This window comes from Pseudonaja textilis, chromosome Z (genome assembly GCF_049901715.1).
Source record: "Pseudonaja textilis isolate UNSWEBS1 chromosome Z, rPseTex1.2, whole genome shotgun sequence".
Lineage (NCBI taxonomy): Eukaryota > Metazoa > Chordata > Lepidosauria > Squamata > Elapidae > Pseudonaja > Pseudonaja textilis.
The window spans coordinates 115516463-115588551 of NC_142008.1; the positions used below are offsets into that span (position 1 = coordinate 115516463).

The window sequence follows — 72089 nt, forward strand, 5'->3', positions numbered from 1 at the left end:
AGACTGCTAGCGGGGTCGAGGAGAGTTTCATCTCTCCTCCCCAGCTAGCCATTACTCCCTTTCCCAAAGGCGGTTGCAGCAGTGGTCAGAAATGGCCACCTCAAAGAAGAACTCGACCAGAAAAGAATGTGAAAGGAGGATGATAAGAGAAAGTTTTGGCTGACCGGGTCGAACTGAATAAGCAACAATATAAGGTACCCTGGAATTTGTATTATAAAGAATAACATTGTTCCCAAAGAAGACTTTGAAGTGGCGAATGAAAGAGGGAAGGGAAAGTATTTAGGGGTTTTTGTTTTTTTCTTCCCTATATTAACAACTAAGAGATTTAAGCAAAAAACTGGCAAAAATCCACTTTGATATTATCAGGTATTTAAGCTGAAAATAAATTGTCAAAGGGATAATAAAGATTTCTGGATTCTCAAAAACTTTTAAAAGAAGGAAAAAACTAAAGTGTGGGATCTGGAAAAATGGAGGAGACCACCTGGAAGTGAAAGGAATTAACAGCGAAACTTTAACAAGATTCCTAAAATATACATTTTAAATGAAACTTTGTAACAAGGTAAGAGAACCCCAGGAAGAGAAAGTGGAAAAGAGAAGGAAGAAGAAACAGCTTTGGATTATTTGGGTTACTTGGTGATTTTTGGATTTTTGGCTATCGGATCTAAAGGACTAAAATTAATCAGGTGGTTGTTTAAAAGCTTTTAAAATGGTATCATCCTTGGAAGAATTGAGAATGGAACTTAAAAAACAGAAAGAAGCCAAATCGGAATTTTTAAATAATGTTTTTTACATATTTTTTTCCAATTAGTTAATAGTGAATCTCTAATAAGATGTCTATGAAAGTAATGCCTGTAGAACAAGAAGGGCGGGACAAAGAAGAAGCCATCATCAATGACCAAGTATTTCTATATGGGGAAAAGAAAGGAAAGGGGGGAAAGAGAGTGAAAAATTTAAGATTTGAAAAAACAACCCCCAAAAAGAATAGTTTGCAAAGTAATTACAACATTAGGAAGAAACAGAAGAGAGGGTTACAGAAGAGACAATCAGAATTAGATAGAGAAGGGGTCAAAAAGGGAAGGGAGAAGAAGAGGGGGAAGAGGGAAAGGAAAAGAAATTATACAGGACAGAAACAGGACATAGAGAAACAGGGAAAACATACAAGGATTAAGGGTATAAGCCTTTTTAGCAGACACAGAGATAGTGGGTGAAAACTTAATTAAAAGGGGGATTCTGCAAGGGTACATAAGATAGTATTGTTATATTAGAAATAGAAATGAACTTTGAAAACATGAAACAAGTGTGATTGAAATGATAGATAAAATACTCATTGTAATGTAATGGAATGTTTAATAAATAAATGAAATAAAGAGAATGGGAGAATGAAATTAGGAAAGGAGGGGAACACTTTAATTATTATAAATGTGTGTCAGCCTCCAAGATCTTTTCTACTGCTTTGCATCTTTTGGCTGCCATAAGTAATGGGGGGAGGGGGGTTGTGTCTGGAAAGACAGCTGAAGGTGTTACATTCTTGGGCTGAAAAAGTAAGGAGTGGGGGGGAGTATAAATTCCTGCTCTTAAGTTTCTATTTCCTTGCCTAGCTTTCTTTCCTTTGCGCAGCTGTGAATCTTTATCAAAATATGTCAAGGTCAACAGACAGAGGCCTTATCACCACCTGAAGATGCCCACATGATCATATTCACATTATCATATTTTAATTGGTAGAATCTTTTCAACTTTGGGGGGTGGGAACAATTTCATCACTTTGTATATGTGATCTGCGCGCCTAATTTCTCAGATTCAGAATTCTACCTGTAGCTTCCACTTCGAATTCCAGTAAAAGATATCTTTCCTCTAATCTATGGAGTCTAAGTATTTCTTTCTTGGATTTTGAATGGAGCACTGACTGACAATGTGTTATAAAAATTTAAGTGAAGAGGAATATGAAAGAAACATGAAAAAGTTATGGAAATATTATAAGTGTTCCTAGAAGTATGATACCCTATTGAAAAGAAATGTTAAAGATGTTGAAGATTATAACTAACATTCGTGATAGAGCTGGATTGGAATAGAATAAGTATATCATTTATTATTGTTATATATATATATTTCTCTTTAAGAACTTAATGCGTATTTCAAGAATGTACTAAGCAAAATTCAACTGGAAGTTTTGTGTTATATTGAATGTTATAATTGCAAAGGCATAAATTGAAGTTTAAATAAGAGTTGAACGGATAAAAATTAAAAGATACAAAGGTGTCATACTCCAATTAGTAACTACAGGGGAAATTTTTGTTTAATCAGAAAAGAAAATATGAAATTGAAACAGGACACACAAAAATATAAATATAATGACTAGAAAGATATTGAAGCGTAGAAAAAGGTATATATAATTGAATTTAGAAAGGAATGAGATAATTTCAAGTAAGATTGAGAAAACTAAGGAAAGGGAAATATTGTTGAGAAAATTTTAAAATAGTAATAAGATATGGAATAGAACATAAAGATGAATATGAAATTGAATTTCTGTCTGTATGGAGAAGTGATAACCCAGGACCATGCTATTCTAAAAAAAAGAAATTTCACTTGTATTATGTTTTGTGAAAACCCAAATAAAATTTTTATTTTAAAAAAATGATCACAGAGGTCATTTATGTAGAGTATGAAGAGAGTTGGTCCTAGAACACTGCTTTGGGGGACACCACTGTTGACAGGTACAGAATTTGATAGGACACTCCCGATTTTGACCATTTGTTGTCTGTTTGACAGGAATGCTTCTATCCAGTTGTGCAGGTGTCCAGAGATACCATAAGATTTTAGTTTTAGGAGTAGTTTGTCTTGTATCACTGAATCAATGGCTTTACAGAAGTCTACATAGATTGCATCTATTGCTTTGCCCTAATCGAGTTGTGTAGTCCATATGTTTTTGCAGTGTAAGAGTTGCAGATTACATGAAATTTTTTTTCCTGAAACCAAATTGTTTATTAGAGAGTAGGTTGTTTGTTTCTAAGTGCAGTCTTTACCATTAGGTCCTTTCAGGGGTGGGATGGACCTTGCGTCTTTTAGTTTGTTGTTTACAAAATTTTAGAAAGCGCGGGTTGAATAGGTGCGTAGGATTTCCTCTTGTTTAATGTGATAATTGGTGCATTCAGTCTTTATCTGGTGGCATACATTTTTGTATCAGCTTTTGAAGTTGGCAACGTGACCAGCTTTGTTTTTCCACCAAAGTGATCTCTTTTTGGATTGAAGCTTTCTTTCTTTCTTTTTTTTTTGGAAAACAATTTTATTAGTTTTTAAAAACAAACAAACAAACAAAACATAAAAACATCCAGCTTTCTTTCATAAATATACAAGCAGTGTGTCGGTTGGTTTACCAGTTTTTGTGCATTCATTTCGTAGTCTCGATTACAGTTACATTACATAATAACTCATATTATCAATCAAAAATTATATAACCTAGTATCACTATCACACAATCATTTGACTATGAATTTATTCATTCATACTTTATGAGATAACTATAATTTACTTGATTTATTTTATAACAAATCATATAATCATACCAAATCTATCCTGAAAACATTTTATAAATGTGATATTAAAGAAAAAAAATCTCTTTATATATTCATTATTATCTAAAATTCTAAATATTCTATTATTGTATTTTATCATCCAACCATTGATAGAAAAGGTCTCAAATTTTATAAAATTGTTTATCCTCTTGTTCTCTAATTTCAAATGTCAATCTACTCATTTCAGCACATTCCAATATTTTCTTAATAATTTCTTCCTGCAATGGTATTTTCTCATTTTTCCAGTTTTTAGCAAATTCAATCCTAGCTGCTGTTAATACATTTACAATCAGGTATTTCAAATCTTTGTCATATGTATCAGGTAAAATTCCCAATAAAAAGATCTCTGGTTTCAAATCTATGTGTTTCTTTGTCATTTTTTCCAACCACATGTGAATTTTAGTCCAGTATTTTCTAGCATCCTCGCAAGTCCACCACATATGGTAATATGAGCCAGGTATCTGATGACATTTCCAGCATTTTTCAGATTTATTCTTGAACATTCTTGCTATTCTTGTCGGTGGAAAGTGCCACCTGTAAAACATCTTATACAAATTTTCTTTATAAGCTGTTGACATTGTCATTTTATAATTTTGAGACCACAATTATTGCCATTTCTCTAAATCAATCCCATATCCAAAACTCATCCCCCAAGCAATCATAGTTTCTTTGACTTGTTCTTCCTCTAATTTAATTTCCAGTAAATAACCATATAATTTTTTAATCACCTTTTCATCAGTACCTGTCAAGATCTTATCTAAATCAGTCAATTTATCATAAAATCCCTCTGTTTTAAATCCTCATCATACCTTCAATGTATTTGTGCATGTGAAAACCAATTCATCTTTATACCTTGTTCCTCTAAGTTTTGCATCGATTTAAGTTCACCCTTTTCATCCAGTATTTCCCCATATCTAAGTGTTTGTTCCTTCTTATAAATTATAGGATAGGAAAATGCTTCAATGGTCAATAACCAAACTGGAATTTTCAAATAACATTGTCTTTTGATCTTCTCCCAATTTAACCACAAAGACTCCCGTATATAATGTCTTCTAAAATAGCCCTGCATTTTAGTTCCCTTATACCATAGAAAGGCATGCCAGCCCAACAACAGATCATGACCTTCTAATGTCAACAATCTAGTCTTTCTTAGTGTTATCCATTGCTTGGCCCACATCAGATTTGCAGCTTGATAGTACAACTCCCAATTAGGCAAACCAAATCTTCCTCTAATTCTGGCATCTTGTAAAAGTTTTAACTTTATTCTCGCTTTCTTATCTTGCCATATGTATTTCAACACAATTTTATTTAGCTCTTCAAAATAGTCTTTCCAAGCCTGATTGGTATTGTTTGAAACAAGTATAAGATTCTGCGTAGGATATTCATCTTGATTGTTGAGATTCTCCCTATTAGTGATAGTTGTAGATTTTCCCATTTCTTCAAGTCTAATGCTATCTGTTGTTTAAGTTTAATATAATTGTTCTCTTTTAATGTACTGCATCTTGGTGTCAAGTATATCCCCAAATACTTGACCTTGTTAGTGACTTGAATTTTTGATAGGTCTGCCAGTTCTTCTCTTTGTCTTAGTAACATATTCTTTGTCAAAATCTTTGTTTTAACTTTATTTATTTTCAAACCAGCCACCTCACCATATGTCTCTATCTTTTCCAATAATTTTGGAGCTGTTTCTAAAGGGTCTTCCAAGATAAAGGCCAGATCATCCGCAAAGGCTTGCAATTTAAATTCTTCCTTTTTAATTTTCATTCCTTTTATGCTTTTATCATCTCTAATATTTCTTTAGGTATCTTGGGTAGATTAGCATTCTGTAGATACTGTTTGACTTTTTCCTCTCAATATTCTCTTGATTATATAGTTGCCCATAAAAATCTCGAATAATTTCCTTTTTCTCTTTATTACCATAGCAAACCTGGCCTTGGTCATCTATTAATTGTGATATTTTCCTTGATTCTTTCTCCTTTCTCAATTTGTATGCTAACCATCTACCTGGTTTATTTGCATCTTCAAAATAGTTCTGTTTAGCACTTCTAATTTTCCGTGCCAATTCTTCTTTCTCTATTTGGTCCATTTTATATTTGATTATGTCCTGTATTAGTTTAATGTCTTTTTTCTGTGGCATTTTCTGTAGTTCTTTTTCAAGTCTTTTATACTCATCTTCTAAAACTTTAGTGGCTTGCCTTTTCCTGATATTCTATTTTCTTATATAGTCTATTATCAAGCCTCTGGCATATGCCTTCACTGTGTCCCAGACATTCTGAATTGAAGTATCTTCTTTTTTATTTTCTCTAAAGAAAAAGGCCAATTCTTTCTCCATCCATTGTGTAAAATCTTTTTCCTTTAAAATCGTATTATTTAACATCCATCTCGATTTTTTTTTGTCCTTTCCATTTAATTGTCATTGGATTATGGTCTGCCCAAGTACTTGTTTCAATGTTTCTTTCTTGAACATTAGATATTAGTTCTGTTGAGATCCATATCTTATCTAATCTGGACCATGATAAATGTCTATTTTAATAAAAAGTATATTGCTTGGTTTTAGCATTTCTTTCTCTCCATATATCTTTTAAATTTAATTCATCTGTCATTTTAAAAAAGGATTTAGGGAGGGTCTTTCTGTTTTGCTTTGTTATTGTTGCTGTATAGTCCAGTTTATTGTCCACAATTCCATTAAAATATCCCATCATAACTATATTGACATAGTCCAGTCCAATTATTTTCATGTGTAATTTTTTGTAGAATTCTTCTTGTTTATCATTCGGAGCATAAATTGCAATCAGGAGTGTTTTCATATTATTATCCATTATTTCCACCATTAATACTCTTCCATCTTCATCAGTATAAATCCATTTTGCTGGGATAGCCTCTTTAATGTATAAAACCACTCCTCTTTTCTTACATTGCATCAAAGAAGTAAATATTTTCCCTAATTTTGGCTGTACCAACAATTGTTCATATTGTTTTTTGATATGTACTTCTTGTAAGCAAATTATATCAAATTTTAGTTTCTCTAATTTATGAAAAAATTTCCTTCTTTTAACAGCTGAATTAAGTCCATTTATATTCATTGTAATCAGTTTTTTCTCTTCCATGGTTATATCTTGTAGTTAGGTTTGGCAGCTCTCGTAGATCTTGGTTCACGTTGTTCTTTGATCTCCACCTGTCCACCTACTGTGCCTTCCTCTTTTTCAATCGTCATTTGGTCCTCTTGGAATTCAATTAGTGAGACCTCTTTTTTATCTCTTCATCTCTCCTTTCAAAAAATTCTGCGTAGAAAAGTTCTGCTTTCTCAATTGAATCAATTCTATGTCTCTGTTCTTGCCATGTAAACATTAGTCCTTCTGGAATCAACCATCTGTAATTCACCTCCTTTTTCAGTAACATTTTAGTCAGGAATTGATATTCTCTTCTCCTCTCTCTCACTCTTCTAGGTATTCGTTTTAAAACCACAATCTCCGTGCCTTTATATTTCAATGTCTTCTCTCTTGCCACTTGTAATATTTGTGTTTTAATGAATTTTTTTGTGAACTTCTGATGTGAACTTCTCTTGGTAAGTTGTTTCTCATCGCATATCTTGTAAAGACTCAATATACCTCATCTACTCCATCCATCAGCTTTTCCTCTGTTATTTCCAAGGCTTCAGCCAGAATTTCTATCATTATCGCAGCTAGGTTTTGACCTTTTTCTTCCTCTATATTTTGAAATCTCAGATAGAATGCTGACCTGTCCATCTCCCACCTCAGCATCCCACTTTTATCTTGTTCAACCACTGATAGTCTGCTGTCAATATTTCCAATCTTCTCCTCTCTTTGTTTATCTTCTTCTTCACTTTTTTGGAATCTTTCATCATATTTCACCATCATTTGTTGAATATTTTCAATTTTTTCATCAGTCTTGCCTGTTCTTTGTTCAATATTCTCTGTTCTTTGTTCAATATTCTCTATTCTCTTTTCAATGGTATCTGATTTTTTTTAATGTCTTTAATGGACAAATTAATGTCTTGGATTCTTTGCATAATCATCTGTAGAGTCTCTTTTTCTTGTTCTTTATCTTACTTTAACATTGCCTTTTTTGAAGTTATAATTGGGGATTCCATCATTGTGATGATTTTTGTGTGGATGTATGTTGAGACAAAAGTCAATCATATTGTGGTCACTGTTGGAAAAGGGTTCTTTAATTTGTATTCTGAGAATTGACTTCAAACTATTGCAGAAGATGAGATCGAGGCAGTTGTTAAATCTAGTGTTGTTGGTTACTAATTGTTCTAGAGCCAGATTTGTTACTGCATTGTAGAAGTTTGCATGTGTGAGTTCAGTTGTACATTCGTTAAGGGTCCAGTTAATATGAGGTAGATTGAAGTCATCAAGAAAGATAAAAGTGTGTGGGCAGGATGCTAGCGTGGGCAGGATGATAGTAGTATATTTAATTTGTTTGCATGTTCGATGTCATAATCAGGAGCTCTGTAACATAGTAAGAACTGAAATGTGATATTTAAGGACAGTTCACAGTTGATAGTCTCATGAATAGCAAGCTCCTGGGTAACTTGGATTTTTTTAGATGTAGGGACTTTTTATAGAAGATAGCAGCACCACCTCCTCTATGGATTTCATGATCGCATCAGTACACATGGTAGTTTCTTACTGTGGTACTGGAGTCAGGGAGAGATGCGTTGAGCCACATTTCACAGACAAATATAATGTCAAATTTAGTCATATTTAGTAAGATGAGAAGTTCAGGTATTTTATTTACCAGACTTCTTGCATTGAGTAGCTTGCATTTAAAGCCAGTTGTGGTTGGAATAGAGGTAGTTAGGGGCATGCCTACCTAGTTTTGAGTGATATTGCATTGGGGTGGGGTTGGATGCGGAGTTGTGGATTGTGTGACTTTCTTTTGATGCAATCACTCAGTAGTCAATGTATAGGTCCTTTTCTCCATTGTCTAGAAGGTTTTTGAGTTCTGCGTGGAGTTCACCGGAGTAGATTCTTTGCCGTATGGATAAATCTGGTCTTGAGTGAAGGTTTTTGTGGTTGGGATTGGTTTTTACAATGGTGTTTATTGTATGAATGATCAATTTTAACATGCACATTATTAGTCACAATTACACCATCTATAATGCAGTCTATGCTGTGGCACATGCCTTCCATATCCTATATTCATTCAAAAGGAATTACAAAGTTATGCCATATAAAAGTCAACTGAATCTTCTCCATCAAGAATCGTGACAAGTATCATTTTGACTATATGTACAGTATGTATGTATGTATGTATGTATGTATATGTATGTATGTATGGTATAAATCCTCTTCTCACGCTTATTGGTAGTATATGTCCCCTTCAATCTGAAGTAATCTACCAGAAACCAGAAAGTCTGGGGAAGGTGGAGTTGCTCAATATGTTAGCTGTTCTTAGCACTGGAACAACTTTGACCTTTTCTTTCTACATCCTCTCAAGTTCCACCTCCAGATACTGGTACTTCTCCAGATTCTTGTATTCCCTCCTGATGTTGCTGTCACTTTGGCACTGCTACATTTATCACTACCTTTGCTTTCTGGTCCTTAAAAATGTGACTATGTCTCGTTGATTGACTAATACTTGCCCATCTGTCTGGATCTGGAAGTCCCACAATATCTTAGCTTTCTTACACTCTATAAACATCTGTGAGATCTCCTACCAGGACTTAGGAGGATATATCCCTTACTCTGTGCAGATGTGCCATGATTAGTGCCTCAGTGCTGTCTTTTAGTCCAGCTATTGGTATGATTTTCCAATGCCTGCCACTTCAGCTACCTGTCGAAGGTACATCCCATGAAGGGTCTTGCCTTGCCATGGCAGTACCTTTGATTGATATTCTTGTGTTTCCTGCTGCCTCAGGAATTCTGTCAGCATCTCATCTTTGAGTACCATTTTACTGATGTACTCCTGGATGCCCTGGGACATGTCCAGGATAGTGGATTCTGGTATTCTTAAAACCATGGAAAAAAGCAAGAACTAATCAATTAATCTTTTCTTTCCAAAGTCCTTTTAGCCCTTAGTTTAATCACTTTTAAATTTTTTCTCTCTTTTTCTCATTCAGTTGCATCACTTTCTAAGACTGTCTCATTTAACAATAATGCTGGGGAGCCTGTTTTCTTTGATGAAAGTGGACAATTGGTGTTGGGATTTGATGTATTCAGCTCGATCACCTTGCCAAATCGGTCTAATTTATTTATACCTATTGTTCACTTCTTCCTTGCAGTTTTGTGACATAATAAAATACTGCTGATGCTTTGGTAATATAAACATACTAAAAAAAATTTAACAACATACTCACATCTTAAAATAAGTTGCTAAACAAATCAGTAAAATTATATTAATAGAATTCCCATACCTTCATATCTTACAGTATCTTAACATGTTTAACTTTGTACTATGTAGTTTTGTCATTGTTGTATGTTATGCATAATATTTAATAATAATATTATTAAATAATATTCTGCAATGTGTGGTTGTCTTTTTCCAAGCCTATCTGAGCACCAGGGGCAAACATATGGTAGCTGTGCAGACCTTCTCCATCTTTGGCTCCAGTGCAGGGTTACAGGCGTGCATTTTTTACCCAAATGTTACATTATTCTCTTACGACCTGAACTAAATAAAAGAGAACAGCTAGTAAGGAAGTAGTAATATCTCCAAGTTTTCACTTATCATTGCTGATAATTCAACGTGATAAGCAATATTTTTAAATTTGAAAATAAAGTTTATGAAAATATTTCTGTCTTATGGAAGTTCTTGCAATTTAGAAATATCCTGGGGTTAAGTGAATTCACCTTACATTTTAAGCTATTTATGCAGCTATTTGTGCTCTTTGTACAATTTTTTTTCTAATGTTCTTTATATTGAGAGTATGGCATACTTGTTCAAGGATGTTTTGTGTCTGAAAGACAGAAAATGACCCTAAATATTAATTTTAAATTTAGTTTGCCTCTTCTGTTCTTTTGGTCACATTGTATTGTATATGTATCTCATGGATATTTTGCTTTGTCTATACCACTACGCTCCAAAGTAAGATTATTCTTGTCTGTTAGTGTTTGTTGTCTATCTAGAAACTCGCCATGGAATCCAGAGATGTTTCTAGAAAGATAATTTCTTACTTCATGTATTCATCAAGATAATATGAATATTGTATATTGATAGGAGGACATCTAATCCACTATACATTATAGAACTTGATGTTTCTAGATACTCAAAAAGCTTTGACAATGTGAGTTAGCATTTTATTTTACTGCAATTGATACAAATGGGCTTTGGTAAAAAAATTATCCAAGCCATTGAAACAATATACCATGAACAAATTGCAAAGGTGATGGTGAATGGAGAATTAACAGAATCCATAGACATAAGAAAAGGGACAAGGCAAAGCTGTCCATTGTCGACTCTGCTGTTTGTGTTAACACTGGAAGTGTTGAACAGGAATATCAGAGAAGAAAAAGAAATAAAAGGAATGAAAATTAAAAAGGAGGAATATAAATTGCAACCTTTTGCAGTGGACCTGGTATTTATATTAGAAGACCCATTGGAAATAACACCCAAATTAATAGAAAAAATAGAAGAATATGGAAAAGTAGTAGGTTTGAGAATAAATAAAGACAAAACAAGGATATTAACAAAGAATATGTTAGCAAGATGAAAGAAAGAGTGGGAAGAAATTTTAAAAATACAGGTCATGAATAAGGCTAAATATTTAGGGATACATGTTACACCAAGATGTAGTACACTGAAGGAAGATAACTATGTTAAACTCAAACAGCAGATTGTGACAGATTTGATGAAATGGGAAAAAATGCAACTATCATGGATTGGGAGAATATCTACAATTAAGATGAATATATTGCCTAGCATTTTATATTTATTCCAGACAATTCCTTGTTGATTAGGGAAAGAGTTTTTTGAAGATTTAAATAGAATTGTGTTGAAATATATTTGGCAGGGTAAAAAAGCAATAATAAAATTAAAACTGTTACAAGATGCAAAAATAAGAGGAGGGTTTGCCTTGTCCAATTGGGAGCTATTTTATCAGGTGCAATATTTGATGTGGGTAAAGGAATAGATAATACTAAGGAACAGTAGATTATTGACTTTAGAAGGCCATGACTTGCTGTTGGGAAGCCATGCCTTTCTCTGGTATAAGGGAACTAAAACATAGGGGTATTTTAGAAGACATTATATTCGAGAAGCATTGTTTTTGAAATGGGAGGAGATAAAAAGACAATATTACTTAAAAATTCCAGCATGGATATCAACTACTGAAGCTTTTTCTTATCCAATAAGAAAAATGAATTGGTTTTCATATTTGCAAATACAATCTAGGTTTGATAAGACTCTAAAACAGAAGGTTTTTATGATAAGTTGACTGATTTAGATAAAATTTTCATGAGTACTGATGAAAAGGCAATTTAAGAACTTTATGGACATCTATTAGAATTTAAATTGGAGGAGGAACAAGTTAAAAAAAACAATGATTGCTTGGGGGAAGAATTTTGGATATGGGATTGATTTAGAAAAATGGCAAAAATTGTGGTCTCAAAATTATAAAATGACAATGTCAACTACATATAAAGAAAATTTGTATAAGATGTTATACAGGTGGTACCTATCCTCAACGAGACTTGTGAGAATGTTTAAGAATAAATTGGATAAATGCTGGAAATGTCATCAGATACCTGGCTCATATTACCATATGTGATGGTCATATTCGGATGCAAAGAAATATTGAACTAAAATCCACACATGGTTGGAAAAAATGATAAAACAACATATAGACTTTAAACCAGAGATCTTTTTATTGGGAGTCATACTGGACATATACAATAAAGAATTGAAATATTTGATTGTAAATGTTTTAACAGTGGCTAGAATTGTATTTGCAAAGAACTGGAAAAATGACAAAATATCTATGCAGGAGGAAGTCATTAAAAAATTATGGACTGCTGAGATGAGTAAACTAACATTTGAAATTAGAGAACAAGAAGACAAGCAATTTTATATGATAAGGGATTTGTTTTATCAATGGTTGGATAAAGAAGAAGAAGAAGAAGAAGAAGAAGAAGAAGAAGAAGAAGAAGAAGAAGAAGAAGAAGAAGAAGAAGAAGAAGAAGAAGAAGAAGAAGAAGAAGAAGAAGAAGAAGAAGAAGAAGAAGAAGAAGAAGAAGAAGAAGGCGCCCAACTAGGAAGGTGAAGCTCTCACTCCTGGAGCACTATCTCCCTATAAAGCCACCACCTGAACCAGAAATCACTTTTAAAGCTGCTGCTTGCACCAGAAACCGTGAGTAAACCTGATCCCAAAAAACAAGCCCCAAAAAGCTGGATTCTGAAGCCGTGGAGCACAAATAATGCTAGCAGAGCTCCTGCTAATTGATCCGGAGCCCTCCTCTCTTTCCCCAGAGAAGTGAAGCTCTTTCTATCGAGCCCTATTAACCACACTGGTGGAGCTCTTGAACTGGATCACTTGGAGCCCAAGGAGTGCAAACAACGTACCTTCATTTAAATCCCTCACACAGCTGATAGAAGTATCTTCCACGCCAGACAACGCGTTTCCATTAATATCCCCACACAGTTTCCTGGAGCCACATTGGACAGCTGGCAGGGAGAAACAAAGAGGAGGAGAAAGCCCTGAGGCTCTTAGGAGCCAAAAGTTACCCTGGACGGCAGAGGAATGCTTCGGTTGTTGAGAGGAGAGGACAGACTCCTTGACTGACCCGAAGCAAACCCCTCCATCCGAACTAAAAGAGAATTGCCTGCATAGCTAAATCAAAACCAGTAAGTCAGCTAAGACAGAAGTGAAAAAGAAAGGAAAGATCTTGTAACAGCGTGCTTAGTCTTGGTTAGAATCACTCAAATTTCTGCAGTGGAATTTTCCTTGGAAAGTGGGACTCAAAGGAGGAAAATAACTGTGATTAACGATCTGGAGTGACTGTCAGATTTAGTTAAAAAAAAAGGTATTGCAACTAGAAGTAACTTTAAAAGTAAAGGACAGATTGGATTAGTTAACCCAAATTTCTGGACTGTATTTTAGTACTACTCAACTTGAACAACTTTAGGAAACTATTGCAAAGCAATCTTATTCAGAGACATATTGATTGTAGTTAAAGTGTTTTAATTCAGCAAGTTTTGCTCTCTTTCAAAAACCCAGCGTGCTTTGAACATCCTGTTACAGCCTTTTGTTTACAGAGCAATAACAGCAGCAATCAGAGCAATAAACTCCTCTTACCCAGTCTATCACAGCTTCTAGAAAAACAAACAACCCTTTCCTTAAAGACTCTCAATACTACCTCATTACTTTAATCAAACACCCATTAATTCATTACCTCAAAACTTACAACTTTTCTACCTCATCACCTACATCAATGATTAGATAACCAATTTCTATAAAATATTTTATTAATGGTTTAATTGATTTATTGTATTAATTGATTAGTGTGATTAGAGTGTTTAGTGCAAAGAGTGTGATTACTGACTAGTTTAATAGATCAAGATTCATGTAATTTAATTGATTAGTAAAATCAGTTATTTAGTGAATTTAATTGAACAGTGTGACTAATGATTAGTGTAATTAATTGATTAGTAGTTAGTGTAATTAATTGATTAGGTTGATTGTTGCTTAGGAAATTATCTGACTAGAGAGATTACTGCAATTGATTGATTGGTGTGATATTGGCTATATTGATTACCCAAAATTGTTCCATTAATTAATTCAATCAACGTACTATCTTAACAAGCCTACCATGCCAAGAAAAAAATCCAATGCCAAACCACAACCTAAGAGAAATTAATCCCCAACAATGAACCACAAGACTCCTGCACATGCCTTAAATGCTACAAAACTCTAAAGGATAATGAAAACTCCATCAAATGTTCTCTGTGTAACAAATACGCTCATCATGACTGCTTGGGATTACCCAAGCAAATGATTCAATACCTAGAATCATCAATGAGTTTCCATTTCTCTGCAAATCATGCAGACCCAAACTGGATCTGTTGGAAAGAGTCGATACCATTGAAACATGATTAACATCCCTTGACACCATAGTAGCATCCCTGGACGCCTTAAAAGAAAGATTATCCAACCTCGAAAAAAAGACACAATGCAAAAACCTGAACATCCAGTAGCTACAAACCACATCTCTACTCAACAACCACAACCCAATCCACAACCCAATCCACAAAAAATAACCCAGACAAATATTGATATCCCAGTCCTCATCAGAGAAGCTGTTGAGCGTGAACGGAAAACGTCCAAACGCCATCTTATTTGGTCTAGAGGGCATCAATGATAATGATGACATCACAACTGTCGAAACATCATCAGTGATTATCAAGCATCAACCATCTCCCTGATGAAATACTTGACATTTCCCGCATTGGCCAAGAGCTCAAAAACAGAGACGGCTCTGTGACCCCACGCTTCTGCAGGGTCATTTGCAAAAATGAATCAAGTAAACACAAATTCATTTACACTATAAATTCACTCGCCAAAACCAACACCAACCATAAGAACCTCCGTTGTCGCCCTGACCTAACCATACAGCAACGTGCCCGCTCCCGTGTACTCCGCACTGAACTCAAAAAATGTCTCGATAATGGAGAGAAGGACCTGTACATTGACTACCATGCTGACTGTATCAAAAGTAAGTCACACATCCCGCAACACAGCTTTAACCTTCAACCACAACCCTACCTCAACCAATCCACCATCACCCAAGACTAGGCACGCACGCCCCTAACTACCTCAATTCCAACTACTGCTGGCCTTAAATGCAAGCTACTCAATGCAAGAAGCCTTGTAAATAAAATACCTGAATTTTTCCTCCTACTAAATATGGCTAAATTCGACATTATATTTGTCTGTGAAACATGGCTCAACGCATCTCTCCCTGACTCCATTACCACAGTAAGAGACTATCATGTTTACTGATCAGATCGTGAAATTCGTAGAGGAGGTGGTGTTGCTATCTTCTATAAAAAGTCCTTACATCTAAAAAATATCCAAGTTACCCAGGAGCTTGCTCTTCCTGAGACCATTATCTGTGAACTATCCTTAAATATCACAATTCACAATTCGATTCTTACTATGTTACAGAGCTCCTGATTATGACATCGAACATGTAAACAAGCTAAATACACTACTAACATGGGCAGCATCCTGCCCATACCCTTTTATCTTTCTTGGTGATTTCAATCTGCCTCATATTGACTGGACCCTAAATGAATGTACAACTGAAACCATACATGCAACCTTTTACAATGCTGTTACAAATCTGGGACTGGAACAACTAGTAACCAACAACACTAGACTAAACAACTGCCTCGATCTCATCTTCTGCAATAGTTTGAATTTATTTTACGGAATACAAACTAAAGAACCCTTTTCCAGCAGTGACCACAATATGATTGACTTTTGTCTCAACATACGTCCACACAAAAACCACCACAATGATGTGATCCCCAATTATAATTTCAAAAAAGGCAACTATGATCTTATAAACAATGATCTCTCATCCCTTGATTGGCAATCTCTATTCACTGGATGCAATACTGTTGAAGACCATTACAACATATTTTTACTTGAAGTCAAAAGATTCATCAAACTATATGTACCAACAACAACTCCCAAAACAAAACAAAAAAACAGATTGCCCATAACAATAAGGAAACTTCAATCCAAAAGAGATCACTCTGGCGGAAAAACAAATCTGGTCACGTTGCCAATTTCAAAAGCCGATACAAAAATTTATGCCACCAAATAAAGACCGAATGCACCAATTATCACATTAAACAAGAGGAAAACCTTCTAAGCACCAATTCCACCAGTGCTTTTTACAATTTTGTAAACAACAAACTAAAAGATTCAAGGTCCATCCCACCCCTGATAGGACCTAATGGTAAAGACTGCAACGATGACACCATTAAAGCCAACATCTTTAACACATTTTTTGGCTCAGTATTTGTAAACAGCAATGGATCATGCCCAGTATTTCCTAGCCGAACCACAGATAACTACAATGATCTAATACATATCGAAGACAATGTTGAAAAAGCACTAGGCAATCTAAAACCATCTCTATCTATTGGACCGGATGGAATATGTGCCTATTTCTTAAAAAAGCTATCCACTGCCATAGCCAAACCTCTAAGCATAATCTTTGAAAAATCTTTCAGGACCAGTTCCTTGCCTAACCTATGGTCGCAAGCAACAGTCATCCCCATCTTCAAAAAGGGACACCCTTGCCTAGTTGAAAATTACAGACCAATCTCCTTATGCTGCGTCACCTGTAAAGTCATGGAATCAATTATTAACCAATCCATCATCCTCCACTTAGAGACAAACAACCTACTCTCCAATAAACAATTTGGTTTCAGAAAAAAACTATCCTGTAATCTGCAACTCTTACACTGCAAAAACATATGGACTACACAACTCGATCAGGGCAAAACAATAGATGCAATCTACATAGACTTCTGTAAAGCCTTTGATTCAGTGGTACATGACAAACTACTCCTAAAAATAAAATCCTATGGTATCTCTGGACAACTGCATAACTGGATAGAAGCATTCCTGTCAAACAGACAACAAATGGTCAAAATTGGGAGCGTCCTATCAAATTCTGTACCTGTCAATAGTGGTGTCCCCCAAGGCAGTGTTCTAGGACCAACTCTCTTCATACTCTACATAAATGACCTCTGTGATCATATTAAGAGCAACTGCATTCTTTTCGCTGATGATGTAAAACTGTTCAATACCACAGACAATACTGCTACCCTTCAAAAAGATCTTGACTGTGTATCAGAATGGTCAAACAAATGGCAACTTCAAATCTCAACAAATAAATGCTCTGTCTTACATATTGGCAAAAAAAATCCGAAAATAAAATACAAGCTGAATAGTCAAGATCTTGTTGATGATCCAAGCTCTGTCAAGGACCTTGGAATAGTCACCTCTAATGATCTAAGTGCTAGAGCCCACTGCAACTACATAGCCAAAAAGGCATTAAGAGTTGTTAACCTAATCTTACATAGCTTTTTCTCTGGTAATATCACACTACTAACTAGAGCATACAAAACATTTGCTAGGCCAATACTTGAATACAGCTCATCAGTCTGGAACCCACATTACGTATCTGATATTAGCACAATTGAGAAAGTCCAGAAATATTTCACAAGAAGAATTCTCCACTCCTGTACTCGTTGTAGAATACCTTATGCCACCAGACTTGAAATTCTAGAACTAGAAAACCTTGAATTACGCCGTCTTCGGTCTGATTTAAGCATGGTATATAAAATCATACATTGCAATGTCCTACCAGTCAATGAATACTTCAGCTTCAACCATAACAACACAAGAGCACACAACAGATACAAACTCAAGGTTAACCGCACCAAGCTTGATTGCAGGAAATACGACTTCAGCAAGAGAGTGGTCAATGTCTGGAATACTCTACCCGACTCTATAGTTTCTTCGCCAAACCCCAAAAACTTTAACCTTAGACTGTCTACTATTGACCTCACCCCTTTCCTAAGAGGTCTGTAGGGGGCGTGCATAAGCGCACCAACGTGCCTACCATCCCTGTCCTATTGTTTCTTTTATTTTTATTTTATTTTTCTTATATGTACCCATTTCATGTATTCATAACTATGTATACACTTATACTTATTATCTTGTAAACAATTGACAAATAAATAATATAAAATAAATAAAAAATAAAATAAAGAGACATGGTAAGGTAACAGAATAGATAATTTTGTTATAGAAGTTTAATAGACTAATACAAAATGTAATATAGATATATATATAACTATTGGATTACAGCATAATATAATATTGATGGAATAAATAGCAGGATAATTAATAATTGATAAATAGATAAGCATATGTTAGTATGACAATGTGAGATTGATATAAATTGTGAACAATGATTATGAAAGAATTGCACAAAAAATTCTAAACCAACTGGCACATTGTATGTACAAAATGGAAGATGGTTTTATGTTTTTTTAAATGTATTGTCTATGTATGTTTGTCTTAAAATAAAAAAAATATTGTGAGATATATCATATACAAGATTACAAAGGATAAGCTGATGACTTATAAAGATAAATTGTGACCTTGAAACAGATCCCAAGGTGAGTGAGAAAGTTAAAATAAGACTACAGATCTCTAGCATCACTTTGAATAAACAAAATATTTGGTTCTGAAAGCTGGTGCAAGAAGGAATGTTGGTGACATGGCAAGAGAGAAGAATGAGAAGTGATAACACTGACAAGGTGTAAGAATTCTATAATCAGTTAGTAGGAGTAGAGGAAGAAGTGAGTAGTAAGGAAGTAAAATCAGGAAGACTAGCAAGAAGATCAACAACAGGAAACACAAGAAATAGAACAGGAAGAAAAAAGTAAAGAAGAGAGAGAACAACCAAGAATAGAAGGACTAAGAACAAGACCACAAAGAGAAGCAAGAGTTAATAGAAGGCCAAGACAGATTTATAACTGATAATGGAAGAAGAAATTAAATTAATTTCAGTAAATATCAATGGATTGAAATCCCAGACTAAGAGAAAACAAACATTGGCTAAATTAGTAAAACAAAACGTTGACAGGGGGCATGTCCTTGGGCAGGACTGCAAACAGGATGCCACCTCTTCCCTTTCAGCACTGCCTCCAGTACTGATTGGAAGTTCAGCGCTTCTGAATGGAACACTTCTCTGGCTGCCACAATTTGTTGACAGGTGTAGGCAAAGGTAGCATCCTCGGGGCTGCCTCACTGGAGCAACGCTGGCACTTCAGGGATGAGCCACCTCCCCCCACCCGTTCCCACCCCTGAAAAGATCTAAAGGTAAAGACTGCAATGATGACACTATTAAAGCCAACCTCTTTAACACATTCTTTGGCTCAGTATTTATAAACAGCAATGGATCATGCCCAGTATTTCCTAGTCGAACCACAGACAACTACAATGATCTAATACATATCGATTTTACAGAAGACAATGTTGAATAAGCACTATACAATGTAAAACCATCTCTATCTATTGGACCAGATGGAATATGTGCCTACTTCTTAAAAAGGCTACCCACTGCCATAGCCGAACCTCTAAGCATAATCTTTGAAAAATCTTTTAGGACCAGCTCCTTGCCAAAACTATGGTCACAAGCCACGGTCATCCCCATCTTCAAAAAGGGAGACCCCAGCCAAGTTGAAAATTACAGGCCAAATTCTTTATGCTGCATCACCTGTAAAGTCATGGAATCAATTATTAACCAATCCATTATCCTCCACTTAGAGTCAAACAACCTACTCTCTAATAAACAATTTGGTTTCAGAAAAAAAAACTATCCTGTAATCTGCAACTCTTACACTGCAAAAACATATGGACTAGACAACTCGATCAGGGCAAAGCAATAGACGCAATCTACATAGACTTCTGTAAGGCCTTTGATTCAGTGGTACATGACAAATTACTCCTAAAAGTAAAATCTTACGGTGTCTCTGGACTCCTACATAACTGGATAGCATTCCTGTCAAACAGACAACAAATGGGCAAAATTGGGAGTGTCCTATCAAATTCTATACCTGTCAATAGTGGTGTCCCCCAAGGCAGTGTTCTAGGACCAACTCTTTTCATACTCTGCATAAATGACTTCTGTGACCATATCAAGAGCAACTGTGTTCTCTTCGCTGATGATATAAAGCTCTTCAACACCACAGACAATACTGCTACCCTTCAAAAAGACCTTGATTATGTATCAGAATGGTCAAACAAATGGCAACTTCAAATCTCAAGAAATAAATGCTATGTCTTACATATTTGGCAAAAAAAAAAATCAGAAAATAAAATACAAGCTGAATAGTTAAGACCTTGTTGATGATCCAAACTTTGTCAAGGACCTTGGAGTACTCATCTCTAATGATCTAAATGCTAGAGCCCATTGTAATTACATGGCCAAAAAGGCATTAAGAGTTGTTAACCTAATCTTACGTAGCTTTTTGTCTGGTAATATTACACTAATAACTAGAGCATACAAAACATTTGCTAGATCAATACTCAAATACAGCTCATCAGTCTGGAACCCACATTACATATCTGATATTAACACAGTTGAGAAAGTCCAGAAATATTTCACAAGAATTCTCCACTCCTCTACTCGTTGTAGAATACCTTATGCCACCAGACTTGAAATTCTAGAACTAGAAAACCTAGAACTATGCCACCTTTAGTCCGATCTATGTTTAGTATATAAAATCATAAATTGCAATGTCCTTCAGCCAATGATGAATACTGTCAATGAATACTTCAGCTTCAACCATAACAACACAAAAGCAAACAATAGATACAAACTCAAGGTTAATCACACCAAACTTGATTGCAGGAAATAGCACTTCAGCAACAGAGTTCTCAATGTCTGGAATATTCTTCCTGACTCTGTGGTTTCTTCCTCAAACCCCCAAACCTTTAACCCTAGACTGTCTACTATTGACCTCACCCCCTTCCTAAGAGGTCTGTAGGAGGGGCATGCATGAGCGCACCAACATGCCTACCAACCCTGTCCTATTGTTTTTTTTTCTTATATGTATCCATGTATTCATAACTATGTTTTTACTTATACAATTGACATAAATAAATAAATAAATAAATAAATAAATGTTAGTGAGGTGCAATAACCTTGTGCTCCCCTTTGCACAGAGTTCGGCCAAGCTATCTGCAAAATTATCTCTCTTGAGGAGCGCTTAACAGTTTGCAGATATATTGGCCATCTGTTAGTGGAGAGAAGCATCTGGAGTCACTGTCATCTCAAGAGCCCAGCCAAAGTTTCCTGCACCATTCACACTTCAGCGCTTTGGCTCCCAGGGGCAGGAGTTCAGCCAAGCTACTTGCAAAATCCCACTCCTGAATTGTGCCCTGCAAACCTCCAGCACCCCCACCATCTGTTAGTGCCCCCTGCCAGCCCCCTTGCCTCTTTGCACCCCCCTAAGGCATCCCACCACCCACCGGGGTGGTACCACCCACTTTGGGAACCACTGTTCTAGATGTTCATCAATAAAAGAGGATAACTATACAAACTTAGTAAAACAAATTAGTAAATAATTAGAAACATGGGGAAAACTGCAATTGTCATTACTGGGAAAAAGAGCAGTATTAAAAATGAATACTCTACCATAAATAATGTATCTATTTCAAATGATCCCGTTAAAATTAGGAAAATCCTGTAAAATCTCCAGTCAGAGATGGTATTTGCCGGTTCTCCAAACTACTCAAAATTTCCGCTACCAGTTCTCCAGCACTGGTCAGAATGTGCTGAATACTACCTCTGCAGATAATTAAAAGAAGGGGGAATTATTATTGACTGGTGGCCATATTTACAAATCCAAAATAGATACAAAAATGAGCTAGAAGTTTTTGGATTTGATAAAGGGCAAAACCAACTAGATACAATCTTAATGAGACCAGAACAAAAATTCATATCCAGAGCATACAAATATTTATTAGATTTTAAAATGGAAGAAGAGACTGTGAAAAGTATTATGATAGCTTGGGCATAGAATTTTGGATATAACTTAGATCTAGAAGAATGGGAGAAACTATGGAAAGTTAATTATAAATTAACAATATCCTCATTATATAAAGAAAATTTGTACAAAATGTTTTGCAGGTGGTATCTGGCTCCAATGATATTGGCTAAAATATATTCTAATTCAAGTCCAATATGTTGGAAACTCCAAAAAGTTGATGGTACCTTCTATCATATGTGGTTGTTATGTCCCAAGACCAAGACATACTGGACCAAAATTAAAAACTGGATACACGAGATTACAGGCTATCAAATTGAATTCAGACCATTAATTTTCCTACTAGGAATTATCAAAGATCAATATCCCCCTAAGATAGATTTGGTATGATCTTATGACTTATTGCAAAATAAATTAAGTAAACTATAGTTATCTCGTTAAAATATGAATTAACAAAATTATAGATAAATGATTTTTTTTAGTGATGATATTAGGTTACACAATTATTGATTGATAATATGAGCTATTATGTAATATAATTGTATTAGTGACTAGGAAATGGATGCACAAAAAAAAGTGGTAAACCAATCGATGCACTGTATGTAAATTCATGAAGAAGGAGGATATTTTTATGTTTTTTGTGGTATGTTTATGTTGTCTTGTTGTTAAAATAAAAAAAACAAATTATAATAAAAAAAAGAATTACTCAAAAAAAAAAGATCAATATCCCCCCAAAATTAAAAAAATAAAATGCTTAATATTACATATCTTAACAACCACCAGGATAGCTTTCGCACAAATGTGGAAAATCCCCAGTACTCCCAGTGAGGAATTAGTTCAACAAAAAATAATAGAAAATGCTGAAATAAACATGCTCACATTAAAAATGAAAGAGAAAGAGGACTCAGAGTTTGGCACAAATGGTATGAATGGATAGAGAATAGAAATAAAAAACAAGATGTAAAGACTAATACGTAAGAGATTTTAAGAAACCGATTTGTAAATATGTAAAGTATATAAGAATATAAAATAGAACTAACTATTGATAAGAATATTAGTGATAAATGTATATTTAATATATGTACTAAGATTTATAAGACAATGGTACTTGTAGATGTTAAAATGCTGTTGAAAATATGATTATGATTTGAGTTGTAATGGTGGAAATACAATAAAAACCTATTTAAAAAAACTTTACTTACTTTAAGCATTGGTTAAGGTCAATGTCCAAAACAAAAGATTTCTGTACAGCAAAAAGAAAACAGTTTTCGTGGATTGATTTCACCTGCATCTGTATTTAATACATGGATTTTATTTATTTACCTCGGAGTTTGTTTTTTTAAAAAAATTCCCACCTTTATGGTGAACAGACCTAATACTATTTCCTCCTCCAATTTCCCTGAAAAACTATTCAATTGTTATTCTTATTTTCCCCTGTATATTTATAGAAAATATTAACCTGCGAAGTGTTCTGGATTGAGAGAAAGTAACTGGCTCAAAGTCCACTATCAAGACTGGCTTTAAGCTTTCCAAGACCTTCTAAGATGCAGGGGTGAAGAACCAAGTACCATGACCTTGCAAAAGAAATAGATATCTGGGTGAATGTGAATAAGATTGGGAGTAGTCTTCTGTAGAAATATGGTCATCCTCATTCCATCTATCCTAGAAAGATTTGTGGATAGAAAGTATTTTGACATGTGGACAGTTTTGCTTTAGAAGAAAGGGAGGAGAGATTGGAGCATCTTTGAGAAAAAGTGCAGAGGTCTGTCATTTTGTGCATCATTGTCTGCATTCATTGATGCATCTGACTGACCAATGACATCGTTCAGATCTTTAATTAACAAAAGGCTTTGAAAGGAAGTGTGATAACATTTTTGGTTCAAAGCAGGGACAATAAACACAAACAGCATAATGGTAATAGTAGTGGTAGTGGAAGAGCAAAATAATGGCAGATATAAAGAAAAAATTGGGGAGTAGGATTGAAAAAGACTTTAGAGGGGTGACCCTGGTTTGACATTTCTATCCACTTCCGGTCTAATAGTTGAAATCAATCTTAAAAGTTTTTCCTTCTGTATTAGGATTTGTCTTCATTTGGAATATTTTAGTGTTCTGAATAACAAATGCCTCTTGTTAATCTGTAATTGTTTTGGGGCCAGGTTATATGCCTCTCTGAATAGGAAAGTAGTTGTCATATCCTATTATCTTATCCTGCCACATGCTATCCTGTTATGATCCTATCAATTATTTCTTTTCCTATGAATTCTCTATGGAATTCTAGATGCTACAGGTAAGGATATAAAGAATAAATGACACAAAGAATCTTTCCTATATCTTGAAAAGCTGTTACAACAGAAAGGCAGAAAGGCAATTTTTCATCAGATCTTTTCCCGATATTTTATGCTCTGTCCTCTCAGAGGGAGGCTGTTCTGGACATTTAAATTAGAGTTAGGAAGGAATGAACAGGAAACATCTTGAAAGGATTGGTAAGATTCCAGTGCTGGTTCTGTTGCAGTCTCAGATGATGTACAGCTTTGCTCTTGTTCGCTGTCTGGTCAGTAAACCTCTTCCTATTCCCAGATATTTAAGGACAGAACAGCTGAACCTGGGTTTCATAATGTTCCAAATCTATATGCTTCCTGAACCACTCTTATTTGAAATCCCACCCTCACATGAAAACCCTGGATTCCCTTTGTAAGACATTTTAATTTGTTACATTTGTTAAATGAACTGCTCTTGTTGTGAATAGCCTGACTCTATAGGTTGTCTAGTTGTTAAACATTAGTCAATGCATTTCATGGACCACACTTATAAATGTGATAGTATAATGCTGGAAAATGTAGGCTGTAAAATTTCTGCTTGCATCATCTGCAAAAGCTAAGCTTTTGACTTTGATTTGACTTGACTTAATTACTTTTCATTTCTGGAGATTCTTTGTCTTATGCTTTCGATTTCCCTTACCTTTCCAATGTTCTTTTGCCATCAATCAATCTTTAAAGAAATTCCTCTGTGAAGTTATACATGAACTAATTTATTATTGTCTAAAGTTTCTAAAATCACAGTCTATTTTCTCAAATGCTTTGAGAAAAAGGGCTTTACTTTCCAAATGAAATCATATGGGGCATGAACTATATGCTTCATAGTTGATGTGTAAAATCTGGTCAATTTTTTTATTTCCAAGTGCTCATTTTGACATGACAAGTAAAAAATAAGCCTGGCCTGTTACTTGTTCTTTTCCAGCTTTAAAATATCAGAGCAATTGTCATTGAAAAGTAATGCAGACTTCATTCTGATAGAGAAGAGTGAGTTAATATCATCATCTTACAGGTACTTGACACAAAACTATCAGCACATTCTGGCCCTGGAATTTGCTTTGAAGGAAATCAATGGAAACCCACACCTCCTACCAAACATCACCTTGGGCTTCCACATTTACAACAGCAACTTCATCAGAAGCTGGACCTATCGTGGTACACTGGGGCTTCTTTCAACAAAGGACAAATTCATCCCCAATTATAAATGTGATGGTCAGAACAATGAAGTAGCTATCATTGGAGGACCCTATACAAAAATCTCTCTGGATATGGCAAATATCCTATGTAATTACAAGTTTCAACAGGTGAGGTATGCTCCTTTTTTCTCCCCAGCCATATATATGAATCTTAGATGTCATCCCTCCCTCCCGTCTTTTCTTCCTTCCTTCTTTCCTTCTTTCTTTCTTTGCTTATTACAGTAATGTCTTTCAATTACTTTTCTTTCTTCAGCTTATCTATGGTTCGGCACCTACAAATAATCATGAAGATCTATTTCACTGGATGTTCCCTAGCAATATGCTCCAATACAAGGGAATTCTCCAATTATTGCTATATTTTGGGTGGACATGGGTTGGGATGATTTCTCTGCAATATGATGTTGGAGATGGGTTTATAGCGATTATGGTTTCAATGTTTGCCCAAAGAGGAATCTGCTTTGACTTTATTAAAAGTTACCCTAAAAAGACATATACTCATGAGTTCTCCGAAATGTTAGAGGATGGAAATGAAATATATGACATTGTCATGGCAAGTATAGCATCTGTTGTGATTGTACAAGGTGAATTTATGCTGACTATGAGGTTGTTGTTTTCTTATCAAGTTCCATCAAACAATGAGAAAATCTGGATTATGATAGCCCAGATGGATTTCACTTCCACTTCTATTCAAAGGAACTGGCCTTTACACTTCATTCATGGTGCTATGTCCATTGTGGTTCACTCAAGTGACTTGGTAGGATTTCAGGATTTTGTTAAGGAAAGAAATCTAGCCACCAATCAAGAAGATGGCTTTCTGAAGCATTTTTGGGAAGATGCATTTCAATGTGTGTTCCCCAACTCAATTGGAGAGAAGAATTTTGATGGTGTATGCACTGGGGAGGAGAAGATAGAGACTCTTCCTTCATCCATTTTTGATATGCAGATGAATAGCCACAGTTATGCCATCTACAATTCTGTCTATGCTGTGGTACATGCCTTGAGTGCTCTATATTCATTCAAAAGGAAACACAAAGCTGTGCCAGATAAAAGTCAACTGAATCCTCTCCATCAAGAATCGTGGCAGGTATCATTTTGAGTGTATGTATATATCAATCCTCTTCTCATCTTTATGGTTGGTATGTGTCCTCTTCAATCTTGTGTTTTCTACCAGAGACATAGGAGTTTGTTGGGGTGGTGGTCTGCTCAATATCTTAGCTTTTTCTAGCACTGCATTCTTTGGGACACAGAACTCTGATGCTGTTTCTAGTATTTGTGGGATCTACTCTCCCACTTTAGGAGTCATTGCCCCAAGTCATCTTACTACACCTGGAGCCCTGGTATTACTCCAGCTTCTCATACTCCTTCTCCCTGATGTTTCTGTCATTTGGCACAGACACTTCTATCATCATCTTTGCTTCTTGGGGTCCTCATCTACTACCACCACGTTTGGTTGATTGGCTACTAGATGCTCATCTGTCTGGATGTGGAAATCCCACAAGATCTTAAGAGCTTGGATACCATCTTTCTGATATACTCCTGGATGCTCTGGGTCCTGTCCAGCATAGTGGATTCTGGTTTTCTTAAAATAAAACTATGATGGAAAGCAATAATTAATCAATATATATAGAAGGACTTTTGGAAGAAAGTAGTCCCCGATATATATATACTTTCTTCCAAAAGTCCTTTTAGCCCTTGGTCTAATCATATTTTAACTAACATCTTTGTTTCTTTTTCTCTTTGAGTTGCATCATTTTCTGAGGACTGTCTCATTTAACAATAATGCTGGGGAGCCTGTTTCTTTTGATGAAAGTGGACAATTGGTGTCAGGATTTGATATCATCAATTGGATCACCTTGCCAAACCAGTCTCTTCTTAGAGTCAAAGTTGGAAGTTTAGATGCACATACTTCTGAAGCAATGAAGTTCACCATTCAGGAGAATTGCATTGTCTGGCCCACCAGTTTTAATCAGGTAGGCTGGATGTATCTTTTGTATGATACCAAGTCCACGTTCATAGTGGAGGTCCAAATTCTTCAGCTCTTTGTCTTTCATTAATGAAGTGTTTGATTGCTCACCAAACTCCAAAAGTTTGTTATATTAATTTAATAAATATCCATTTAACTAATTTTACACTAATGAGAACAGCAACAACAATGGAAAAGTCTCAGAAAGCTTTGGAGGTCTGTACTGATCACTTTGAAGAACACTGTTCTATACTTTGCTGAAGTAAAGTATGCCAAAAAAGTGAACCAAGTCTTACTTTTGTTTGCTATTTATGTTTTTTATATAATTACCATCTTCCCTACAGATTTGTGGAATAATAAAATACTTCTGAGCTTTGAGGCATATATGCATAATAAAAATAAATATGTATGTTTAATTACATCTTAAAATAAGTTGCTTTTGTAATAGTTCCCAACTTTTGACATTCCAAAGGTTTTTATGATTATCTTGACTTTTTTAGGTATAACACTATTTTGGGGCATGTTTTATATGCATCAGTGACTAAAAAGCTCTTTAATTGAACAATAATGTTGGAGAAACATCTTGCTGGTCTCTAAGCAGAAGACACAAGAATTAATTAATCAAATCAGCTAAATGTTGGAAATGCCATTGTGATATTATCATATATGGTGGGCATATGTAGAAGCAAAAAATATTGGACAAAAATACAAATGTGGTTGGAAAAGACGACAATGCAACATATTGATTTAAAACCAGAGAGACTTTTATTGGGGGTTTTGCCCAAAACTTACACCAAAGGAATGCATATTTAATTATATACTTATTAACTGCAGTTAGAATTGCATTTGCACAAAATTGGAAAAGTGAACAAATTCCTATAGATGAGAAATTTTCATCTGTGAAAACCCCTGTGCCATTAACCTTGCTTTATATTGTATCTCATTTTTGGAAAGTACCTTTTTCTTGTATACCCACTTGCATCCTACAGCTTTGCTACCCTGTGGCAAAGTCATAGATGTGAATACTTCATGTTCTCCTGTGGATTTCATTTCCTTTTCCATGGCTTTCCACTTTACTTGTTCAATTTGAGGTAATGCAGTTCCTTGGCTCATACCATACATCACACACTTTAACTTCACTAGCAGAATACCTGTCGGGTGGAATCCCCTTGTACCACTGCTCTGACCTGCATGGCAATGACTGCTCCTGTGTGTCAACCCTCTCTTGCTTCATATCTTATTCATCTTCTCCCTGAATGCTGACACCATCACTAAGTGAGTTACTATCACTAAGTGGATCATCATTACTAAGTGAATCATTCCACAAATTTGCATCAATTTTGTTCCAATTTTGCTCTGCAAAGCTTGCAGACCTTGAAAACACTATTCTTTTGCTCCCATCACTAAAGCAATAACTCTTTGAGCTTGGCTCATAGCCCACAAACCTGACCTTTTAGCCTTTGGTTGCCCTTTTCTTCTAATTACTTTTGGAATATGAACCTATGCATTGCTTCCAAAAACCCTTAAATGTGCTAGAGATGGTTTTCTCCCATATAGCACTGCATATGGAGTATCATTAATGGAGAAACTCCACAACCTATGAACTAAATAATTAGCAGTCAATATGGCTTCACCCAATATGACCTGCTTAGACCAGAATAATCTAGCAGTGAGTCCTTCATGGTTTGCAAGACTCCATTCCATCTCTCAGCAACAACATTTTCAGCTCCTGTGTGAGGATTTGTACATCTGTGTTTTATTCCTAACTGTGCCAACCATTATTGAAAACTTGTTGACATGAATTCTGAATTTCTGTCAGTTTGCAGCTGACATACCTGTTGTTTATACCTTCTTTTTACAAAGCTTACCCATTGTTTAAATTTCTTATTTTTAATTTTTAAAAACAAACATACATATACAAAACATAAAAACATAAAACCAGCTTCCATTTTATATACATACAGTGTGTCAGTTGGTTAGATGTCTTTTGTGCTATCTTTTTGTAGTCATTTACTCACAATTTATATCAGTCTTCACATTGTCAAACTAACATATGCTTATATATTTATCATTTATTAATCATCCATGACTAAACTATTTATTCCATCATTTTATACGAGATGTTCCAGGTTTTCTCTTAAAATTTGTGTTATACTTTCAACCAGTGGTTATATATAACTATATTATGTTTTATATCAGTCTATTAAATTTCTATCACTAAATTATCTAGTCTATTACATTACCATGCCTTTTTATCCGACCATTGATAAAACAAATCCCATATCATATAAAATTGCTTATCTTCTTGTTTTCTAATTTCAAATGTCAGTTTACTCATTTCAGCACAGTCCATAATTTTTTTGATAACTTCCTCCTGCAAAGATATTTGGTCATTTTTCCAGTTCTTTGCAAATACAATTCTAGCCACCGTTAAAACATTTACAATCAAATATTTCAGTTCTTTATTGTATATGTCCAGTATGACTCCCAATAAAAAGATCCTTGATTTAAAGTCTATATTTTGTTTTATCATTTTTTCCAACCATGTGTAAATTTTAGTCCAATATTACTTCGTGTCCAAACATGTCCACCACATATGGTAATATGAACCAGGTATCTGATGACATTTTCAGCATTTATCCAATTTATTCTTAAACATTCTCTCAAGTCTTGTAGGGGTAAGTGCCACCTGTAAAACATCTTATACAAATTTTCTTTATATGCAGTTGACATTGTCATTTTATAATTTTGAGACCACAATTTTTGCCATTTTTCTAAATCAATCCCATATCCAAAAATTTTCCCCCAAGCAATCATCATTTTTTTAACTTGTTCCTCCTCCAATTTAAATTCTAATAGATGTCCATAAAGTTTTTTAATTACCTTTTCATCAGTACCCATGAAAATTTTATCTAAATCAGTCAACTTGTCATAAAAACCTTCTGCTTTAGAATCTTTATCAAACCTAGATTGTATTTGCAAATATGAAAACCAATTCATTTTTACCCCTTGTTTTTCCAATGCTTGCATAGATTTAAGTTCACCCTTTTCATTCAATATCTCCCCATATCTAACTCTTCATTCCTTATTATTGAATAAGAAAAAGCTTCTAGTTGATATCCATGTTGGAATTTTTAAGTAATATTGTCTTTTTATCTTCTCCCAGTTCAAAAACAATGCCTCACACATATAATGTCTTCTGAAATACCCCTGTGTTTTAGTTCTCTTATACCAAAGAAAGACATGCCATCCCAGCAGCAAGTCATTTTAAATGACTTTAAAAGTCATTTTTAAATTGCCTTTTCATCAGTACTCATGAAAATTTTATCTAAATCAGTCAACTTATCATAAAAACCTTCTGTTTTAGAGTCTTATCAAACCTAGACTGTATTTGCAAATATGAAAACCAATTCATTTTTCTTATTGGATAAGAAAAAGCTTCCATAGTTGATATCCATGCTGGAATTTTTAAGTAATATTGTCTTTTTATCTCCTCCCATTTCAAAAACAATGCTTCTCGAATATAATGTCTTCTAAAATACCCCTATGTTTTAGTTCCCTCATACCAGAGAAAGGCATGGCTTCCCAACAGCAAGTCATGGCCTTCTAAAGTCAATAATCTACTGTTCCTTAGTATTATCTATTCCTTTACCCACATCAAATATTGCACCTGATAAAATAGCTCCCAATTGGACAAGGCAAACACTCCTCTTATTTTTGCATCTTGTAACAGTTTTAATTTTATTATTGCTTTTTTACCCTGCCAAATATATTTCAACACAATTCTATTTAAATCTTCAAAAAACTCTTTCCCTAATCGACAAGGAATTGTCTGGAATAAATATAAAATGCTAGGCAATATATTCATCTTAATTGTAGATATTCTCCCAATCCATGATAGTTGCATTTCTTCCCATTTCATCAAATCTGTCACAATCTGCTGTTTGAGTTTAACATAGTTATCTTCCTTCAGTGTACTACATCTTGGTATAATATGTATCCCTAAATATTTAACCTTATTCATGACCTGTATTTTTAAAATTTCTTCCAACTCTCTCTTTCGTCTTGCTAACATATTCTTTGTTAATATCTTTGTTTTGTCTTTGTTTATTCTCAAACCTGCTACTTTTCCATATTCTCCTATTTTTTCTATTAATTTGGGTGCTGTTTCCAATGGGTGCTGTTTCTAATATAAATACCAGGTCATCTGCAAAAGTTTGCAACTTATATTCCTCCTTTTTAATTTTCATTCCTTTATTTCGTTTTCTTCTCTGATATTCCTATTGAAGACTTCCAGTGTTAACACAAACCGCAGAGGTGACAATGGACAGCCTTTCCTTGTCCCTTTTCTTATATCTATGGATTCTGTTAATTCTCCATTCACTATCACCTTTGCAGTTTGTTCATGGTATATTGTTTCAATGGCTTGGATAAATTTCTTACCAAAGCCCATTTATTGCCAACTCACATTGTCAAAGCTTTTTGAGCATCTAGAAACATCAAGGCCATTTACTTCTCAGGGTGTGCTTCATAATATTGCAGAGTATCCAAAATGATTCTCACATTGTCTTTGATTTGTCTCTTTGGCAGAAATCCATTTTGATCAGTATGAATAAAATTATTTAAGTATCTTTTTAGTCTTTCTGCCAAAATTGAAGCAAAGATTTTATAGTCTGAGTTCAATAGAGATATAGGTCTATAATTTTTAACTTGGTGTAGGTCTGTACCTTCCTTCGGAATAAGTATAATGAATGCTTCTGACCATGTTTTTGGTATTCTTTTCTTTAACATAAATTCATTCATAATTTCTAAAAGATGAAATTCAATATTCGATATATTCAATATATCTTGGAGCTTCCAGATTGCATGCTGTACCACTGAGATGCCAGCTCCGCCCCCCCTCCCCATTGCTTAAATTTCTCTAGCAGTAAGTCCTTCATAGTTTGCAAGACTCCATTCCATCTCTCAGCAACAACATTTTCAGCTGCTGTGTAAGGATTTGTACATCTGTATTTTATTCCTAACTGTGCCAACCATTATTGAAAACTTGTTGGAATGAATTCTGAACCTCTGTCAGTTTGCAGCTGACATGCCTGTTGTTTATATCTTCTTTTTACAAAGCTTACCCATTGCTTAAATTTCTGTAGCACCTCTGTTTTACTCTTTAGTAAATAGCAGAACCCAAACCTGCTATAGTCATCTACAATGACCAGCACATACTTAACTCCTCCAAAACTGGCTTGCATTGGGCCCACCAAATCCACATGTACCAGCTCTAGAGCTCTTGCTGTTTGCCTTGTGCTACTCTTGCTTATTCAGAATGCCTTGGACTTTGATGTTTTGCATACTGCACAATCCAAATATGTCTTACATCCCTTTACATGCAATCTTTCTGCATATTGATCCATTTTTTGAACAACTTGAAAGCTTGCATGATCAAGCTTTCTGTGCAAAAGATGAAAACATGAATCATGTTTTGCAACATTGCCAAATGTTTGTGCACATTGAACTTTTTCCAAATGTGGTCTCAAATCCTTGCTTGTCTAAACTAGAGACACTCAGCAAATTATGTTCCATTTCTGGGACACATTATTAAACCTTGTTTCCAAATATGGAATTGGCACACTGCCTCTTCCAATGACTTTAGCCTTCTTGCCATTAGCCAAGGTTATGGTGTCTCCTGCAGCGGGATCCATCCTGTAAAACTATTTTGCATTATTAATAATCATTTGGCTAGCCCCACTGTCAATAAGCTATTGATTTTTTCCATTACTACTGCTGGCTTTTGCAACAGCAATTTGTCCATCAACTTGTCTTTCTTGCAGCAAACAGTCTTTCTTTAAGTGAGTAGTGTCACCATAGATGGAAACATTGTTGCTGCTGTTGGACTGTCTGTTTAGCTGTAATCTGATATCTTCTACTGCTGCCCTTCTGGTCTCTGGAAATTGCAAGGCTCTTATCTCTATGCTGTTGTCTGCACACAAACTGGCTGTGGAAATTTCCATTGCTCCTTTTGGGCCCCCTCCTCAGGAATTTTTCCTCCTCATGGCTTTTCTATAATAGCATTTCTGCTCTTCAACTATCAGACATGCCTTCAGAGCTTCCAATGCAATTTCTCCTCTAGTTTGCATTCAAACACTGTAGTGTCCCAAGTTTGATCTAGGCTCCTTAAAATAATCTGTAATGTCTGAAATTCCAGAATCCTCATTCCACACTGTTCTAATTCCACAAAGTTTGCATACGAATAAAATGCTGTTCCACTGAATCCCCTGGCTGCAAATGAGCTCTATATAACTTTCTTGATAATTGTATGATGTTGCATGCAGATACACTCACATGAACAGTCCTCAATTTATCGCAGACTTCCTTTGCAATCTTTAAATCAGCTACATTGAAAAACTCATCATCTTCTAAACTGAACCCATACATGAAACCTTCTACAATGCTGTAACAAACCTAGGACTGGAACAACTAGTAATCAACAATACTAGACTTAACAACTGTCTCAATCTCATCTTCTGCAATAGTTTGAATTTAATTTACAGAATACAAATTAAAGAACCCTTTTCCAACAGTGACCACAGCATTATTGACTTTTGTCTCAACATACGTCCACACAAAAATCAACACAACGATGTGATCCCCAATTATAACTTCAAAAAAGGCAACTATGATGTTAAAGACAACAATCTTTCATCCCTTGATTGGCAATTTCTATTCACTGGATGCAATACTGTTGAAGACCATTACAACATATTTTTACTTGAAGTCAAAAGAGTCATCAAACTATGTGTACCAATAACAACTCCAAAAACCAGAAAAAACAGATTACCCATAACAATAAGGAAGCTTCAATCCAAAAAGAGATCACTTTGGCGGAAAAACAAAGCTGGTTATGTTGCCAACTTGAAAAGACGATACAAAAATTTATGCCATCAGATAAAAACTGAATGCACCAATTATCACATTAAACAAGAGGAAAACCTTCTATGCACCAATTCCACCCGCACTTTCTACAATTTTGTAAGCAACAAACTAAAAGACTCAAGGTCCATCCCACCCCTGAAAGGACCTAATGGTAAAGACTGCAACGACAACACTATTAAAGCCAACCTCTTTAACACATTCTTTGGTTCAGTACTTGTAAACAGCAATGGATCATGTCCAATATTTCCTAGTTGAACCACAGACAACTACAATGATCTAATAAATATTGATTTTACAGAAGATGATGTTGAAAAAGCACTATGCAATCTAAAACCATCTCTATCTATTGGACTGGATGGAATATGTGCCTACTTCTTAAAAAAGCTATCCACTGCCATAGCCGAACCTCTAAGCATAATCCTTGAAAAATCTTTCAGGACCAGCTCCTTGCCAAAACTATAGTCAAAAGCCATGGTCATCCCCATCTTCAAAAAGGGAGACCCCTACCAAATTGAAAATTACAGACCAAACTCTTTATGCTGCATCACCTGTAAAGTCATGGAATCAATTATTAACCAATCCATTATCCTCCACTTAGAGACAAACAACCTACTCTCTAATAAACAATTTGGTTTCAGGAAAAAACTATCATGTAATCTGCAACTCTTACACTACAAAAACATATGAACTACACCACTCGACCAGGGCAAAGCAATAGCAATCTACATAGACTTTTTTAAAGCCTTTGATTCAGTGGTACACGACAAACTACTCCTAAAACTAAAATCTTATGGTATCTCTGGACACCTGCATAACTGAAAAGAAGCATCACTGTCAAACAGACAACAAATGGTCAAAATTGGGAGCGTCCTATCAAATTCTGTACCTGTCAACAGTGGTGTCCCCCAAGGCAGTGTTCTAGGACCAATTCTCTTCATACTCTACATAAATGACCTCTGCGATCATTTTTTTTTAATAAAAATTTTATTTGGGTTTTCACAAAACATAATACAAGTGAAATTTCTTTTTTTTAAGAATAGCATGGTCCTGGGTTATTACTTCTCCATACAGACAGAAATTCAATTTCATATTCATCTTTATGTTCTATTCCATATCTTATTACTATTTTAAAATTTTCTCAATAATATTTCCCTTTCCTTAGTTTTCTCAATCTTACTTGAAATTATCTCATTCCTTTCTAAATTCAATTATATATACCTTTTTCTGCATTTCAATATCTTTCTAAACATTATATTTATATTTTTGTCTGTCCTGTTTCAATTTCATATTTTCTTTTCTGATTAAACAAAAATTTTCCCTGTAGTTACTAATTGGAGTATGACACCTTTGTATCTTTTAATTTTTATCCATTTAACTCTTATTTAAACTTCAATTTATGCCTTTGCAATTATAACATTCAATATAACACATAACTTCCAGTTGAATTTTGCTTAGTACATTCTTGAAATACGCACTAAGTTCTTAAAGAGAAAAAAATATATATATGACAATAATAAATAAAATACTTATTCTATTCCAATTCAGCTCTATCACAAATGCTAGTTATAATCTTTGACATCTTTAACATTTCTTTTCAATAGGGTATCATACTTCTAGGAACACTTATAATATTTCCATAACTTTTTCATGTTTCTTTCATATTCCTCTTCATTTAAATTTTTATTACACATTTATAATAATTAAAGTGTTCCCATCCTTTCCTAATTTCATTCTCCCATTCTCTTTATTTCATTTATTTATTAAACATTCCATTACATTACAATGAGTATTTTATCTATCATTTAATCACACTTGTTTCATGTTTTCAAAGTTCATTTCTATTTCTAATATAACGATACTATCTTATGTACCCTTGCAGAATCCCCCTTTTAATTAAGTTTTCACCCATTATCTCTGTGTCTGCTAAAAAGGCTTATACCCTTAATCCTTGTATGTTTTCCCTGTTTCTCTACATCCTGTTTCTGTCCTGTATAATTTCTTTTCCTTTCCCTCTTCCTCCTCTTCTTCTCCCTTCCCTTTTTGACCCCTTCTCTATCTAATGCTGATTGTCTCTTCTGTAATCCTATCTTCTTTTCTTCCTAATGTTGTAATTACTTTACAAACTATTCTTTTTTGGGGTTGTTTTTTCAAATCTTAAATTTTTCACTCTCTTTCCCCCCTTTCCTTTCTTTTCCCCATATAGAAATACTTGGTCATTGAAGATGGCTTCTTCATTGTCCCGCCCTTCTTGTTCTACAGGCATTCCTTGTTGTTTATCATAGTTCAGGATCTCCATTTCTAAAAATTGAAATACGAAGCCAAAAGAACCTCCTCCTTCTTGTGCATCTTCTTTCTGTTTTTTAAGTTCCATTCTCAATTCTTCTAAGGGTGATACCATTTTAAAAGCTTTTAAACAACCACCTGATTAATTTTAGTCCTTTAGATCTGATAGCCAAAAATCCAAAAATCACCAAGTAACCCAAATAATCAAAGCTGTTTCTTACTTATTCATCAAGAAAATATGAATATTGCATATCAACCATAGGATTCTATAGTCCATTGTAGTTCCTCAAGGAGTACATTCAATTCCACAAGTACTTGGAAAGTCAACATGAATAAATCTTCTATAGAAGAGAAATATTTTCTGCTGCTGCAATAAATTCAGCCTGGCTTTAATGTATGCCAAACTGAATTTGGTACCTAGCTCAAAAATAGCGACTGATGGGATATTGGACTTCTAGTGAAAAATCACTTAAATATAAGCCAGTAGTATTATGCACCTACCACAAAACCCAACCTGGTTGTCACCTATATTAACAAAGGGATAGAATCATTATTATTTGTGTGGTGATGCATACCTAATACTTTTTCCTATTCCTATTTCCCCCGTCGTCATCGTCCTCCTCCTCCTCCTCCTCCTCCTCCTCCTCCTCCTCCTCCTCCTCCTCCTCCTCCTTCTTCTCCTTCTTCCTTTCTGCTATCTGGTTAAAGAAAAACACTAACCTGTGAGGTGTTTGGGGCTGAGAGAAACTCAGGCAGACTGCCTCAAAGTTCCCTATCCAACTTTCATATCATATTGGTTCTATTTATTAAGTTTTCCAAGACCCTCTAATATTGGAGATGAACAGCCATATACCATGACATAGAAACAAGAAACAGATATCTGGGCCGATATGAAGAAAATTATGTGTTGTCTTATGTAGGAAAGGGACATCTGTATTCAATCTATCCTGGAAAGGATTGTGGAGAGAAAGCATTTGGACAATCCAATCTTCCTTTAGAAAAAATGGAGAAGAGATTGAACCTTCTTGTGGAAAAGATCTCTCACTACGTGTACCATTGCCCCCATTTAATGATGCAAAGAATACCATCCAACTGGTTAAAATGCCATCTAGCATTTGGACCTTGAATTAACAAAATGCTTGGAAAGGAAGTGTCATAAAATTTTAGGTTCAAAGCAGTGGCATTAGATATAAGCAAAATTTTCAGGCTCCGGACATGCCACAACATGTGCCAGAGCTTGAAAATGATGTCGGAGTGGGGAGGAACTGATATTTACCTTGTTGTTGCCTCAGCTGCTCCAGCCACCAATACAGACTCGACACTGCTCCGTGACCCCCTCAAGACAGTCCACGGAGAGGGCTCTGGATGGAAGCTGGGTTCCGACAGCCAGCTGATGTGATGGTTGTGCTGACTATGAAGAGACTAGGATGATGTCATCAGGAGGTGACAGGGATTGCAGCAGGCTGGGAAAGGGTGGTAGCCACTGAATCTGGGACTGAAGGAGAGACGAGCGGTAGCTGACATTCAGAGGAGAATGGCCATGGTGGTGGGTAATCACAGAACTGGGCACAAGCATGGGATGATAAGGAAGGGTAGTAAGCATACGGCTGAAGGAAGCTGCAGACAGATGGATATTAATATAATGAAGGAACAGATGTTATGCAGCTTAGATGAGTGTGAGGGGGGGAACTAGGGTATTTAAAGTGCTGAGAGGCAGTGGCTCTCAGTGCTGGCTTTATCTGGAAATGTTCTTACTTGCTGTTGCATTATTTTGGTTGCTGGAATAAAGTGACAATTATTCCAAACTGTGAGTCCTGTCTGCTTTTTCCATGTGGGAGACCAAGAGACCAGAGGCAGCTGAGAGAAATTATGCTGGTACTAGTAGAGAAGAGGAAAGCAGTGGCAGTTACAAAGAAAAAATATAGGGTACTGGAGCTGAAATTTTTTTTGAGTGTGACCTGAGTTTGACATTTCCATCTACTTCCAAGCCATTAGTTGAAATCAATCATTAAACTTTTTTCTTCTGTATTAGGCTTTAGCTTCACTTTGCATAACCTCCTGTTGATCTGTAATCATTCTGGGGACACATGAAATACAGGTCTAAGTAGGAAATTATCTGCCATATCCTATCCTGCCACATCCTAGCCTGTTACACTACTATAATTATCAAATTCTTCTCTGAGTTCCTTGTGGAATTCTAGTTGCTACTTGGCAAGACTACCAAGACTAAATGACACAAAGAATCTTCCCTATATCATGGAGAGCTGTTAAAGCAGAAAGGCAGAAAGGAAAATTTTCATGAGACCTTTTCCTAATATTTTATGCCCTGTCCTCTCAAAGGGAGTTTACTCATGGACATTTAAATTAGAGACTGGAAAGGATGAGCAGGCAACCTCTTGAAATGATGGTTACTGTTGTGGAGCAATGGTAAGGAAGAAGCATGAGACCAGAGCGTACAACTAACAAGGCTTTATTGCAGGGAATAAAGGGTTGTCGCGTCTGCTTGCTAACTTGCAGACTAGCGGGCGACAACGGGCTGGCTCTGCTCGACAGCCGGCTTATATAGCCAACTGTCAAACGGAGCCAACCAATGGGAGCGGCTGGTGCTCCTGCTCAAACAGCGGACCTGGTTGGGAACTCCCACCAGTTCCACAGACATAACACTCCTTTCCCCAGCTGGGAACATGCGTAGTCCTGTAGGTAAGTTGGCTGTCTGCGCAGGCGACCAGAACGTCACAGTTCGGGTGGACTGTTGGCTGGGCGACAAGTCCAGGCCCTCGGGACGTGCCTCGATGGTCGTCGGGCATGGGCTTGCCCTGGCGCGGTGTTCTGCGAAGTCGGCGAGTCCCTTTGCTCGGGCAGACCCGGGCGAGTCTCGAGGTCCGGTTGGCAAACTGGAAGCATTTCGGCTGCTGAGTCGGTGATCCTGGCCGGAAACTCGGGTTCTCCAGTAGACCTTCCTGTTCGTTGGGGAAAACCGGGTCCCACAGGGAGCTTCCGTCTGGCACCGGCAGGGAGACGTTGGCGCTGGCAGGTCGGGTTGGGTTGGTATCAGCCGCACGTCGCCTTCTGAGTTGGTCCACGTGCCTTCGCCACAAGTGTCCATCTTCCAGGAGGACCCTGTAGGATCTTGGACCTGTGACTGACACGATTTGACCTGGTACCCACAAAGGATCCCCTGCATAGTTCCTGGCGTACACCAGGTCTTGCAGAGGCAAAGTCTCTGACCAGACTGTCAGACCCTGGAGGGTGTCTGGGAAGTAGTGGGGGTGTAGCCTGTCCAGGGTGGTTCTAAGCGTCTCCCCATTAAAAGTTCGGGGGAGATTTGTTAGTAGTGGTGCAAGGCGTCGTATGTTGGCTGAGCAGGAAACAAGACAGTTTAGAGTGCCAGTCTTCCTGGCCAAACCTGGCGAGTGCCTCCTTGGCTAACCTAACTGCTCTCTCTGCCATCCCATTGCTAGCGGGGTGAAAGGGCGCTGTAAGGATATGTCTGATGCCCAAATTAGCCACGTACATACTGAACTCACATGATGTGAACTGCGGGCCATTGTCAGACACCAGCGTGTCTGGAAGTCCATGGGTGACAAATAAGCGGGTCAGGGCTTTGACTACTGCTTGAGTGGTGGTCGTGGGAAGCAAGGCCACGTCAATCCACTTGGAGTAGGAATCCGACCACCAAGAAAGTCTTGCCATGTACTGGTCCAGCCAGGTCGATGTGCAGGCGAGACCAAGGGCACTAGCACTTTCCCACCTGGTGGGCGTGGCGGCTGGCGGGGCAGCCCTGGTTTCTTGGCAAGGTTGGCAAGAGCTTACCCAGTTGGCGATTTGAGCATCCATGCCGGGCCACCAAGCGTAGCTGCGGGCCAACGCCTTCATCCTTACGATGCCCGGATGGCCCTCGTGAAGCACCTTCAGGATGGGTACTCGAAGGGTGGCTGGGATGACTACTCTTGTACCCCACAATAGACATCCCTGTAGCCTTGACAGTTCCTGCTGGCGGGTTTTAAAGGGAACAAAGTCAACTGTACATTGAGTTTCCGGCCACCCCTTCCCACCCAGTCCAGAACCTGGGCGATTATTTTGTCTTTTTGACTGCGCCGCAATGTCTTCAGCTGTCACTGGAAGTTTGAGTTCGTTGACCTCAAAAATGGCGTGAATTGGTGCAGGGTCCTCGACTGGGACTGGCAGGGGGCAGTGACTGAGGGCATCGGCATGACTCATGTTCTTGCTAGGACGATGCACCAACTTGAATGAGTAGGCGGCCAGAAACAAAGTCCATCTGGTCATTCTGGGTGAAAGTACCTGGGGGTTTGCTTATCTCCAGATAAGAGTCCTAGGAGAGGTTTATGGTCAGTCACAAGTTCAAAATGGTGGCCAAATAAGAATTCGTGGAACTTTTTAACTGCAGCAACCGCAGCCAGGGCCTCTTTATCGATTTGGCTGTAGTTCCTTTCTGCTGTGGAGAAAGTCCTAGAAAAGAAGGCAATTGGTGCCTCGGAGCCGTTGGGGAGTCTGTGGCTTAGGACAGCCCCAATCCCAAAAGGGGATGCGTCAGCAGCCAGGACCAGAGGAAGGCGTTGATCGAACTGGACTAAAACCGCTTCCGATGTGAGTAAGGATTTGACTGATTTGAAAGCGTGGGCTTCTTTGGGTCCCCAATGCCAGGGTGAGTCTTTATCTAAGAGTCTATGTAGGGGTTCAGCGACAGATGCTTTGTGTGGGAGGAATGAGGCATAAAAGTTTAGAAGCCCCAGAAAGGCTTGTAGTTCAGTCTTATTGGTTGGTGTGGGTGCCTCGTGGATGGCCTTCACCTTGGACTCAATTGGGTGGATGCCAGAGGCATCTATCCTATAACCCAGAAAGTCCACCTGCCTAGTGGCGATGGCGCACTTCTCCCTTTTAAGTTTGAGGCCATGCTGCCTAAACTTCTCTAGCACTGTCCTGACCCTCTGAATGAGTTGAGGTCGGCTAGTAGCTGAGACTAAGATGTCATCGAAATACGGAACAACTCCTGGGAGACCTTGGAGAATCCGTTCCATGAGTGATTGGAAATACCGGGCCACACTGACCCCGAATTGGGCGCTTACATTTGAATGCCCTCTATGCGTGACTATGGTTTGTAATTCAGCTGTCTGATCATCAACAGGGAACTGTTGGTATGCCTGGGACATATCTAACTTGGCGAAAATGGTACCGGGTTCGAATGTGTGTAACAGATGCTGAATAACAGGGACGGGGTATGCGCTGACCTGTAAATAACGGTTGAGCGTGGTTTTATAGTCTGCACAGATCCTTAAATTGCCATCCTTCTTGAGTGGGGTGACTATGGGGGTCTCCCATTTGGCAAAATCAGTAGGTTCTAACACCCCTTGTTTAAGTAGTTTGTCTAATTCTGCGTCCAATTTAGGACGGATGGCAAAAGGCACCCTGCGTGGCTTAAGGCGGAGAGGAATTGCCTGGGGATCTACAGAAAATGAGATGGGGGTGCCGAATAGCAACCCAGCTCGCTGCTAAATACGTCAGAAAAATCAGAAAATAATGTATCTCGTCAGAAGTTGAGACAGCATGGATCCCAGTTACACTAAGGCCAAGGGAAGGAAACCAATCAAGTCCCAACAGGCTGGGGAGGGCACCGTTAACAACCACTAAAGGCAAATGGCCTTTAAAGGCTTGGAATTGAACGAGGAACTTGCCTTTCCGAGGACAGGTATGTTCTTGCCCTGGTAGTCCCGCAGTGTCAGGTGGCATCTTTAGAGCTGTTTCCTTGACAGTCTGGGCTGGATCTTCTTCAGAGTGTCCCAGGAGATGATTGAGAGTGCAGATCCGTGTCTACCTCCATCCTGCAGGGTTTACCTTCTAGGAAAACAGAAATTTTAATTTTATCAGGGTTTGGGAAGTATGGTTGGCGTGGTAGCAGGTATAGCAGTCCTCCACTTGCCTTTGGGAAATAGAAGGTGGTGGAGGTCTTTGAGGCAAGGAGCGCCCTGCTTGGCATACTCTAGCGAGGTGACCCTTCTTTTGGCAGCTCAGGCAGATGGCGTTTCTAAACCTGCAGGATGCCCTAGAGTGGGAGCCTCCACAGGTTAGGCACAAGGGCGGTTGCTTGGGGGTGAAGTTGTTTGTCTGTCCCGCTCCTACCTGTGAAGGCTTCTGATGCTTAAGGTGGTTAATGTCTGATGAGTCTGTGGGGTCTTCTTCACTGAGCACTTCTTCAGAATGGACGGTTGGACTGCTGGGCTTTAATGGAGTGCCCTGAATCTCAGCTGCTGACTGGGCCGAGAGCTCAGCAGCCAGGGCTTCCTCCATGGCTAGGGCCAGATTCAAGTCCTTTTTTGCCAGTAAACGTCTTTGGAGTCTCAGGTCTCTAACCCCACAGACGATCTGGTCCAGCAGCATGTCTTCCAGATATTCTTTGAAACCGCACTGTAAGGCAGCTGTCCTCAGGGCAGCCATGTATTCGTTGATCGACTCCCCCACTGCCTGCTTCCTGATTCTGAAGGCATACCTTCTGGCGATCTGGGATGGTTTTGGCGCGTAGTGATTGGAGAGTATTTCCTGTAGCTCATCCCATGGGACGCTTCTGATGGCGCGTGGTGCGACTAACACTGTAGCGGTGTCAAAAACGGCGGCCCCACAATAGCTGAGGAAATAAGACTTCTTTCTATGTTCCGCAGCGTCAGCTAACCCGATGGCATCGAGGAAATGGCTGAAACGATTCTTGTAGGAGTCCCACGTTTCCTCGTTTGGCTTGAATGGCGGGAATGCTGGATTAGTATTCATCGTGGGTAGTGTCGGGTTCGTCTTCTTCAATCGTCTTTGAAATCGCGCTCTTAAAAGAGCGCAGGCTGTGACTGTCTCTCTGGGCTACGTAGCTCTTTTTGAATTTCGCTCTTGGTGAGCGTTGGCGGCCCTTGGCTACGGTGCCGGCGGCTCATTTCAGTGACTACAGCTCGAGTAATGGCGGTTTGAATTTGCGCTCTTTTGTGAGCGTTGTGCGGCTGCGGCTACAGCGCTCGTGACTGCACTCTCAGTGATTTACAGCTCTTTGAATAGACGCGTCTGGTTAGCCTTCGACTATCCCATCCTCGTCGCCAGTGTTGTGGAGCGATGGTAAGGAAGAGGCATGAGACCAGAGCGTACAACTAACAAGGCTTTATTGCAGGGAATAAAGGGTTGTCACGTCTGCTTGCTAACTTGCAGACTAGCGGGCGACAACGGGCTGGCTCTGCTCAACAGCCGGCTTATATAGCCGACTGTCAAACGGAGCCAACCAATGGGAGTGGCTGGTGCTCCCGCTCAAACAGCGGACCTGGTTGGGAACTCCCACCAGTTCCACGGACATAACAGTTACGATTCCAGTGCTGGTTCTGTTGCAGTCTCAGATAATGTACAGCTTTACTATTGCTCAATGTCTGGTCAACAAACCTCTTTCCATTTCCAGATATTTAAAGGCAGGTCAGCTGAACCTGGGTGTCATAATCTTCCAAATATATGACTCCTGAACCACTCTTATTTGAAATCCCACCCTCACATGAACCCACTGGATACCCTCTGTAAGATGTTCAGATTTGTTCCATTTGTTCAGCTTTCCTTGTTGTGAATAATCTGAGTCTGTTTTTACCTTAACTTTGTGATATTCTTTTGTCATCAATCAACCCTCACAGAGATTCTTCTGGCAAGTTATATCTGAACTAATTTATTATTGTCCAAGCATTCAAAAATCACAGTCTATTTTCTCTGAAGGTTCTGAGAAAAAGGGCTTTACTTTCCAAATGAAAGTAAGTGGCATGAACGATATATTTCATAGCTGATATGTAAGATCTGGATAACTTCCCAGTCTTCATTTTGAGATGACAAGTAAAAATAGGGTTAATATCAGGTTAAAGAATAGGTGTTTTAATAGTTTTTTTTTTCCAGATTTAAAATGCCAAAGATAGCGAATAGTAAGTTAATATCATCATCTTACAGGTACTTGACACAAAACTATCAGCATATTCTGGCTTTGGAATTTGCTTTGAAGGAAATCTGTGAAAACCCTCACCTCCTACCCAACATCACCTTGGGCTTCCATATTTACAACAGCAATTTCATTGGAAGTCGGACCTATCGTGGTGCACTGGACCTTCATCCCCAACTACAAGTGTGATGGCCAGAACAATGAACTAGCTGTCGTTGGAGGACTCTATAAAAAATCTCTTTGGATATGGCAAATATCCTATGCAACAAGATTCAACCGCTGAGGTATGCTCCTTTTTTCTCCCCATCCATATATATGAATCTTAGATGTCCTCCCTCCCTCGCTCCCTCCTTTTGTTTCTTCCTTTTTTCTTTCTTTGCTTATTACAGTAACGTCTTTCAATTACTTTTCTTTCTTCAGCTTATCTATGGTTCTCCACCTACAAATAATCATGGAGATATATTTCACTGGATGTTCCCTAACAATATGCTCCAATACAAGGGAATTATCCAATTATGGCTATATTTTGGGTGGATATGGGTTGGGATGATTTCTCTGCAATATGATGATTGGTTTATAGCAACTGTGGTTGGAGATTGGTTTATAGCAACTGTTGTTTCAATCTTTGTCCAGAGACGAATCTTCTTTGACTTCATTGAAAGTTTCCCCAAGAACACATACACTAATCAGTTCACTGAAATGTTAGAGGATGGAAATGAACTATATGGCACTGTCATGACAAGCATGGCATCTGCTGTAGTTGTACAAGGTGAATTTATGCTGAGTATGAGATTCTTATTCTCTTATCAAGGTCCATCAGAAAATGAGAAAATCTGGATTATGATAGCCCTGATAGATTTCACTTCCACTTCTATTCAAAGGAACTGGCCTTTGCACTTCATTCATGGTGCTATATCTATTGTGGTTCACTCAAGTGACTTGGTAGGATTTCAAGATTTTGTTAGGGGAAGAAATCTAGCCACCAATCAAGAAGATGGCTTTCCCAAGAAGTTTTGGGAAGATACTTTTGAATGTGCGTTCCCGAACCCCAGTGGAAAGAAGAATTTTGATGGTATATGCACTGGGGAGGAGAAGATTGAGACCCTTCCTTCTTCGATTTTTGACATGCAGACGAATAGCCACAGTTACACTGTCTACAATTCCGTCTATGCTGTGGTACATGCCTTGAGTCTCTATATTCATTCAAAAGGAAACACAAAGTTGTGCCAGATAAAAGTCAACTGAATCCTCTCCATCAGGAATCATGGCAGGTATCATTTTGAGTGTTTGTATGTGTGTTTGAATAATATAATATTATTCAATAATAATATTGTATAATATAAATTCTATTCTCACCAATATTGGTGATAATGTTTCCTCTCATCTCCTTACTAGAGACTTCGGAATTTGTGCAGCATCTGAGCTTTTTCTGGCACTGCACTCTTTGGATAGAGAATGATGTAATTCCTGGGATTTTTTTGGAGCCATTTTCCCAGCTTAAGACTCAAACTATGATGATGGCCTTTTGTTTCCACATATTCTCCAGTTCTTTGTTCACACCCTTGTACTTCTCCAGCTTCTCATAGTCCTTCTTACTGATGTCACTTGCATCACTACATGTATTGCCACCACTGTCTTCTGGTTCTTGTCTACTATCATGATATCTATTTTATTGGTTTCTACCCATCTCTCTGGATTTGGAAATCCCATAAAATCTTAGCTTTCTCATTCTCTATGACCTTCTGTGGGATCTTCCATCTGAACTAGCCCTTGTTCTATGCAAATGTACACAATGCCGGCTCCTTTGTTTTGCCATTCAATGCATGCTCTTCCTGCCTGTATCTTACACTCCTACTACTATGTGCTGGACCTTCTCAAAGGTCTGTCTGTGTAACCTTTGATCCTGTTTAGTATGGTAGATCCCTGCTTCTATGGTTCTGATGCCTGTTCTTGTGCTGCTATGATCAGAGTCTTTGGTCCAGCTCTTTCCAGATACTAATAGGATTTCCCGATGTTTGACACCTCAGATATCTGTTGAGAGCACAGCCCTTAGAGGGTCTTCTATTGCCATGGCATTTGCTCTGACTGATTTTCCTGTCAAGTCTCATGCTTTTTCAGGCATTCTCTCAGCAGCTCATCTTTGGGTGCCATCTTATTAATGTACTCCCAAATGCTCTAGGTCATGTCCAGGACAGTGGACTTCCTATTCTTCAAGGAAAACACTGACAGAAAGCAATAATTAATCAGGAGTGGATTAAAAGTCTTTTTTTCTCTCCAAAAGTCCTTTTAGCTCTTTGTCTAATCATTTTTATAAAACATTTCTCTCTTTTTCTCATTGAGTTGCATCATTTTCTTAGGACTGTCTCATTTAACAATAATGATGGGGAGTCTGTTTCCTTTGATGAAACTGGGCAATTGGTGTCAGGATTTGATCTAATCAACTGGATCACCTTGCCAAATCAGTCTCTCCTTAGAGTCAAAGTTGGAAGTTTAGATGTACATACTTCTGAAGAAATGAAATTCACTATTCAGGAGAAGGCCATTGTTTGGCCCACCAGTTTTAACCAGATAGGCTAGATGAATCTGTTTGCAAAGTAAACTATGTCAAAATGTAAACCAAGTCTTTTTTTTTGTTTGCTACAAATTGTATGTTTTCTATAATTACCAACTTTCCTGCAAATTTCTACAATAATAACATACTGCTGCTTTATTATATTCATAATGAAAATAAATATATATGCATGCTGATACCTTAAAATAAGTTGCTAAAGAAGTCAGCAAATTTATTCTAATAGAAATCTCCTGCCTCCTGATTCTACTTTATCATAAAACTATACGTTGTCAGGTTTTCTCATTGTTATATGTTCTACATAGTACTTATATGTCTCCAACTCATGGATGCTTCAATACAGAAATCCATTCAGACTGGTTCAATATAATCAAATGAATCCATTTAGTCAAATGAATTTTTGGAAAGAACAATATAAAGAAAACAAAGAACAAGGGAACCATGATCACTTTCATCAAGTATGAGAAAAAGCTAGTATTGTCATAAACAGTACTTGGATAAACCCAAGTCAACACACTAATTTTGGACTTTGGAGGTATATAGTGTATGATCTCCTCAAACACTGGCTATAAAGAAATAAAATACTCATTTCTAAAAAGATTCTCATTAGGCAAAATAAACCAAATAGAGAACTGCACAACATCATCCATACCCGATTCAATCTATTGACTTTCCAGTGTTCTTTATGATGATTTAATTCGGCTTTTGTAGATATATTGCTATTTTCTTGATGTTTTATATACATCAATGATTTAAAATCCCCTTCATTGAACAGAAGATGTTGGAGAAAGATCTCTAATACACAATAATTAATTAATCTCCTCTACAGCCTTTAATTAAATTTAAAATTCTGAGCCGTGGTGGCATAGTCATTAGAATGCAGTATTGCAGGTGGATTGCCATAGTTTGATACTCTCTCGCTCAAGGTTGACTCAGCCTTCCATCCTTCCAAGGTCAATAAAATGAGGAGCCAGATTGTTGGGGAAAATATGCTGACTCTGTAAACTGTTTAGAGTAGGCTTTAAATCACTGTGAAGTGATATATAAGTCTATGTGCTATTGCTATTCTCCTTTTATCTGTTGTCCATTCAGGTTCAACCACTTTCTGTGTGCAATGTTCATTGCCTTTCAGGTCATAGAAAAACCAGGAAAGAAGGGAAGCTGTTCTGTTGTTATGACTGCCTTCCATGTACAGAAGGAAAAATTTCAGCACAAGAGGGTAAGATAAATTGTATTTGTTGATTGAATAAGATTGGTTGATTTCTGGCTCTATTATTCAAGATTCCTTGTCTCCAATTTCATTTGAAAGTTAAGATTTTCACACCTCAGTATATTATTGAGTTGAAGTTCTAATTACCAGCAATCAGAGTTGGGGGGGGCAGAAGATGTATGCAATCTTTTTTCTATCTATTCATATACAGTGTTATGTCTTTGGAACTGGTTGGAGTCCCCAACCAGGTCCGCTGTTTGAGCGGGAGCACCAGCCGCTCCCATTGGCTGGCACTGTTTGACAGCCGGCTATAAAAGGTGGCTGTCGGGCAGTGCCAGCCCCGTTGCCGCCAGCTAGCCTGCCTAGTGAGAAGGCAGACACGGCAACCCTTTATTCATTGTAATAAAGCCTTTTACGTTGCACTCTGGTTCAGCCTTGTTCCTCTGCCGCTCTACAACACTGGCGACGAAGGTGGGATGAACTCCAAGAGATCCTCTCCAACCACTACTCACCTAAGCCATCCCAGATAGCCAGGAGATATGCTTTCCGAACCAGAAGACAGGCTGAGGGAGAGTCAATTAACGAGTATGTGGCAGCTCTGAGGACAGCTGCCTTACAGTGTGGTTTCAGAGACTACCTAGAAGACATGTTACTAGACCAGATCGTCTGTGGGGTTAGAGACCTTAGGCTTCAAAGACATTTGCTAGCAAAAAAGGACTTAAACCTAGCCTTAGCCGTGGAGGAAACCCAAGCTACTGAGCTCTCTGCCCAATCAGCAGCTGAAATTCAAGGAACTCCTGTAAAACCCAGCAGTTCCACCATCCATTCAGAGGAAGTTTCCATTGAAGAAGACCCCATAGACTCAACAGACGTTAACCGTCTTAAGCAACAAAAGCCTTCACAGGTAGGAGCAGGGCAGAGAAACAACTTCACCCCCAAGCAACCTCCCATTTGCCTAGCTTGCGGGGGCTCCCACTCTAGGGCATCCTGCAGGTTTAAGAACGCCATCTGCCTGAATTGTCAAAAGAAAGGCCACCTCGCTAGAATCTGCCAAGCAGGGCGAACTTTTCCTCAAAGACCTCCACCACCTACTACTTTCCAAAGGCAAGTGGAGGACTGCTATACCTGCTACCACGCTAACCAAACTTCCCAGACTCCCAATAAAATCACTATTTCTGTTTCTTTAGAAGGTAAGCCCTGCAGGATGGAAGTAGACACGGGATCTGCACTTTCAATCATCTCCTGGGAAACCCTAAAGAAGATCCATCCCAGATTTGCGAAGAAGAAGCTGCAGAGATGCCACTTGACACTGTGGGACTACCAGGGCAAGAACATCCCTGTCCTCGGGAAAGGCAAGTTTTTAGTTCAATTCCAAGTCTTTAAAGGCCATTTGCCTTTGGTGGTTGTTAATGGTGCCCTCCCCAGTCTGTTGGGGCTAGATTGGTTCCCCTCCCTCGGCCTTAATGTAACTGGGATCCATGCTGTCTCAACTTCTGACGTAGATGCTCTATTCTCAGATTACTCTGATGTTTTTAGCAGCGAGCTGGGTTGTTATTCTGGCACCCCCATCTCCTTCTCTGTGGATCCCCAGGCAATCCCTCTTCGCCTTAAGCCACGCAGAGTGCCTTTCGCCATCCGTCCAAAGTTAGATTTAGAATTAGATAAGTTACTAAAGCAAGGGGTGTTAGAACCAACTGACTTTGCCAAGTGGGAGACCCCCATAGTCACTCCACTCAAGAAAGATGGCAGTTTAAGAATCTGCGCAGACTATAAGACCACCCTCAATCGTTATCTACAGGTCAGCGCCTACCCTGTCCCTGTTATTCAACACCTGTTACACACCTTTGAACCCGGCACCATCTTTGCCAAATTAGATATGTCCCAGGCATACCAACAGTTCCCTGTGGATGATCAGACAGCTGAGTTACAAACCATAGTCACACATAGAGGGGCATTCAAGTGCAAACACCTCCAATTTGGCGTAAGTGTAGCCCCGGGTATATTCCAATCCCTCATGGAAAGGATCCTCCAAGGTCTCCCAGGGGTTGTCCCTTACTTCGATGACATTTTAGTCTCAGCAATTGACAGACCCCAGCTCATACAAAGAGTCAGAGCAGTCCTAGAGAAGTTTAGGCAGCATGGCCTCAAACTTAAAAGGGAGAAGTGCGCCATCGCCACTAGACAAGTGGACTTTCTGGGGTATAGGATAGATGCCTCTGGCATTCACCCAGTCGAATCCAAAGTAAAGGCTATCCATGAGGCGCCTACGCCAACTAACAAGACGGAACTCCAAGCCTTTCTGGGGCTACTAAACTTTTATGCCTCATTTCTCCCGCACAAAGCATCTATTGCTGAACCCTTACACAGACTGTTAGAGAAAGAATCCCCCTGGCATTGGGGACCCAAGGAAGCCCATGCCTTCAAGTCAGTCAAATCCTTACTCACATCTGATGCAGTTTTAATCCAATTTGATCAAAGACTTCCCCTGGTCCTAGCTGCTGATGCATCCCCCTTTGGGATTGGGGCTGTTCTGAGCCACAGGCTTCCCAACGGTTTGGAGGCACCAATCGCTTTCTACTCTCGGACCTTCTCTACTGCAGAAAGGAACTACAGCCAAATTGATAAGGAGGCCTTGGCTGCAGTAGCTGCAGTAAAAAAGTTTCATGAATTTTTGTTTGGACACCATTTTGAACTTATAACTGACCACAAACCACTCCTGGGGCTGTTATCAGGGGATAAGCAAACCCCACAGGTACTATCACCTAGAATGACCAGGTGGACTTTGTTCCTGGCTGCTTATTCATTCAAGTTGGTGCATCGCCCTGGAAAAAACTTGAGTCATGCCGATGCCCTTAGTCGCTGCCCCCTACCAGTCCCAGTCGAAGACCCAGCACCTGTTCATGCCATTTTTGAAGTTAACGAACTTAAATTGCTGGTTACAGCCGAGGACATTGCTGCGCACTCAAAAAAAGACAGAATAATTGCCCAAGTTATGGACTGGGTGGGAAGGGGGTGGCCGGAAACACAATACACCGCTGACTTTGCTCCTTTCAAAACCCGTAAGCAGGAATTGTCGAAACTACAAGGATGTCTGTTGTGGGGGACAAGGGTAGTCATTCCAGCCACTCTTCGTGTACCCATCCTGAAGGTACTTCACGAGGGCCACCCGGGCATCATAAGGATGAAGGCTCTGGCCCGTTGCTACGTTTGGTGGCCCGGCATGGATGCCCAAATCTCCAACTGGGTAAGCTCATGCCAACTTCTTCTTCTTCTTTTTCTTCAGCGTTTGTCTCGCGCTCGGGCGAGGTCCGCTAATGTCCTTGAGTACTGCTTCCACACCTCTCTGTCTGCCACGTGTGTCGGGTCTGCCTTCGCGATCTCTAGATCGGCCTTGATCGTGTCCATCCAGCGTTGTTTAGGTCTACCACGCGGTCTCGCTCCTCCGACAGTCACCTTCATTACAGATTTGATGATGGATTCTTCCTTGGCGCGGCTCACGTGGCCAAACCATCGTAGCCGGACTGCCTCATGACCGTGGGGATGGGCACGACGTTGAACCGTCTATGCACTTCTTCGTTCCTGACGCGATCGAGTAGGGTGAGGCCTACCGACCATCGGAGCATTCGCATCTCCATTATCTGGAGTCTGCTTTCGACTTCTTTGGTCGTCGGCCAGCACTCTGCGCCGTATATGGCCACGGGCGCACCACAGAGTTATAGATTTTCGCCTTCAGGCGCATCGGCATCTTCTTGTCACAGAGGACGCCTGTGACGGACTTCCATTTGCCCCACGCTGCATTGATCCTGGCTGCCACCTCAGTTTGTAGTAGGCCTTCTTCCCCAAGAGTAGTTCCCAGGTACTTGAAGGTGGAGGCGCGCGGTAGCTCCTGCCCGTTCACGTGGATGGAGCCTGTCATTTCAGTGTCAGTGGTCAGGTATTCGGACTTCTTTAGGTTCAGCCGGAGCCCGAACTGCTCGAGGCGGTCGTGCCACTGTTGGACTCGGTGCTCGAGTTCAGCCTTGCACAGGTTGGCCAGGAACACATCATCGGCGTAGAGCAGCGTCCATGGGGCGGGCGTGTACAGGTCGTGTGTGTAATTGTGTCCATCACCAGAATGAACAGCAGTGGTGAGAGAGCAGAGCCCTGGTGTACGCCGACGGTAATATTAAACTCCTCTGATATCCCAGCTGCCGCTTTTACACGGCTTTTGTGACATCTGTATAGGAGTTGGACCCATTGTACGAGCAGCTCAGGCACGCCGTGATCTCGCAGCGCGTACCAGATGAGATCGCGTGCGGGACTCGGTCGAAGGCCTTTTCCAAGTCTAGGAAGGCGGTGTGGAGCGGGATTTTCTTCTCTCTGTGAGCCTCCATCAGCATCCGCACACCGAAGATGGCGTCGGTGGTGCCGCAGTTCTTGATGAATCCAGCCTGGTTGACGCTGATGTCGACGATGTCCCGAATGCGCTTATCAAGGATGCGTTCAAAGATCTTCATAGTGTGTGACAGTAACCTGACCGGTCTGTAGTTGGAGCAGTCCGCTGGGCTGCCCTTTCCCTTCCAGATCGGAACAGTGGTGCTGCGGTACCAGTCGTGTGGCACTTTTCCCGTGGAGACGATGTTGTTGAACAGCTCGCACAGCCACAATGCCGAGCCCGGTAGTGCCTTTTTCCAGAAGTCGGCAGGGATGTCATCTGGTCCTGTTGCCTTACCGTTTTCATGGCCTTGATGGCGTCGGCGACCTCGCTGGCATAAATGCCTGAGACTGGGCCTTCAACTGGGTCACCTCGCGGGTTTGTGGGTGTGGAACTCCTCGGTGGAGATCTTCTCAAGTATTGCCGCCACCTCTCCGCAGCGTCTCTGGGGTTGACGATCAAATTTCCCCTTTCGTCGTTGATCCCATGAAACTGGTCAATGTCCAGGGTCTTCCTGTGTCTGCTTTTGGCTAGGCGGTAGATCTCATTCTCGCCTTCTCGCGTGTTCAGCTTCTCGTAGATGTCATCGTAGTGGGAGCTTCTGGCTGTCGCTACTGCTTTCTTGGCTGCCTTTTTGGCCGCCTTGTATTCGCAGAGCTTCTCGCTGGTCTTGTCCTGAAGAAAGGCCTTGTAGAGCCGTTTCTTCAGGTGTACGGCATCTTGTACTTCCGGTGTCCAGAGCCATGTATCTCGCTCGATGCGTCTCCGTCCTGGCTTGGTGCAACCAAGCTGTTGGCAGCCGGCAGTGTGAACAGTGCTCTTCAGCATGGACCACGCTTCCTGTGGCCCGTCGACCATCTGCAGGAACTGCTCCGGTTTGATGAGGGGTCCCGCCATCTTCTTCTGGTTCCACCACTTGATTCGTGGCTGGTCTGCATTCCTTTTGTCAATCCTGGTCTTGGGCTTGCTGATCCTGATCTTCGCCATCAGCGGCCTGTGCTGACTGCTCGATTCGTACGGGTACACCTTGGCGTTGAGCACGTTTTTAGCGGCTCTTCGTCGTACGATGATGTAGTCGATCTGTGTGTGGTGGCTCCCTGTTTCTGCTATGGTAGGTGAGGAGTTGAGATTCTCGCCTAATGAAGCAGGTATTCGTGATGGTCATATCATGGGAGTCGGCAAAGTCCAGGATCCTCTGGCCATTCTCATTCAGATCGCCTGTGCCGTGCCCACCGTGGCACTGGTGTCCGCTTTTGTCCCGCCCTACATGACCATTCAGGTCGCCCGAGATGATGATGTCGTCTTCGTGTGGGATCTGCCTGAGTTGGATGTCGAGCAGTTCCCAGAAGGTATCCTTCTCCACCTCGTGACATCCGGTCTGAGGGGCGTAGGCGGACAAGATGTGTAGGCGCTGCCTCTCGGTCGCTACGACGATTATCATCAGTCGTTCTGTGAGGCGCTTAACTTCTGCGACGGAACTTTGCCAGCTTGGACTGACAACCACAGCTACACCGCCACGGTTTTCCTTACAGCTGGTGTATATGATCTTGTAGCCGTCTATAGTCGTAGCCTTGTTGCCCTTCCAGCGAGTTTCCTGGAGGCAGCAGATGTCCAGCTTCCTGTCCCGCATGGCCCTGACGATCTCGGTCGAGCGTCCAGTCAGCGAATCCACGTTCCAGGTGGCCACCTTGAGCGCCTGGCAGTCCTCTGTTCCCGCTTGCATTTTTTCACACGGAGCGGGTAGTCTCCGTGCGCATCGGACCCGGACGCGGTCGCCATAGCTTTCTCACACGGTGCAGGTGCGCCGTGCTTTCCGCGTGGACCATTTCGTTGATTTTTGGCGCAGGCCAATGGTCTCCTGCACCCGTCGGTTCCCCCGAACGCGGTAGCATTGGACGTGTGTTTTGTAGTGGACGTTTCCACCATGTTGATGCGGCATTTGAGTACTCCAGCCGGCCTGTCGCGTGGGCCTGTCGTCGGAGGGTCTGCTCTCAGTTACGGTCAGCGTTTGACGGCTTCGCGCATCCAGGGGACACCACTTGGAGGTGGCAGACCGCTCATCCCCCGGGTAAGCTCATGCCAACCTTGCCAAGAAACCAGGGCTGTCCCACCAGCAGCCACGCCTACCAAGTGGGAGAGTGCTAGTGGTCCTTGGTCTCGCCTGCACATCGACCTGGCTGGACCAGTACATGGCAGGACCTTCTTGGTTGTAGTAGACTCTTATTCCAAGTGGATAGACTTGGCCCTACTACCCACGACAACCACTCAAGCAATTGTTAAGGCTCTGACCCGCTTCTTCGTTACCCATGGGCTCCCTGACACACTGGTGTCTGACAATGGCCCCCAGTTCACGTCATGTGAGTTTAGCATGTACGTTGCCAACTTGGGCATCAGACACATCCTTACAGCCCCCTTTCACCCCGCTAGCAACGGGATGGCTGAGAGGGCAGTCAGGTCAGCAAAAGAGGCACTTGCCAGGTTTGGCCAGGAAAACTGGCATTCCAAACTTTCACGTTACCTCCTGAGCCAACATACGACGCCATGCACCACTACAAATAAATCCCCTGCTGAACTCTTGATGGGGAGACACCTGAGGACCACCCTGGACAGGTTGCACCCCCACTACTGCCCAGACACCCCTTTGGGATCTGACAGTTTGGTCAGGGACTTTGCCTTGCATGACCTGGTGTACGCAAGGAATTATGCAGGGGATCCTCTGTGGGTACCAGGTCAAGTTGTGTCAGTCACAGGTCCTAGATCCTACAGGGTCCTCCTGGAAGATGGACGCCTGTGGCGTAGACACGTGGACCAGCTCCGAAGGCAATGGAGAAGCACAACTGATACCAACCCAACCCGACCTCCTAGCACCGAGGACTCTCTGCCGGTACCAGCCTACCCAGTCAGGAGCTCCCTGCAGGATCCGAGCTACCCCATCGACCAGGAGGCTTTGCTGGAGGATCCGAGCTGTCAACAAGAGACACCGAGCCAACAGCCAAGCGAACCAGCCTGCCGGCCGGACCAAGCAACTCACCAAGGTCAGCCCGAAAATGTGGACTTACCTAATTCACAGAGCACCACACCTGACCGAACCCACTTCCCGACAACCTCCGAGATGATGCCTGGGGGCAAGGACTTGATGCCAGCCAGCAGCTTGCCCGGGTTGCGACGTTCCGGCCGCCAGGGCAGACAACCAACTTACCTGAAGGACTACACATGCTCCCAGCTGGGGGAAAGGAGTGTTATGTCTTTGGAACTGGTTGGAGTCCCCAACCAGGTCTGCTGTTTGAGTGGGAGCACCAGCCACTCCCATTGGCTGGCACCGTTTGACCATTGCCGCCAGTGAGAAGGCAGACACGGCAACCCTTTATTCATTGTAATAAAGCCTTTTACGTTGCACTCTGGTTCAGCCTCGTTCCTCCGCCGCTCTACAACATACACCATTCTGTCTTCACTATAAAAAATAGTGAGAGAACAATTGTCTGATATTGATGAATACAAATTACCAGGACCTGATGGATTACATCCCAGAATTCTAAAGGAACTGACAAATGTATTCTCAGATCCACTGTACCACATATTTTAAAAATCCTGGAAAAGATAATTAAAAAAACAGATCTGCAAACATCTAGGAACAAGTAAAGTAATAACTGGCAGTCAACATGGGTTTGTTAAAGGAAGGCCGTGCCAAACAAATCTTGTTTCATTCTTCAGCATAGTGACTAAATTAGTAGACCAGCAAAATACTGTGGGTGTCATATACTTAGACTTCAGCAAGGCATTCAACAAAGTTGACCACAACCTACTTCTTGGTAAGCTAGAAAAAAGTGGGATAGAAGGCATCACCTCCAGATGGATTCGTAACTGGCTGACAAACTGAACTTAATGAGTAGTCCTTTATGGGTCTACATCTACATGGAAGGAAGGAAGCAGTGGAGTACCACAAGATTCCATCTTAGGCCCAGTTCAGTATCATCATAAATGACCTAGATGAGGGAATAGAAGGGGAACTTACCAAATTTGTGGATGATACTAAGCTGGCAGGAATAGCTAATACCCTAGATCAGGGCTGTCAAAGTCCTTGCCCATGGGCTGGGTTCATCGTGCACTGGCCACACCCATGCCCAGTTTAGCGAAGGGAAATAAGTCCTGGTATGTCATGTGGTGCCACTGTGATATGAGTTTGACACACCTGTGCTACATGATAGACTCAAAGTCCGGATGGATCCTGACAGATTTGGACACTGGGCCCTATCTAACAAAATGAAATTCAATGTAGAGAAAAGTCTTACATTTAGGCAAGAAAAACCAAAGGTACACATATAGACTGAGTGAAACCAGGCTTAATAGCAGTAACTGCAAGATGGATCTTGGAGTCTTAGTGGACAACCAGTTAAAACATGCGCCAGCAGTGTGGGGCAGCAGCCAAAAAAGCCAATACAACCCCAAATGACATTTAAAAAGGATCAAGTGAGGTATTAATTCCCCTCTATAAAGCCTTAGTAAGACCACACTTGGAATACTGAATCCAGTTTTGATCACCACACTATAAAACAGATGTTGAGAGTCTAGAAAAAGTGCAGAGAAGAGCAACCAGGATGTTTAGGAGATTGGAGACTAAAACATATGAAAAACGGTAACAGGAACAGGGCATGGCTAGTCTGGTGAAGAGAAGGACCGGGGAGACCTGATAACAGTGTTCCAATATTTGAGGGGCTGCCACAGAGAGGAAGGGGTAAAGCTATTTTCCAAGGCACCCAAAGGCCAGACAAGGAATAATTGATGGAAGCTGATCAAGAAGAGATTCAATTTAGAAATAAGGAGAAATTTTCTGACAGTGAGAACAATCAACCAATGGAATAATTGCCTTCGAAAGTTGTGGGAGCTTCATTATTGGTGGCTTTCAAGAAGAGATTGGACTGCCATTTGTCAGAAATGATGTAGGGTCTCCTTGGTCATCTTTCCAATTTTGTTAATCTGGTAGAGTCAAACACCATCAAACCAATCTCCAAACAATGACAGATTTGTTTTGGAGTACTAGATGGAGCTCAAGACATGTTAAAGAACAAGAGGGATAAAAACACTCAAATTATATGCTAGAGGCATGACATATACTACATAAGTAATGTACTATGTTCTTTTTCAGGTGCAGATGACTGTGTTCTATGTCCAGAAGATCAATATGCAAATTTCCATCAAAATGCATGCATTATCAAAGAGATCACTTTCTTGTCTTACCAAGAATCTTTAGGAATTACATCTTTGATGTTTGCTTTCTCCTTCGCTTTCATGACAGTACTTGTGCTTTCTATATTCATTACACACCAATTGTCAAAGCCAACAACCAGAGCCTGTCCTACCTTTTCCTTACCTCTCTACTCTTCGTCTTCCTTTCTACTTTACCTTTCATTGGTCGGCCTACAGTACTGAAATGTCTCCTTCAACAAGTTGCTTTTACTTTCATTTTTTCTGTAGCAATTTCTTGTGTGCTGGCCAAAACTACCATTGTAGTTCTTGCTTTCATGGCCAGGATCTGGAATAAGGAAATGGGTAGGCAACAGATTGGCTACTTCTATTGTATTTTTCTGCTCCTTTCTTCAAGCATCTCTTTGTGCAATTTGGCTGGCAACCTCTGCCCCATTTCCACATTTTGACATGTATTCCCTGCATGAAGAAATTATACTGGAATGTAAGGAAGAGTCTACCTATATGTTTTACTGTGTCTTGGGCTTCATGAACATTCTTGCCCTAGTCAGTTTCATGATTGCCTACCTAACTAGGAATTTGCCTGATACCTTTAATGAAGCCAAGTTCATCACCTTCAGCATGCTCATTTTCTGCAGTGTGTGGTTGTCTTTTTTCCCAGCCTATCTGAGCACCAAGGGCAAACACATGGCAGCTGTGGAAATCTTCTCCATTTTTGGGTCCAGTGTAAAACATCCAGGATTACTGGCTTGCATTTTTTTTACCCAAATGTTATATTATTATATTAAGGCCTGAACGAAGTAAAAGAGAACAGCTAGTGATGAGGAAATAATATATCCAAGTTGTCTACTGAACATTCCTGACTACTAAATATGTTTAAATTTAAAAATAAAGTTTATGAAAATATCTCTATCTTGTGGAGCTTCTTGCAAACTTGAGGTACTCCCAGGCTTAAGTAAAACCGTGTTATATTTTAAATACTAATACTAATGTTTGTGCTATTTGGAACAAGAGAAAATGTTTTTGGTTTTTTTTACTAAATGGAGAGTATAGATGTTCAAGGATATTTTGTCTTGAAAAACCAAAATAATCCCATAGATTAATTTAGCAATTTAATTTCATCTTCCTATTCTGTTCTTTTGGTCACTTATCATATCACAGACATATCTGACTAAGATATTGTCAACTATATCCCACTATACTCCAGAGGAAAATTAACCATGTCCTTTAGTATTGGCCAGCAACTTTTAGATTTCTCCAGGGGATCCAGAGAAGAAGTTGATAGAGGATATAATGTCCTATTATTCATCAAGAAAATATGAATATTACATGTCAACAGGAGATATCTGAAATCCAGTATATATTACAGACTGCCATAGATCCTTACTTTACACAATCCAGTAATTCCGTTACTAAATTGTACATGTTTATTGCAGCAACACCTTTCAATTGCTTTTCTTTCTTCAGCTTATCTATGGTTCTGCGCCTACAAATAATCATGGAGATATATTTTACTGGATGTTCCCTAATAATATGCTTCAATACAGGGGAATACTCCAAATATTGTTATATTTTGGGTGGATGTGGGTTGGGATGTTTTCTCTGAATTATGATGATGGAGATTGGTTTATAGTGACTGTGGTTTCAATGTTTGCCCAAAGAGGAATTTGCTTTGATTTCATTGAAAGTTTCTCCAAGAAGACATACACTAATCAGAAACACAGGAGGAAGGAAAAAAAAGTTTATGACATTGTTATAGCAAACATGGCATCTGCTGAGGTGAATTTAAGCTGAGTATGAGATTGTTGTTCTCTTATCAAGTTAAATCAAATGATGAGAAAGCCCAGATGGATTTCACTTCTACTTCTATGCAAAAGAACTATTCTTTGTACTTCATTCATGGTGCTATATCCATCATGTTTCACTTGGGGAACTTGGTAGGATTTTGGGATTTTATTAGGAAAAGAAATCTGGCCACCAGTCAAGAAAATGGCTTTCTCAAGGATTTTTGGGAAGACATGTCAATGTGTGTTCTCCAATTCCAGTGGAAAGAAGAATTTTGATGGTATACGGGCTGGGGAGGAGAAGATTGAGACCCTTCCTTCATCAATTTTAACATGCACACGGATAGTCACAGTTACACCATCTGCAATGCAGTCTATGCTGGGGCACATGCCTTCCATATCCTATATTCATTCAAAAGGAATTACAAAGTTGTGCCATATAAAAGACAACTGAATCTTCTCCATCAAGAATTGTGACAAGTATCATTTTGATTATGTGTACAGTATGTATGTATGTATGTATGTATGTGTATGTATGTATGTATGTATGTATGTATGTATGCATGTATGATATAAATCCACTTCTCACCCTTATTCGTGGTATGTGTCCTCTTCAATCTTTCTTTTTTTCTTTCTTTTTTTCTTTCTTTTTTTCTTTCTTTTTTTCTTTCTTTTTTTCTTTCTTTCTTTCTTTCTTTCTTTCTTTCTTTCTTTATTTATTTATTTATTTGTCAGTTGCTTACAAGATAATAGGTATAAGTAAAAGTCATAGTTATAAATACATGGATACATATAAGAAAAATAAAAAATAATAACAAAAGAAACAATAGGACAGGGATGGTAGGCACATTGGTGCACTTATGCACACCCCCTACAGACCTCTCAGGAAAGAGGTGAGGTCAAATAGTAGACAGTCTATGGTTAAAGTTTTTGGGGTTTGGGGAATCACTCACATTCTCTTCTGGGCCCTACTAAGAAATTCCCTACCTCAGCAGCAGGGTCCTTGCCTTGTTGGATGCATGCAAGCTTTGGCCTTTGTTTGCATTAATGTTAGTGTATTGCTTTAAAAAAAAATACAGATAGTCCAAAAAGAGAGAGAGAGAGAGAAAGCACAGAGATAGGGCAACAAAGATGATTAGGAATCAGAGGATAAAACATACAAATAACAGTTGCAGGAATTGGGTATATTTGCTTTAGTGAAAAGAAGGAGTAGCAGAATGACATGATAGTGATATCTGTGGGACTGCTACAAAGAAAGGGGGAGGGTCAACCTATTTTCCAAAGCACCTGAAGGCAGGATAAGAAGGACCTAAAATATTTTTTTTTACTTTCAGCATTGGTTAAGGTCAATGTCCAGGAGATAAGATCTCCATGCAGTTAAAAAAAAAATTGTTGGTGGATTTATTTAAAATGCATTCATATTTAATACATGGATCTTATTTATTTACCTTAGATAATTTTTTTTTTTAAATACCACACTTCATTATTTTTATAGTTCAAGATGGTGAGCAGGCCTAACACTATTTCCTCCTCCTATTTGTTATTAGTCTTATTTTTCTCCCAAGTATTTATAGGAAATACTAACCTGTCAGGTGTTTGGGACTGAGAGAAAGTGACTAGCTCAAAGTCTCAAAGTTTGCTATCCAGACTGGATCTAGTTATTAAACTTTACAAGACCATCTAAGATGCAGGGATGAAGAGCCAAGTACCATGACCTAGAAAAAATTTGATATCTGGGTGAATATGAAGATTGTGGGTATGTAGAAATGTAGGATGTAAAAATGAAGAAATGGGGTGTTCGGAATATAAGTTACCTAACAGGTATTTGGGTTATAAATATGTAAGCAAGCCAGGGTAGACGTATTAGTACTATGTCTTTAAGAGATTGCAAAAATTGCAATTGAGTGTGGTTTCTCAAACGGCCATAAGATGAAGCCAGAAACCTGGGTTGTTTAGTCTGAGTCTCAGAAGAGAGTGTATCTCTATTTCCTTCTGTTGGAAAGTATTTCTGTTCCTCCATTTTTCCTAATTGACTGATATTCATGGATTTAATGTAAGTCTGATACTGAACTGTTTTTGACACTGGACTTTGTTACTGGATTATTCCTGGATTGAAAAACTGACTGAGTTACCTGTGAATGACTTTGGACTGCCTATTTTGGACTTTGCTTAATGTTTCTGGAAGTAAAAAAACTACATTTACTGTACAGTGTATCTGTGTTCTATGTGTGTGTTATTCAAACACTACTCTCAAATACGTCTCCCTGTATGCGCTTATTCTCCTAACGGGGAATTACCTCAACATGAGGCATCCTCATTCAGTCTATCCTGGAAAGGATTGTGAATAGAAAGCATTTTAATATGTGGACACATCCAATCCTACTTAAAAGCTGAGGTGGAGCAGTGTTTACAATGCAGTGCAGGTAGTCCTCAACTTATAACAATTTGTTTAGTTACCATTCAAAATTGTAACGGCACTGAAAAATGGTGTCTTGTGTCCGTTTTTCACATTTATGACAACTGTGGCATCCCTGATCAAAATTCAGATGCTTGGCAATTGATTCATATTTATGAGAATGGCATTGTCTCGTTTTCACCTGATCAACTTTTGATACCTTTGGACTAGCAAAGTCAATCGGTAAGCCAGATTCATTGGGCAACTGTGTTACTAGCCTAACAACTGCAACAATTTACTTAATGAATATACAAAGAGAGGTCATAAAATGGGACAAAATTCACTTAAGTGTCTCACTTAGCAACAGAAATTTGGGCTCAATTATGGCCATAAGTCAAGTACTGTAGTGCATGCTGATGGCCAACAGTTTGAGCTTGACTGACCTAAGGATGACTCAGGCTTCCATTCTTCTGAGGTCAGTAAAGAAGGACCCAGAGTGTTGAGAGCAATGTGGTAAGTCCTTAACTGTAAGTCCTTCAAGAGTGCTGTAAAGCATTGTGAAGTAGTATATAAGTCTAAGTGCTGTTGCTATTTAGAAAAAATTGAGGAGAGATTGAAGCATTTTGGGGGGAAAGTGAAGAGATTTATCACTGCATGCACCATTCCCTGCATTCAATGATGCAAAGGATACCATCTAACTGACAAATGACATCCTTTGGATCTTTAATTTAAAATACTATTTGAAAGGAAGTGAGATAAACTTTTTGTTCAAAGCAGTGGCAGTAGACACAAGGAGCATAGCAGAGGTGATATTCAGTGGGTTCTGACCAGTTCTTGAGAACTGCTAGTGGAAATTCTGAGTAATCCAGAGAACTGGCAACCACCTCTGGGTGGGTGGGGTCAGTCAGAGAACCACCTCTGACTGGTCCCGCCCACATCTATTCTCTGCCTCTTGAGTCCCAGCTGCTCGGTTGGGTCTTCTTTTGTTGCCCTGCATAGGAGAATGGAACTGGAAAGCAGGTTAGTGGGGTGAGGATGGAATGGGGATTTTGAAGAACCTTCCCCAGAAGTGAGGAATGGGGAGGGAATGGAGATTTTACAGTATCCTTCCCCTGCCACACCCATCAAACTACATCATACCATGCCAGGCCCACAGAACCAGTAGTAAAAATATTTGAATCCCATCACTGGAGCATAGTGGTGATAGTGGAAGGGGAAGGCAGTGACAGATATAAGTAAAGAAAAAAATACGGGAGTGGGTTTAAAAAAAACTTTCAGTGACCTGGGTTTGAGATTTTTATCCTTTTCCGAGCAATTAACTGAAATCAATCCTGAAAGGTTTTTTTTCTCTTCTGTGTTGGATTTGTCTTCACTTTGCATATATTACTGTTCTCAGTGGATGACAGGTACCTCCATTTAATCTACAATTGTCTGGGGGCCAGCTTCAATAATAGGATACGGCAGATAATTTACTATTTATAATTTACTAAATAGTAAATTATCTGCCATATCCTATTATCCTATCCTGCCCCATCCTATTCTGTTACTCTCCTATAATTATCAAATTCTTCTCTGAGTTCCCAGTGGAATTCTAGTTCCTACTGGCAAGATTGCCAAGACTAAATGATACGAAGAGTCTTCTCCATATCTGGGAGAACTGCTATAGCAGAAAGTTAGAAAGCCCACTTTTCATCAGGTCTTTTCCTGATATTTTATGCTCTGTAGTCTTGGAGGAAGGATACTTGGGGACATTTAAATTGCAGATAGAAAGAGATGAACCACAGATGAACAGGCATTTTTCTAACATGATGGTTGAGAATCCACTGTTAGTACTGTTAAACTCTCAAATAATATACAGCTTTGCCTTTATGATGATGGAGATTGATTCATAGCGATTTTGGTTTTAATGTTTGCCCAAAGAGGAATTTGCTTTGACTTATTGAATATTTCCCAAAGAAGACATACACTAATCAGTTCATTGAAATGGTGGAGAAGGGAAATCAAGTTTATGACATTATCATGGTAAGCATGGCATCTGCTATGATTGTACAAGGAGAAGTTCTGCTGGAATTAGATTGTTGTTCTCTTATCAAATCCCATCAAAAATGAGAAAGTCTGGATTATGATAGCCCAGATGGATTTCACTTCTACTTCTTTGCAAAGGAACTATCCTTTGCAGTTCATTCATGGTACTATATCCACTGTGGTTCATTTAAGAGACTTGGTAGGATTTCAGGATTTTCTTAGGAAAAGGAATTCAGCCAGCAACAAAGAAGACAGCTTTCTCAAGGATTTCTGGGAAAATGCATTTCAATGTGTGTTCCCCAACTCCAGTGGAGAGAAGAATTTTGATAGTATATGCACTGGAGAGGAGAAGATAGAGAACCTTCCTTCATCAATTTTTGACAAGCACATGAATAGCCACAGTTATACCATCTACAATGCCATCTATGCTGTGGTACATGCCTTGCATGCTCTATATTCATTCAAAAGGAAACACAAAGTTTTGTCAGATAAAAGTCAACTGATATTTTTTTTCACCAAAAATCATGGCAGGTATTGTTTTATGCATATTTATTTTATTTATTTGATTTGTCAATTGCTTACAAGATAATAGGTATAAGAATAAACATTGTTATGAATACATGGAATGGATAAATATAAGAAAAATGAAAAGAATCAATAGGACAGGGATTTTATTTATTTATTTATTTATTTGACTTGTCAATTGTTTACAAGATAATAAGTATAAGTGCATACATAGTTATGAATACATGAAATGGGTACATATAAGAAAAATAAAAGAAAAATAAAAGAAACAATAGGACAGGGACCATAGGCACGTTGGTGCGCTTATGCACGCCCCCTGGAGACCTCTTAGGAAAGGGGTGAGGTCAATAGTAGACAGTCTAAGGTTAAAGTTTTTGGGGTTTGGGAAAGAAACTACAGATTTGGATAGAGTATTCCAGACATTGACCACTCTGTTGCTGAAGTCGTATTTCCTGCAATCAAGTTTGGTGCGGTTAACCTTTTTTTTTTTTTTTTAACAAGTTTTATTGATTTTACAAACAAACAAACAAGACAAAACATCATTAAACATTAAAAACATAAAACCTCTTTCCATTGTAGATCCTTACAAGGCAGGTAACATATTGCTTTATATCACATACTTATAATTTATCCCATTTCCATATAAACACGAAAATTCCCTTTACCAAATTCCACATTGTTTCTCTTTAATCATTATTCAATCATATTTCCTTTCTGATTTATCTGCTATCCAGTCATCAACTTTATATTTCCTCTGGCTTGTTTATAATTATTCTCATCTAGTCTTCTTCCGAGATTTTATTATTTAATTCTTAATTAAACACACACACATAAAACACAGACATAAAAACATAAAGCTTTCTTCTAGAAAGTAACTTGGCCCCAGATTACCTCTTTTTGTATGGACTCAGTTGTATTCACGCTTTTCTTATATACCATTACCCATCTTATTTACCATTCTATATCTATTATATAACTCCTCTCCACTTTTGCCTCATCTTAATTCTGTTTTATATATTTAATCTTGCTTTTTTTTAAAAAAAAATATTTTTATATCTTTTGTCCATTTCTCCATTTACATCTGTCTCATTTCCAATTTAAGAAAGAATAGTTTCCCCTGGAATCACTAATCGGAGTATGATGCCTTTCTATCATTCCCCTAAGTTAAAATTTAAAATAACACCTAAATCCCAATCAGATTCTGCTTAGTACATTCTACTATTTCAAAACCAATACTACAATAATAAATCCATAACAATCAACACATTAATCCATTAAACTCTATATTCAAACTAATATTTTAAACATTCCCTTTAGTATTTTATTAAAACTTATTATCATTCATTATTAAACCTTTTAAAGTTATACCTTGATATTTTAGCCTTTTATTAGATCTTAAAAGTTCTGGTTATCTACTTATAATACAAATACCACTATTACAATACTCATGTGTACTTTGCAGAATCCCCCTTTTTTTTAAAAAAAAAACCCCATATATTACCCATTATCCCTGAAAAAATTTCCTTATCTCCATCTTGTCTTATATCTTTGTAACTTTTTTCCCCCTTTTCCCTTTCCTTCTTAGCCCGCCTAAACTTTTTACCCCCTCCTCTCAAAACCTCTGTCTTCTTAATTTCCCCTTTCTGCATTCCTCTTTCCTTTTGCTTTCTGGCATTCTGTTGTTTTTGCATCTTCTTTTTCTCTTTCATAAATATTTTTTTATTTCTTAAGTCCTTCCTTTTCGCTCCTCTCTTTCTCCTTTCTTTCTTAGTCACACCGTTTAGTTCATTAAAAATGGCTTCTTCTTCCTCGATTTCTTCCAGCTGTTGTTTAATTTGCTGACACATAGCAAGCGCCATATCTAGGAAACAAAGGGCTTCTCCCATAACATCTTTGCCTTCTTTCTTTGTTTTTAGATATTGTTTTTTTAGTTCATCAAGAGATAGAGCCATTTTAAAGTTTCTTCTTCTCTTTCTGTATCCTCTTCTTAAACCAATCAGTTATTTCAAGGCTTAAAACAGTTCCCAAACGTCCCAAAGTCCCACAGTCATCAAACAGTCCAGGCAGAGTAAAGCTTCTTCTTTTACAGTTTCTCTTCTAGGGTGAAGTCAAATTAGGAAAGAAAATTCCCTTTATCTTCAAGGCATCTCCTCCAGCAAAGTCTTAGAGTAAAAATTTGTTTTCCCAAGCCTCTCCTTCCCACTTATAACAAAGAAGTTTAGGTTTTACCTTCTACCAAAAGGCTGGTTTCCCTTTTCCATTTGTTAATTCCATAAGGGAGGGAGAGTAACTTCTCCTTTTCGTCACTTTTCTTCGCAGCTGAAAACATCAATCCGGAACAATAGCTTCCAAGTCATTACTTTCCCAGGTGTTAAATATATCCTTAAGGTCCCAGTTCAACCAAGAAAAAACTTTCTTTAAAAAAAGAAAAGAAAACTCCTTCTCCCTCCTGCGCATTCTTTATTATCCAATTGCCGGCTTCTTTATGGTGGCCATAAAAAAACACCGCTGGAACCGTCTTGAGAAAAGGGGGTTATTGCTGGCTGGGGGGGGTTGCGATGCCCCTCACCCCCGTCCGGATCCCCCCTCTCTTCAGCTGCCCCAACAGGGCAGCCTTAGCCTCCAAATCTGTCAGGATTGGAGGCACCAAGGCGGCTAGCACAGCAGGAATCGCAGAGAAGGCGAATCCCTGCTGTTAGCAAAGCCGACAACTGCAAGTTTGGTGCGGTTAACCTTGAGTTTGTATCTAGTCTGTGCTCTTGTGTTGTTATGGTTGAAGCTGAAGTATTCATTGACAGGTAGGACATTGCAATGTATGATTTTATATATCATACTTAAATCAGACCGAAGACAGCGTAATTCAAGGTTTTCTAGTTCTAGAATTTCAAGTCTTCTGGCAGACTTACAGGAGTGGAGTAGAGGAGTGGAGAACTCTTCTTGTGAAATATTTCTGGACTTTCTCAATTGTGCTAATATCAGATACGTAATGTGGGTTCCAGACTGATGAACTGTATTTGAGTATTGGTCTAGCAAATCTTTTGTATGCTCTAGTTATTAGTGTGATATTACAAGAGGAAAAAGCTATGTAGGATTAGGTTAACAACTCTTAACGCCTTTTTGGCTATGTAGTTACAGTGGGCTCTAGCACTTAGATCATTAGAGATGAGTACTCTAAGGTCCTTGACAGAGTTTGGATCCCCCCGATACCTCCTGCTTAAACACACCCCAACCAGGCACCCAGATGAAACCTAGCTTCCTAACTAATGATAGCCATCCATTTACCCAGAGCCAAGCTGCACTAAAGGCCTCCAATAAAATAACACAATGTTGCCAGCCAATCAAGATACAAAACGAGCCAAAAAACAGACAGAAGATATTAGAAACACCAATCAAGCAGAACACAGCAAACTCCAAGACCAATAAACACAGACCAAGACTCCCAATCAATCAGGATGAAGAAAAAACCCTTCTGGCACAGCAATAGGCTGCCCCAAATTTAAATCTGAAACCACTGTAAAAGCCTGACTCACAGATGAACACTATACAGAAGCCTGATGATGGCAGATGAGATTCTGCCGAAACGTTGCTACAACTTTAAAAGTACAACTATAATGACATGGGAAAATACCCGAACAAAGCTGAATAACATACATACATACATACATACATACATACATACATACATACGAAAATACATTCTAGGTATGATAAAGATTGTAAAACAGAGGGATTTTATAATGAACTTATAGAACTGGATGAAATTTTAATAGGTACTGATGAGAAAATAATTTTAAAAAAGTGATGGTTACTTAGTTGAGATTAAATTGGAGGAAGAACAAATTAATGAAACAATGATTGCCTGGGGAATAAATTTTGGATATGGGATAGATTTAGATAAATGGCAAAAATTATGGTCTGGAAACTATGAATTAGCAATGTTGATAGCATATAAAGAGAATTTGTATAAGATGTTTTACAGATGGCACTTACCCCCAGCACCAATAGCAAGGATGTTCAAGAATAAATTGGAGAAATGTTGGAAGTGGCATCAGATACCTGGATCATATTATCCTATGTAATGAACGTATGCGGAAGCCAAGACATACAGGGCTTGAAAAAATGACAAAGCAGCATATAGATTTGAAACCAGGGATATTTTTATAGGGTATCTTGCCTGAAGGATAGAGTAGAGAATTGACATATTTGATTATAAATGTGTTAACAGCAGCTAGAATTGGAAAAATGAAAAAATTCCAATAGAAGAAGAGGTGATTAAGAAAATGATGGAATGTGCAGAAATGAGTAAATTAACACTAGCAATTAGAAAGCAAGAAGATAAAGAATATTACAAAATCTGGGATCTATTTTATCAATGGTTAGATAAGAAAACAGAGAAGTAAAATGTGTTATAAAAAGGAATGGTATAATATGCAAGATAATATAATGCAATGATATTATATAATTGAATATAATGAAATGAATTGGTATGTTCTCAGATTATTTTAAAACTGAGATTTGCTCAATAAGAATTATGTGAATTTTTCCAATATTGTGCAAATATAATCCTCACTGCTGTTACAACATGTAATATTAAATACATACTTTTCTTGGCTAATTTTTCTGATATTATACCTAATAAAAACAGTTCAGGTTTAAAATCTACATGAATCCCTATCATCTTTTCTAGCCATCTGTATATCTTAGCCCAACATTTTTTTTTAGCATGAGTCCACCTCATATGATAAAATGTGCCCATCTTTTGATTACATTTCCAACATTTGCTATACATATTTTTAAACATTTTAGCTAACCTAGCAGATGGTAAATGCCATCTATAAAACATTTTATATAATTTTTCTGTATAAAATTGCTATTGTTAATCTATAATTCCTTTCCCATAAGTTTTGCCATTTCTTTAATTCTATGTTATAACCAATTGTACCCCATTGTACCACTGTGTGTTTTATTTGTTCATCCTCTATTTTTAAATCTAACAAAAAGTTATATAACTTCTTAATTAGTTTTTTTATCAGAATTCAACAGTATCTTATCAAAAGATATTTGTCCCTTATAAAAACCATACTTTTTCATATCTATATCATATCTAGGTTGTATTTGCAATTGAGGTCATCATGGCAGCATAATATCCTGTTTTTCATTTTCATCGTGATGATATATTGGGGAGTCACCAATGATAAGATGGCATTCGCACTATGGCATATAAGTCTTGCCCCTTTGTTTATGCACTATGAATTTCATTCACAGCACACATATAATATTATTGCATAGTCATGGTTACTATCTTAATTCTTTTTCTACCTCCTGGTGACCTGAAGTTTACATGTAATGATCCTGGGGCTGAATCCCTTGGCAAACAAATGTCGAAAGGGAACTTCACAAAGACAGTAGTGTCACTCAAACAGGAAAAAACAAAGGGGAATATCAGGCCAGCCATAAAACAAACTTACATAGGAAATGGAATCAAATAAAAGGTATTAAAGAATCCCTATAGAAAAAAGCCTAAGTAATTAAGAAAACTAGATAAATAAGAAAAGGAAACCCTTACGAACACAGGACATACCAAATAATCAAAACAAACAGACAAAACACACACAAAAAATATAAATTACAAAAGAGACAGACAGGAGATTGCCACAAGACAAATATGAAAATCCATTATAAAGCTAAAAGAGATTATGAAAAAAAACAATAATACAATCTAACCACCACACAGAGTTTGCCTTCCACACCTCGTGGAGTTTGCCCTCCGGCAGGAATAAAGACAAACTCAAACAGGATTTGACACATTAAGCACAAATACAAACATTCACAAAGGGAGAAAGGGGTATAAAAAACCAGGGACTTACCATAAGAAGCTAGCTAGCCCAGGAATGCAGACTTCTCGCTGTCCCTCGCCTTCCTGAAAAATAAAAAGATCCATCTTTCAAGCAGTTGTCTGTATCCTTGTGCTGGAGCTCTCCCAGTGGGAAAATCGAATCCTCAAAGGAAAGGCATTTTGACACCTTTCAACAATTGGCGACCATGAAGGTTTTCCAGCCAACCCTGCCACAAGACTGGGCCCGCAGATCCAAACTCTGCCAGCATGGACTTTCTTTGTCCAGGGACAACATCCATGGACCCAGCCCAGAAGGTATAGGGTAGTAAAGGGAGTCCTTGGGCTTTTCCGCTCAACAGCTGTTTGAAAGCAGGTGAGTACCGCTCCAAATTTATAATCTTACTAAGGAGGGGAGTGGAAGCATGAGTGTACCAAGTGTGTGATTGTGGGTTTTCTCTGCGGAAACAGTGGGACCATGATTGCCAGCCGCACCCCAGCCAGCTGCTAGCTCAAACACGAGCCATGACCGGCTGGATTTGGGAACACAAGGGGTGATCATGGAGTGTGAGTTCTTCTGAAGGATGTAAGAAAAACCGAGTGGGCTGCAAAAGGAACTGTTGTTAGGAAAATAAATAAAAAGCAGGAAAAAAAAATAGTCCCGGTGCATTCCGCAAGCAAAGCCCTGTGCATTTAGAAGGGGCCCATACTGGCTTCTGACAAACAAAATTGGAAATAGTTTGTCTAAAAAGCAGAGTAGGTCCTTCCAGATCCCCACCTTTAAGGGAGATCTGAAAATTGACGGCTGAGTGTAGGGAGGGGCCCATACCAGAACTGCTAGGGGGCAGATGGTCCTCCAAGATCCCTGTTTTTTAGTGGGGGGGTCTTAAAATTGATGGCTGAGTTTCCCTAAAAGAAAGGGGCCCATACTCCATGTTTAGGGAAGCCGGAGTCCTTTCCAGACCGTTTTTGTCTGAAAACTGATGGCTGTAGCCCGGCTAAACCAAAGTAATCCCTACATCAGGTAGGGAATATGGGAAGTTGGGCAATGGAAGAGACCCCCTTGGATAAATTACTTGAGGCTTGGGACTAAAGACAACTACCTGTCCTGACTAGAATGCATAAAAAAGAAGCAAAAAGAATTTGCAAAAAGTGGACTTTATTGTGAGATGACATGGGTAGACAAATTTGGCCTGATAGCAGTACTTTAGATTATAAAACCCTGAAAGCACTTAGAACACACATTAAACCCAGCCAAATACCCTATTGGTACTGCTGGGCTGAGATGGCTAGGACCAAAGACCTTACTGAGGGAAAAGATCAGGAAAAACCTGAAACCCATTCCCTGGAAGGAAAGACTGAGGCAAGGATTATGGCTC

The 72089-nt window shown here is 38.8% G+C and overlaps 1 pseudogene; it reads left to right on the forward strand.

The window, feature by feature from the left end:
* Window positions 1-26047: 26047 nt before the first annotated feature.
* Window positions 26048-58980, forward strand: LOC148124302 (vomeronasal type-2 receptor 26-like; annotated as a pseudogene).
* The last annotated feature ends 13109 nt before the right edge of the window (window positions 58981-72089 follow it).